The following is a 65,139-nucleotide window of genomic DNA, read 5'->3' as shown; positions in this document are numbered from 1 at the left end:
GTCCGGGGCTCAGGGGGGACAGAGTCGAGGTCCGGGGTCCGAGCGTCCAGAAGTCCGAGCGTCCGGGGCTCAGGGGGGACGGATGGAGTCGAGGTCCGGAGTCCGAACGTCCAGAGGTCCGAGCGTCTGGGGCTCAGGGGGGACGGATGGAGTCCGGGGTCCGAGCGTCCAGAGGTCCGAGCGTCTGGGGCTCAGAGGGGACGGAGTCGAGGTCCGGGGTCCGAGCGTCCAGAGGTCCGAGCGTCTGGGACTCAGGGGGGACGGAGTCGGGGTCCGAGCGTCAGGCTGGAGGTAGCTGCTCCTTAGAGGAAAGTGACGATGTGCACGTTTGCGGGTCTCTGCAGTTTCCCAGCTCTGACAGTGGTCAGGGTCTTGGAGATCGCGCCCACAGCTGACCCTGTGGTTTTCAGAGGCAGAAAACCTGTGCGATCGCAGCGCAGCTTCGTCTGAGGCCAGATCTCACCTGGTGGCCCGCGTGGCCACACCTGGCCTCCGCTCGCTGACCAGGCCCGCGGGAAGCCTGCCAGCATCCACTCTCTCTGCAGCCCTCGGGCGGCCCGGCTGGGGACGTTTGCTGGGGTTTGGGGGTCCACCCGCTGCGCGGGTGCTGGTCTGCTCCCCCATGGGGCGCTGGGGTCCAGGCTCTGGCCCGCTGACCCAGGGTTGGTCCACTCGGGGTGCTGGGTCCACCTGACTCAGGCCCTAGTGTTTGCAACTACTTGCTACGCATCAGCGAGCTGGACAATGACTAGTGGTGCTAGAAGGAGAATTGATGCCTTTGAGCTGTGGTGCTGGAGAAGAGTGTTGACTATGCCATGGACTGCCAGGAGAGCAAACAGGTTCTCCCTAGAGAGGGTTAAGGCAGGCTGCTCCTTGGAAGCAAGGGTTCTGAAACTTTGATATACTTTGGTCATGTTTCAAGGAGGGACAGCACAAAAGAGGAAGACCCTCGATGAGATGGATTGATGCAGTGACTAGGGTAATGGAGGTAGGTGCATCAGACAGGAAGATTGTCTCAGGAAGATTGGCACAGGATAAAGCAGGCTGTTGGACACATGGTCGCTATGAGTCTCCGGTGACTCGATGGCACATAACAACAACTTGTGTATATATGGAGTTTATTTTGTTACTGACAGTATTGTACTTCAGGACAGATCTTGACTTGTTCTTTTTTGACAGTGAATGCAACACCATTCTTCAGTTGTCATTTACAGCATAGTAGTAGACTATTGTTAGGTGCAGTCAAGTTGAGTACAACTAATAGCAACCCAGTTGATTGACACTGAAACATTTCAGAAGTACTGTATGAACAGGAGCCAATGGTAATGAAGGAGGACGTGGAAGCTGCATTGAAGGCATCGGCAAAAAATAAGGCCCCAGTAATCATTGGGATACCAATTGACTGGTTTGTTAACATGCAGCCTTGGATGCACTCACCAGTCTATGCCAGGAATTTTGGAGGACAGGCTGTCTGGCCAATGGATTGGAAGAGGTCCATATTTGTTCTTATTCTCTAGAAGGGTGATCAACACAGAATGTGGAAATTATCAAACAATATCATTAAAAACAGCTGGAAACATACATAGATAGGGAATTGCCGTAATTTCAAGCGGGGCTTTGAATAGCCCATGGCATCAAGGATATAATTGCTGATGTCAGATGGATCCTAGCTGAAAGTAAGGAATACCAGAAAAATATCTATTTGTGCTTTATTGACTTTGCAAAGACATTTGACTGTGTGGATCATGACAAGTTGTAGCTGACATTGAGAAGAATGGGAATCCCAGAGCAGTTGATTGTGCTTATGCAGAACCTATACCTGGATCAGGAGGCTGTTTTGTGAATGGAGCCGGGGAGCACTGCATGATTTGGAATTGGGAACGGAGTGTATCAGGTATGTATTCTCTCTCCATACCTGTTCAGTCTATATGCTGAGCAAATTATCCAAGACGCTGGACTCTGTGAAGAGGAAAGTGGCCTCAGGATTGGATGGAGACTCATCAATAACCAGTGTTATGCAGATGACTCAACCTTACTTGAAGCACTTTTTGCAGAAGATCAGGAAATGCATCCTTTGCATAGTAAAGTGGACTGGGGTGGATGTATAACAATGAAAGAATTTTTTTTTCTTTTCAAAGAGAAAAGCAAAATGGGAGAGGTGGGCAGGGAGGAAAATGTACAACAATGAATGAATGGAAATCCAAGTTCTCTATAAACTTTCATTAAAATCTAAAAAATATGAAAAAATGCAGCCTTTGGTATAGATTGTTTCTCAATATCAAGAAAACAGGTTCTTACCACTGGACCAATAGGCAGTGTCATGATGGATGGAGAGGAGGTTGAGAACTGTAAATAGCTTCATCTTGCTTGGATCCACAATTAACACCCTTGGTACAAGCAGTCAGGAAATAAGGAGACACATTGCTCTGAGAAAATCTGCAGTTAGGGACCTTTCCAAATTATTGAGTAATGATGTTAATTTGAGAATTAAGGTGCATCTGATTCAGGCCATAATCTCCTGCAGTAATCTTTCCGATTACTAGCTGTGCATCTGAGGTCTGGACAATGACTGACAGGAAAAGAATTGATGCCTTTGAGCTGTGGTGTTCAAGAAGAGCGCTGATCACCCCATAAATGGCCAAGAGAAGGAACAGCTATGTCTTGGAAAGAGTGCAGCCAGAGTTCTCTTTGGAGGCAGGACTGATGAGGCTTTACCTCACATGCTTTGAACATGTTACTAGGAAGTGCTATTAACAGCCTTCTTGAAGTCAAGCTTTGAGTTGGTTCCTAAAAACTTGAGTTTTCCTATCTGAGAGGAGCTGATAGTGTAGCATATATGTTGGGCTATAAACATTTAGTTAGTAGTTCAAATCCACCAGCTGCTGTATGGGAGAAAGATGGGCAGTATTGCTGAGGAACCCAATGGAGAATCATCATGAGACATAATTGACTTGATGGAAGTTGGTGGAGACTTTCCTCCCCAAATATCATCTGACATTGTGCTAGACGGTGTACTGCTGCTGTTTATGAAGTTTTTAAAGGATATTGTTTCAGAAGTAGATAGACAGGCTTGCTTCCTAGTCTTAATTTGGAAGCTCCTCTTAACCTGCCTATCAAAATGAAAAGTCGACAGTAACCAAACTTATTAAATATTTCTCTTCCGACTTTGGAGACCATCCCATTAGATTCTGTACACTGAGCATTAATGATGCACTGCTCTAAAAGAAGATCCACTGGACGAGTAACTATTAATTAATTGGTTCCAACGCAGCAACAGTGAGTGAGTTAAGTGAAGGAAGGTCAAAGACTAGAGTCTTCCATAACGATTACATCTTAACATCTGGTGGGCCTAGTGGCAAGAAGCTGCACTGCAATCCCAAAGGTGCGCAGTTTGAATTCACCAGATGCTCTGCTGGAGGAGGAGGGGCAATCTCCTCCTGTGCCAGTCAGATCTGATTCAACAGTACAAGAAAAAGATGGAAAAAAAAACAAAATCCTTACTACTAGACCAACAGGTAAAGGATTTCATCATGCTTAGATCCGTAATCAACCCTCATGGTAGCAGCAGTCTATGTTGCATTGGGGAAATAGCTGTCAGGAGCCTTTCCAGAGTGCCGGAGAGCAAGTATATTAATTTAAAGGCCAAGGTGCACCGGATGCTAGCAGTGCTATATTTTACTACTTCCATGTATCAGACTTGGGGAAAATATTTGGCCGTGACCTATCTGATAGGGGACTCATACTTAAAATTTGTGGAATAATCCAACATGCCAACAAGAAGGAGGTAAACAACTCCAAACACAAAATGGGCATGAGATATGAATAGACAACTTTTCCAAAGAAATTCAGATGGCAGCCACATAAATATTCAAAATCACTGTCAGAGAGATGTGAACCAAAACAACAATGAGGTAATGTTAGCCAAGTTAAGCAGCAGCAAACAGTAAATGCTGGTGAGATTGTGGAGAGATTGGCATTCTTATTCACTGCTAATAGGGATGTAAAATGGTACAACCACTATGGAAGGTAGTCTGGCGCTTTTTCAGAAAGTTTGAAATAGAAATACCATTTGACCCAGCAGGTCTACTGCTGAGCATACACCCTAAAGAAACAAGAGCCACAACTCAAGCAGACATGCACACCTGTGCTTATTTCTGTTGCTGACAGTCTCTAAGAATTGGAAGCAGCTCAAGTGCCCATCAGCAAATGAATAGAAAAACTGTGGTATATTCATGCAATGAAATGTTACACAACATTGAAAAACAACTTGTAAAACATTACACGGCACGGGTGATTCTGGAAGACATGATTGAAAAACAACTTGTAAAACATTACACGGCACGGGTGATTCTGGAAGACATGCTGAGTGAAATATTTCGGTCACAAAAGGACAAATACTGTATAACACCACTGTTCTAAAATAGAACTGACATGGGCATTTGAGGGGAAAATAGGAAGTTGATAGGTAATGAATGCTGCATTGGTGCAGACAAGGGAAGAACTGTCTGAAAGGAATATATGACTAAGCATATGTATGACACGAGTTGGAACAAGAGGTGTGTTGCCAAGTGGTCTGAAGGGAGTAAGAAGGAAAGGGGAGGGAGGAAAATATGCAACAGTGAATGAGTGGAAACTCAACCTTTGTAAACGTTCATGCAAATCACAAGGAAAAAATATTCTTTGGTAATTTGAAAAGACTGTATCTTACCTATTTAAATAATACACTTGTTTAGATGGCTATTAATTTCTGTTTTTTAAAGTCACTTAAATGTTCTGCCACTTTTATTATTGTTGATACAAAGAGTTAAGTGCTTAACTACTAGCTGAAAGGCAGTTTAAACCCCATGGAGCTATTTCACCCTGTGCATGTGAGATCACTGTGAATTGGAATAGACTGAGGAGCTACTCATTGCAACAATCACCGTGCTGATAGTAGTGTTTGTGTCTGTACTTTGCATCTTTGCACAAATTACTCTTACTTTAAGAGAGTTCTTTTCAATATAGTGCTAAATATAGTAGTTAATATTTATATCTTTTCTAGAATATATATATCTTTGAGGATGGAATCCACTGCAGTAGTAGGAGCAGCTTCTGGTAAAAGCTTCTACAGGAATGAAGAAAACTTCCAGCAAGGTGAGTCACAAGGAAAGTTTACTGTATTCTGAACATTGCCACTTCTTGCTATAGTGAAACATTAAATTAACATATGAAGGAAGAAGGGTAGCTGTTAAGAGCACTTAACATTCAGTCTCAGAATTAGAAGAAATTAGTAGGGACTACTTCTGTAAACGTGTGGTAGAGAAAACCACTGACTCAAAAACTTTGGTATAACAAGATATTATAGAAAAGTTAATAGATTAGCAAAGAATTGGAAAAAATTAACTTGCATTGTAAATGCAAAAGGGCTAATACCTAAATTGTATGAAAAATGATTTCTCTAATTGCTTTTAGTTCACAATGTGATAAGATTTTCATCGTAGCTGTTACTGTTCTTAGTTCTCTGTAATATGTTACTGAACATTTTCATCTGGATGGCCCATTTCTAGATTCACACTCTGCATACTTGGAATGAATTCCTGTCCTCCCTTTGCTCTTCCTCTTCATTATCTAGATTAGCTCCTAAAGTGTCTGCCTCTGTAGTTCTGAGTAGTCCCATTCGTTAGTGATATCAAATTATAAACCTCAGCGTTATCTTACTGTTAGGTGCTGTCAAGTCGAGTATAACTTAAAGCGACCCTATAAACAGTCAGTCTGAGCCCTGTCCTGTGCTGTGCTAGCCTCACAGTCTCTGCAGTATCTTGGACCACTGTTTGAAAGTGTGGTCACACAGTGGGCCACGAAATCCTTTTAGTGGATTGTAATCAGCTTTTGTATATGTGGGGTTTGTTGTGTGTGTGTGTGTGTGTGTGCATTTAAGATTACAGTACAGTTTCTTACCATTAGGCTGCCAGATTTCTAATGTGTTTTTAAAGAAAATAGAAAATAATCAGACTACATTAGACTTGGAATAGTTGCTCTTACATGAAAATTTTATTTAACTTAAATATGTAAATATATGTGTGTTCTGGCTCATAATAGAAACATGTTTCTTTTGGTGATCTCAACCAAAACCGTTTGTGCTAGACATTAATCTCACTCTATAGTGAGTCTAGCAGTCTAGTCCGTATGGGCCTTGCTAAACCAACGGTCTTGCCTGTCTGATGGTTCAGATCAGCCAGAGGCTCCTTAGGAAAAAGCTGAGCCACTTCTTCATGTGTGATTTACAGCCTTGGAAACAAGCTGGAGAGTCAGCTAAGACTTCCACCTTCCCGGCAATGAGCAAGAAAGAGAATCTCACTCTGAGAAACCCAGGTTGCAAAGTGCTTAAAGCAGTTGGCAGCTATTCAAAAGATCAGAAGTTTGAATCCACCAGTTACTGCATTAGAGAAAGGGAGTATAGGCATCTTCCATAAAGATTTACAGCCGTGAAAACTGAGGGGAATTGTGCTCACTCATTTAAAGTCACTTGGCAGTAAGTTTGATTTGAAAGGCTTCATTTCACTCTTCCTCATCTACTATTTCTAATGGGCCATCAAGTTCTGTCAGTTATGAAACTTGTCATCAGTCTTTTCCTGTCGACATCTGCATTCTTATATAGTCGCTGCCATCTCCCCTTCCAGGTTTTACTTCTTATTTCTGTCCTAACTCCCTGAAACTCAATCCCAGTCGTCAACTAGCCTTGGGAGAAGTTTGAGTGGCCCCCATTGTTGTAGAATCAGTCAGACTCCTTCCTTAGTGCATCTTAAAAAACCCTGCACGTTTCTTTTGTCATTCCCAGAGAGCCCTTCATTCCAGTTCAGCTGATTTAGTTTCCTAAAAACACCATATTCCCTCTCAAGACTAACTTTGAATATGCTACTTGATTTGTCTCTATTTTGTTATAAAGCACTTTTTCTTCCAGCCATTTATCAACTTGACAGCAGCCAGCACTCTTTAGCCGTATTACATTTGTATGTGCTTACCTGTCACCCGGATCAAAGATATGAGTCGTTGGTAGCATCATTCATGTCATCTTTTCTTTTGTTTCTCTGAACCTAGTCTGGCACTAGGAAGAAAGAAATTTTTTAAGAAATAAATTTCTTAACAGATCTATCTACGAATGCAGGTAGGGTCCCCATAGTCACTTGAGTCGAACCAACTTGACAGCACCTCCCAACTCCCAATGACAGGCGTACACTGTTTGCTGGGAGTCGGAAAGGAGCCTTGGCAGTATTAGAGATATCTTCCTTGGCTGGTGTAAAACATTTCCTTGCCTTTTGAAAGAACTTGGGCTAAATCACGTCTGAAGTCTTCCCTAGTGTTTAGAGTTTATGCCACTGTTATTTACATTTTGTTACTATTTTTCTAAGCAGATGAACCATCTAATCCAAAGAAAGGAAAGCTGCTAATACTTTCGAGTGGTTGTAAGGAGGTCATACTTTCTGTTCCTGATGATGACTGGGATTCCACATCAAAACAAAGAGCTAATGACAAGGAAATCATCGGTATTGATTGGATTGATCTATCAGCACCATGTTCAGCAAATGAAGATACTACCAGAGGGTATACTCACTCACAGTCAAGTGAATTTGAAGACAGTACGGACTATGCTTCCTTGAATGAAACATACTCTATACATTATTCAGATTCAGAAATAAAACATGAAAGACATATTCATTTAAATTCACAATTAAAACCTGAAATGCAGAAACAAGAAGTACTTTTTCATGTCTTGGAGCATCAAGGTAGTAAGACTAGTGACCTAAAAAACTGTGTTTCCAATTACGATTATAAAGAAACTGATGAAGACATGCAGAATCCTGATAGAGATGAAAACTCACACCAGGAATACCACAGCGCACTAGAACAAGAATATATAAGCCATTTATCTTTTGACTCAGCAAAAGCAGTAAGTGTATCTAATCTGGAAGTTACAGGGTTAAGAAATGTAGGGTTTGAAGCTAGTAATACTAGTAACCTAGAAGAGAATCATATTAAATTGGAAAGTAGTTCTATCATTTCTTTAGATTCAGGCGATGTTTATAGACAAGAAGATGTTTCCAGATTTCAGAATTCTCTTACATTAAGAGAAGATCATGAACTGAAGCATGCGCATTGTAAGACACAAGAGACTAGCTTAATGTATCACACGGTATTTGATGGAGTTATTCTAAGCAATAGTTCTCTTGCAAAGCAGGAATATCAATCCAAGAGTGATTTCTTGAACTCTCCAAAAGGACTGGAAACTAAATTTAATACTGACCGAGCTCAAGAAACTGACAATAAAAGTATTTGTGGAAATACTGATAAAAAGAAAGTACAGTATCTTGGCAATCCATCACAGGAGAAAGCTTCAGAGGCATTATTCCGGCCCTGTAAGGATTGTCAAACATCCTGGACCCCTGTTTTTGATGATTCAGTCATTTCTGCCTGTGGATACTCACATTATCAAGTTCTACAAACCACCCCTGACCTAACCTTAGACTTTTCCAAGATTGCCATGAATAATAACAAGGCAATGGAAGAAAGCTCCCAAAAAGTAGCTGTTAGCAGTACTTCAAACAAATCCTGCTCCTGTGGTAGGAAAGGAACATGCAACAAATCCATAATGGATGGTGTGAGTCGTGCCGTTCTTGTCAACCAAACTGTGGATGTCAGCACTGATTTCAGAGCGTGTTTCACAACCAGCAGAGCAACAAGCGCAGGGCCGGCTGTGGTGTCCACCTCAAGCAACACTGAGATCACCATGATGAATAAAAAACGCCCTGGTGAGTGGCCGAGCCAGAAACCGACAAGTGTGGCCTGCAGCACAGATTGGCCAGACAGTCAAGAGTATGTGGATACCCAAGTGAAGAAAGGACCGGGAAGACTCCCTCCCTTTGTCAGTGTAAAGCCCAGTGGACATTTCCTAAACCAGGTAAGGCCAGCAGGGTCTGCTGGATGAGATTTGACCTTTTAAAGAGGTAGTGTATACTAGGTAAACACTTTGGCTTGTTGAATTGTAGCTGGGCTCCCCTAGGGTTTTGTGAGAACGTGGTAGGTGAGGGGAGAGGATGGCTGATTGTTTCTGGCTCTGTCCTCCGTGAGTGTCAGTGCCACACAAACCAGTCAGGAACATAGATTTTACGTTTTGCCAGTTTGGAGTGTCAAATATAAAGTATGTTATTTGTCATAGATTTCTAATTTAAATAATGTTTTCAGGATTCCCTGGAATTAAGAGAGACACTTGATAGTTCCAACTTGAAGAAACATCCTAAGAGGTATGTCAGACGTACACATTTGCAAATATGCCTGGGAAGAATAAAAATAAGTTACTTTTTGTTTCACAAATAGAGTAATAGCTATAAAGGATTTCAAGAGATTGTTTACATCAGCCATTTGCCTTCAAAAGAGAGAGAGAGATTAAAACCATTTAGAATCTTCAATGTCTTCACATGAGAGATTCAGTGTCAGTAATTCCTTCAAACTCTTGTACATTTTATCTTTGTTCAAGCCAAATTCCTAACAATTTAATTTTTTTAGTGAATTGTTTGCTTTGCTTTGCAATGCTTAGAAGATAAGGGATTGTCAGAAGTTGAAGAGGACTCTAAGAAGCCAAAATAGTTTATAGCTGAAGTAATTAAGTTTTTTGATCCCCAAATTTTTCTAGTAAATGTCATCTTCTGTCCCAGTCTGATGTAATTAAAGAGACAGGAATTGATCACAACTGTAGTACTCTGTAACTGGTAGAAAGGGAAGACCTCCAAAAACTTACTAATGCTTGAAACGTGTGCGAACATATCTTTCGTTTTCTTATCACCAAAAACTGGGGTTTTTGTTACAATAGAACAGCATAATATTACTTCTTAGGATGACTCAAGTAGTAAAAAAACCCAACAAGTTACAAAGGGTTCTCTGGTGACATAGTGGCAAGAAACTGTTGCAGTCCTGAAGGTGCATGGTTCAAATCCACCAGGTACTCCCTTGGAGAAGAGGGGGGTAACCCATCTCCTGTGCTTGACGTGCACAACAAGGGGAAAAAAGTAAATTATGTTTATCTCTGTTTAAAAGATAATGCATTTAAGATTAATGATCATTCGGGATGCTCACACCTTTTTTAAAGCTTGGCCAAAGCTTCATTTAAGTAGAAAATCCATACGTTCTGGATAAGTTAAGTCATTATATTTTATTCTAGTCTAGTCTAGTATATTTTAAAAGAAAGCCAAGGATTTAAAGAAAGTAGGAATTTGAGAATTATTTGCATCTAGGAAGAATATCCTTAGCTTTGACTCTTCCCCCACCTTGCCTAGCACAAAGTAAACTGATTTTATTTACATAGGCATTTTACAAGCAATTGATTTGCACTAAAAAATGGTACAGTAAACATTGGCCATTTTAATTGTTCATTTTGTATGTAATTTATATTTAAATTATACGTGCTAGAGTGGTCTCAATAATGACACTGGATTTTGGTGGATTAATGTAGAAATACTGTCAGTTTCCCAATTTACAGCAACATATTTTCTTTCAAAGTCATCACATCTTTTAAAATGCATTACAGAATTCAGATGAAGGATGTAAAGAAATTAAGCAGAGATCCGTTAATTCAAATGTATATATTCAGAAACTATGAGGTTGAAATATGTGACTTACAAGTCAATAGCGTGGCTTTTTGTTCCCAGTCGCTGTAGTGTGGCGGCTCTGGAGCTTTGGGTCCACCCTTTTCTTTGGTAACAGGATTAACACAATCTGGAAATTTTCCAACTGGTTCTTTCTCTAAATAGGAACCTTCTGGGGCATCAAGACGAACTTCTGGTAACTCTGGCTGCTTATGAGATTGTTTTCTGGGTTCAGATTTTCCTCTTTGAGCACTATTTCTTTTCCTCAAAGAATGACACAACAAGGGTGATTTTGCAGCTCTCCACATGGTGACCCAAGGGCTGCCAAGCTGCCATGCTAAGCCCCAATGTCATGACACTGACCCTGAAGAGCCATGGCCCACTCTACCTCAGGAAGGTTAGCTTTGACTTTTGACATCTTTTTCTGCCTCTTGTGTTACCTGTACTGTTAAATGCTTTCAAGTTGGCTCCAACGGATTGTGACCCCACGTACAACAGATCAAGACCCTCATGAAATCCATGATGCTCAAGCCCTTTGTTGCAGACACTCTGTCAGTTCATCTCACTGAGTCTTCCTCTCTGTCACTGATCCTCTGCTTTCAGCAGCATGTTGTCTTTTTCCAAGGACTGGCACCTTCGACAACATGCCCAAAGTGTGTGAGGTAAATGTTTATCATCCTTCTATCAAGACCTAGTTCTTTGTTCCTTAGCAGTCCATGGTATTTTTAAAACTCTTTACCATCACCACAATTCCAAGACTTCAGTTCTTTTTCAATCGTCTTTATTCAGTGATCAGCTTTAACATCACTTGAAACAACTGAAAATACCATGGGTCAGGTGTGCCCTACCCTCTGACGAGACCCCACCAGCATTTTAGTCCAGGGCATTGCATCTTTGGATTTCTTTTTTTTTTTCCCTATAATTATATTTTATTAATTTTCATAAACATTTACAGAGATTTTGGGTTTCCATTCATTCATTGTTGCACCATTCTCTCTGCCCTCCTCCCAGTTTGTTCTTGTCCAAATGCCACAGTGCTTGTCAAAGCCAGTTCTGATTAATCTTCTTTGTCAGTGTGTCCTTTGCCATTCCCTATCACTCCTCCCTGAGAGAGACTTCACCCTGAGTCATAAGGAAAAGGGGATGACGTATTCTCTTAGCTACTTCCTGCTGAAAAGGGATGCTGTGGGTTTCAGGGTGAAGATCTTCTCTCACTACTCTAAAGGGCCCCTTTGGCAGTAGGAAACACATAGACTATTATGGAGATTGATTTTGGAATTTAGATGCACTCTTATTGATTGTGCTTGGCCATACATGTTCATATCCTTGAAGATGTATCATGGGGGTGTTGCAACCTAGAAGACACAAATTTGACTAACAAGTTATAAGTACATGAGTCAAAAATTATGGAAAAGTAAAAGATTCTTTCATTGTTTTACAAACCCTCCCCCAGGTCCCCTCCACCATGTAGCCCTCGCTCTAGACTCCTGTGATGACAGAAATACCTAGTCACATATCTCTTTTAAACAGTTTTCTCCCTCCTCTGTTTCAGTGCAGTATACATTATTGAACCCATCTTACTCAGTCTCTCCCCAACCCCAAGGACAGTCCCATTCTACAACAGTGGCATCATGTAATATTTGTCCTTTTGCGACTGAGATATTTCACTCAGCATAATGTCCTCGAGGCTCACCCATTTTGAATAATATTGCATGAGTTCCTTGTTTTTTAATGCAGCATAGTATTCCATTGTGCGAATATACCACAGCTTCTCTAGCCATTCGTTTGTTGATGGGCACTTAGGTTGTTTCCAACTCCTTGCTATTGTGAACAAAGCTGCAATAAACATGGGTGTGCAGCATCTTTGGATTTCTTGTCTGCTACTTCCAGAGCTGTTGATTGTGGACCCAAATAAAGGAAAATTTTTACAACTTCAGTATTTCTCCATCTATCATGATGTTGCCTATTAATCTAATTGTGAGGATTTCTAAAAATTTTTGTTTTCTTGATATTGAGTTGTAATCCATATTAAAGGCTGTAGTCTTTGGTATTTTTCCATGAGTGCTTCAGGTTGTCTTCACTTTGAGCAAGCAAGGTTGTGTCATCTGCATATTACAGGTTGTTGGTGAGTCAACCTCCAGTACTGGTGCCCATTCTTTATAGAGTCCAGTTTCTTGAATTATTTGCTCAGATTGACTAGATAAGGAGAAAGGATGCACCTCTGATGATACCTTTCATTATCCTAAACCTTTTTCTATTTGAAGGACTGCTTCTTGGTCCATGTACAAGTTCCATATGAGCACAGTTAAGTGTTTTGGAATTCCCATTCTTCTCAGTGACATCCATAATTTGTGATAATCTATGCAGCTGGATCTCTGCATGGTAAATAAAACACAATACTTTCTGAAATTCTTTGCCTTCAGTCAGGATCCTTCTGACATCAGCAGTGCTATCCTCCTTTCCATGACCTCTTCTGAATCCAACTTGAATTTCTAGTAATTTCCTGACATTACACTGTTGTAGCCATTTCAAAATCATCAGCAAGATTTTACTTCGGTGTGATAATGATAATTATATTTGATAATTTCTGTACCTTTTGGGTCCCATTTTTTTTGGGGGGGGGTGGCAACAAACATGGATCTCTCCCAGTCAGCTGACTTCAGGTTTCTTGTCATAGTGACGATGTCATAGGTGAGCATGGCGATGGCCACATCTCTGCTGAAACATCTCAAATTGGTATTCCATCAGTTCTTGGAACCTTACATTTTTCCAATGCCTTCAGTCCTGCTTGTACTACTTCCTTAAGCACAAAACGGATTAATTTTTTTTCTTTTATCTTACACTACTACTTACTGAAATGGTTCCACATCAGCTGATTCCTTTTGGTACCCTGACTGACAACTCTGGGTATTCTTTCCATCTTTTGATGCTTCCTGCATCCTTCAATATTTTGCCTGTAGATTTTATAACTTGAGGCTTGAATTTCTTCAATTCTTGCAGTTTGAAAAATGCTGAATATGCTCTTACCTTTTAGTTTTCCAATTCCAAGTCTTTGCACATTTTGTTATATGTTCATGAGCTGCTGTTTAAACAGCTTCTGTTTAAATGAGCTTCTGTTCAACTTTCTTAGTTCAATATTTTGCCTTTAGTAGAACTTTATTTAAACCTCACAGGGAAGTATAAGAAATTGCAAAACTTTTTGGTAGCATGTCACCAAACTGGAAAATATTTGGAATCTTACCTAATGCCATCTTCATTTTAAAGGGAATTTCAGCTTTCTAAAGAAAGGGAGAAGAATCCCCCATCCCAGTGCTGTCAGCTAATAATGCAGAGAGCCCTGAACGTTGAGCTGCACCTTCTAACCCTTCACTATCAGATATGCCGCCGCCACTGTTACGACCTTTATAAACTTGTGATGGAAGACAAAGAAGGAGAAAACAGGTGCTTATTCATTTCAAATCTATAGGAAGTTAGTGTTAAAATTACTTTAATATTCTGTTTTGAAGATGAGGGGAGTAGAATGGAACTGGGTTTTTTAGCTGGTCTGTGGATAATGGACTTTAAAAACCAGTACTTGGGAATGTCATGAAGGGAAAAGTGCGTGTCTGTGAAGAAGAATGTGGTAAAAAAGTAGTCTTGATGTTTCTTTAAAACGGAAATAATTTTATGAATTTCTAAATAGGAACTTATCAAACAATTCTTCTAAGAAGGAATTAGGCTTGGAACTTTTGTCTGTCTTGGAAGACTTAAAAACTAGGTATATGAGTTTGAAAGAAAAAATAAACAAAGGCATACCACTGGAGGAGTTGCCCCCACTGGCAGTTGAATCAAAATTATTGTCTGCTTTTTCCACTTTTGCTTCCAGGGTATGTATTAATATTTTAGGAATAAAAAATTTTACTTTATTTAGACAGAAAGCATTTTAAATGAAGATTTTTCTCCCCTTCTTTCTTTCTAGGTAATGAAAGAAGAAACGCATACGTAAGTTGTGGTTTAATTCCATTTAGAATGCATTAGATGTTGAAAATGGCTTGTTTTCACTTACATTACATCTTCTGTTTGGGACCTTGTTGACATGGTTAAGTTCTTTACATTTTTATCTGTTTAGTTTTTCAGGAGTCAGTTCAGAAATGGGTAAACCAAGGGTGGATGATGATGGTGATGATTCTTCAAGCCTAAAGAAGACGCCCGCTCAAGTAAGATCACTTAAAAACTTCTTCACATGATTTATAATCTTTATTTTATGACTCAAAGTAAACCACAGTTTTCAGAAGCTTTCACATCCTTCTTTTCAGCTGACTGGCTTTCTTTGGCTATGAGCACTATAACTCACTGAAGAGAACATAATGATGTCTTTAGTTTCAGTCATTTGTCAAACTGTATCATTTATCATTAATAGAGACTTTATGGTAAAAGGGAGTAATGGCTTTTACTTTGTCTTTGGAAATTGATAAACCCTGGTGTGTGGCTGCTGTTGTGCCAGTGTAGTTGAAACGAGTGTTTTTAACCTTTACTTCATGGGGACAGGTAAAATAACTATCCATTCACATCAGAAAGAAGAATTCTTAAGCACTTTCTTTAAATACTGAAAATGGTATTATTTTTTCAGATTTTTTTCTTTCCTCAAAGAAATTTTTGTTTTAAATTTCTTGTTCCCTAAGAAAATTTTTAGGTGAAATAATCTGTGTAAAGCACCTTGCAGGTTGTAAAGCAATCTAGAAATGTCTGTCCCATTGCCAGTCAGGACAGTGCTGTAAGAGAGTTACCGTGCGCTTCTACTTCTGACTTTAGTCGAAACCAGAGGGTTTGTGAGCAAACTGAGTATAGTCTTCAGCAGGCTCCGTTCCTGAGCCAAAGCATGGACCTGACGAGAGCGGATCATCCGCTGCTTCCCTTGCAATCAGTCCTCCTCAGTTATCTGCAGAAAAATGACCAGCCAGAGCTAAAACTGACTTTCCTCAAATGTCATACATAGTTTGTTTTCAAAGCTTATTGATTTAATGATATGTTCTGAAGGGTAGTTTTTTGGTTGCACTTTGCTTGTGTTTTCCTCCCACCATTTTAATGGTAGCTGTAGAAGAACCTTCAGCTTTTTAGGGAGAACATGAAATTATTTTCAAATGTACAAAATGCAGATACAACATGCTTTTTAAAAATCTTTGTTTTTAATATAAAGGAGTGTTTTTAAATTGAGATTACATTTAAAACCTGTCTCATTAAATTATTTTAACTGGTTCTTTCTGAAAACCAGTATATTGTAGTGTGGTGCTTCTAAATTTTAGCTACTTAAATATAATCTCATTTTGCAATAGCTGTGTATTAACTGTAATACTGTGTTTTTCTTTAAATTATCATTTTTGGTAAATAGATACAGGTAAGTATAAGGCGTAACTCTTGACACACAGAAAAGAGGTGCAAGAAAACCTTGAAAGCTGTGATTTAGAAAGACTTCTGGTTTTTCCTGTACTTTGGTGGCTTCCCCACCTTTGATGGGATGTAATATCAAACTTTTTTTGGTTTCTATGAATGGGGAATACAGAATTTTCCTTCTCTGGCAGATTCCTACCTTAAACCACTTAGTTTTCAGATTTTACTTTTTTCTTTCCTATAAATAAAGGTATACATAAACACATGTTAAATTGAACTTAGAAGTGTTGTATGTATGCTAATACACACCTAAAAACATTTACATCCATGGCTTTAGAAACCTTGGATATAGAAGCCACATTTTGCCAAATGTGCTAGTGTTAGCACATGGCCACTGCAAGAGGATTTCCTGGAGCAGCTCCTCAGCCACACAGTATGAAATAGCAGTTACTCCCTGATGACACCTTTTCTCACTAGCACTCCTTGCTGAGAGCTAAATAATGCCAGTGAGGTATACCTGTCCCAGAGAGGACAAAGGACCAACCTATTTGTCTTTATCTATTGCCATTTTGTTCTTTTTTCAATTTCCAGGTGTCTTTATTGTCTGACAGTTGTCACCCTAAACAAAATGTATCACCTAAGAATAATAATAGTTCAAATAACAGTGACACAAATGAAGATGTAAGTCAACTGAAAAGTGATGATAAAGGTCAGTGTAAAACAATTGACAGCAGCAAATAATGTGATTAAAAATATCCCTGGTGCCCATTAATTAAGTAAAAATAAATAATATAGTTAATTGAATGCATCTCTATGATTGTGAAAGTTAAGTATATTTGCATAGCTTCTACTGGACAACTTTAAAGTTACTTTATTGATCTGATAATGGCTATAAATCACATAGATGCTTTTGTTCTTCCAGTTCATGGTTTCCAAACAGAATTTTGGGTTTGGGGGTTTTTTGTGTGTTTCTCCTTTGTATCTCTGTATCATTTATGTTTTGACTCTTCTTTGAAAAAATTGGCAATCATTCCAAAAAAAGATTTTTATATTTCAACTTTTAGTGAAAATAAAAACCTGTTGCGGGCTTTCAAGCCAACCATGGCTTAACAGCAACCCTCGAACAGTGGCTCTGAACCTGGCCTGAGTCAAACCTCATTGTCTCGGACTTGGTACTGCCTGATCACTTTCAGGATTCTTTTGCTGCTATTTTATATAAAGATATATCTCATCTTCCAAAAGTATGACTTAGATATCAGAACATGTATGCTTGTGCTAACTCAGAATCTGTGTTAACTAAAAGAGGTTGGAGACTGGTTATTCAATTTTAAAAGTTCTTTTTATCCAAGGGATGCTGGAAATCATCCCCTGGGAAATTTCAGGCTTGGTTCTCATACTTTGCTTATCCTTCTGTTTTTAGGTTTATACATAAAAGTAATAGTTGTTTATACTTATCCATATCTTTTTTATAAGTCATATAGTTAAAGAGACAAGATTCATAACTATTTTCAACCTATCAGACTACAGAAATTATCAAGACATAAGTGAAGACTGGTTTGATGCTAAAGAGAACCTTACAGGAGTTGATGTCTGTGGAGTACAAGAGAATCAGTTAAAAGAAGATGAATGGACTCCAGAGTTGACACCAGGTGGCTTCTTAGGAAATTACTGAGAAATGCTAATTCAGTTCATTTACCAACGTTGCCTTTCTTTGTTAATTTGGGGCTGATGACTTATACTTGCTAATAAATTAATAGCAAACTTATTAAAATTTGTGGTCATTAAAAACGCAAGCTATTTAACAAAGTTTACATTTAAGCTTAAAAACAGCACTATATAGTTTCTTCATCTTCTGTTGTGTACCATGTTCCCTATCAGCAGAGACGAAGAGTGCTGAACCTTTACCCAAAGATAAAGGATATCTGATCCACGTTGGTGGTCTCAGCCCCTCAGTGTCTGAGGTATGCCAGGATATTCTGTTGGAGTTTTATTTTCAGAATCTGTTCTATTTTTTGCCTTTTTTACCTTTAACAAACTCCTTTATTTTTCTTTCAGGCTGATTTAAGGTCTTTTTTCCAGAAGTATGAAGTTTCTGACATCTCAATTTGTGATTCCTCCACTCATTCCAGGTATGTTCCCTGTGTTCAAGAAATGGGCTTTTACTGGGTGTCTGCCGTGTGCCTGAGACTGTACAATGATGAGCAGAAGTAGAAGGCTGGGGTCTCCCCACAGGGAGGTCCAGATGGCTGCAGCCATTCACAGACACACTCAGGGTGCCAAATTCAGCTCTTTACGTGTTGTACCTTAGTACTGATGCCATACAGGAGTGCTTGCTTATTGATCGATCTATTTTCTTATTTCATAACATTTTTAAATAGAGTATATTAGCTAATAGAAAAGGAATTCGCTAAATAAATGGACAATTACACTTAACCTTATGTATCTTGACCTTGCATTCTTCATGTGGGATATCCTTGATGTCATCCCACAGCTCCTCTGGTCTTCAGGTCCTAACTGTCCACTGTGTAAAATACATTTCTGAGATTATATTTCAATTCATATAGGATAAAGGTAAAGATCATATTTTGCCTCTTAGACTTGTTTTAATTTTCTTGAGTTTCAACTTGTACATGAGTAATTAATTGGTGGTCTATTCCTCATTAACCCCCAGCCTCCGATCTTTAACTCTTCTTCCAGCTCTTTCCACAGGTGTACTTAGTTTGATTCCTGTGTATTTTATCAGGGGAGGTCTATGTGCATAGTCAGTATTTATGTTTTTAAAGAATGTACTTGCAGTGAATAAATCTTTTATTGTGCAAAATACTGTCATGAGATTTCCAGCCCCATTTCTTTCATCAAAGCGATTCTTTTTTTTTTTTTAAACTGTCAGCAGTGCTTTATTGGAAGAAGCAAACCAACCTATAGGCTCAAGAGGAGGACTGAAGGGTGCCTGTATACTGGGCCAGTGTGGTCTTGCAGTTGCTGGGTTACAGCTGAAAAGTAGAAGAAAATGGATGCAAACCACCATCTGATTCTTCTTCTGGGTCCAGGGCCTCATTGCTTGGTTCACAAGTCCTTGCACCTGGAATAGGTTCATAACCCAACCCTAAGCAGCTCCCAAGATAGGTGGGTCTACTGTTGCTAGGGACTCAAGCTGTTATTACTAGTCAAAGAGCTTGACTCTGTCACCAGCAAAAGTATCAACAGGATATAGTTCTTCAAGGGGGAGAAGGTAGTTGTGTGATTGATCCCAAACTCTCGTCTCTAGGGCTAGGAGGCTTGGGATGGACTCCTGCAAAGACTTCATCTCTTGCCAGGCTGACAGGTTCAACTTGGGGCTGCAATTCACAAAGCTCCTGGGATAGATGTTGGCTCGAAAGATGTGCCTTGAAACAGTGGTAATGCCAGTATTGTCACAAATAATCTGAGGCAAGGAGAGTCATCTCAGGGCTCTGTGCTATCTCTTAGTAAGAACACCTCATTTCTGCACCAGATCTGTCTCCGTTTCAGGCTCTTCTAAACTGATTCTCAAAAAGACAGTCCAGAAGAGGCCCAGCTCGAGCCCCTGGCAGTAGAGGTTCTGCAGTGGCCCCGACCTAAATGTAAATGTTTTCAGGTGTCCCATTTCAGGAACTTCTTTGCCAAATTCTGGTTCTTTAGTCCTGGCTAGGTTCTAAATTCTGAGGCTGGGCGGACCCACAGAAGCGCCAGCAAGCATGATACCTTGGGAGGCCATGGTCGTGGCTCTGCTGCATGTTGAGAGCTACCACATCCAGCCCAATCGTTCTTACCTGCCAAGACAGTTTGTCCCAGGGTTCATCCACCCTCATGAATCTTGTCTGTTCAGCCTGGCAGGGGTAGCTGTGAGGCCTTGGAAGAGGGTCTACGAGTCCTTTTTGTTTCCAGCTTTTGCACTCCAGTTATTCACTGATTATTATTATTATTATGAATGCATCTTTAACCTTTAATGGACGTTCAGTCAGTTTGGACTACAGAAATTAGTGGCAGTCATCCATCACTTTCTCCATCTTTGGCTGTAGAGGTTGTAATGTATGCTTGATTAATAGTTGAATCGGTGGGCTTCCCTGCACAGAGGTGGGTGGTTTTCTGCTCTTGACAGCTTTGTATTTCAGAATAGATCTGGAAATGCTCTTTTTGATAATAAATATCATATCATTCCTGGCACAGTAGATCACACAGTAGTTCTGCATGTCCATCTTGGCTCCATAGTGACTAGGACATTGATCTTCATGCATTCTATTTTATTTTACCAACTGCTAATTTTTCCTAGATTCATACTAAGTGCATACACATTCCATTTATTAATGGATATTTGCAGCTATTTCTTTTTATGTTGAGTTTTGCCACATCATTGAATTTAGATAACAGCCATCTGGCCAGTTGACTGGAAGAGATTCCTATTTGTTTCCATTCCCAACAAAGGTGATCCAACAGACTGGGAATATTATCAAACAATATCATTAGTGCCTCGAAGGTGGGCAATCAGGGTTGTATCCTTTCTCCAGTCCTGTTCAGTCTGTGTGCTGAAGAAATCATTTGAGAAGCTGGACTCTTATGAAGAAGAATGTGCATAGGAGGAAGGTTCATCAACAACCTATATTGTGCAGATGACACAACCCTGCTTGCTGATAGTGAGAAGAACTTAAAATACTTGCTGCAGAAGATCAGAAACTACAGCCTTCAATATGGAATGCATCACAACATCAAGAAAACAAAAATCCTCACCACTGGGCCAGTAAAGCAACGTGATGACAGATGGAGAAAAGATTGACATTGTCAATGATTTCATCTCACCTGAATCCACAGTCAACACCTTTGGTCCCACAGTTAGGGTACCTATTACATTGAGAAAGTCCACTGTCCTCTCCAAATGACTGAGGAGCAGTGATGTAAGTTTGAAGACTAATGTGTGCCTAATTCAGATCATGATCTTTTCAGTCATGTGTTGTTTTTCTGAGAGCTAGACAGTGACTAAGGATGACAGAAGAATTGATGCCTTTGAGTTGTGGTCTTGCACAAGAGCACTAGATGAAGATGGCACAGGATAGAACAGAGTTCAGATCTGTTGTTACAGGATTACTGAGTCATGCTTGATTCACCAGTACCTAACAATAATGTCGTTAATATCATGTGCAAGTAAACCCTTGCTGAAGATCATTAAAAATGCTAAAAGCAATATATTATAGGGTATTATGATTATCATAAGAGTCCGGAATGAAGGTTGCAGAGTGGAGTATACTCGGGGTAGGGGGTGGGGACTGTGGGGGGACTGTATACCAATGAAGGAATTTTTTCTTTTACTTTTCAAAGAGAAGAGCAAACTGGGGTTGGGGGTGGGTGGGGAGAAAAGTGCAAGAATGAATGAATGGAAATATAAAATCTCTGTAAATGTTCATTGAAATGAATAAAAAATATATAAAATATTTTTTTAAATGCTGAAACAGTAACAGCAAGAGAAAACTGCCAGAAATTTAAACTAGATTTAGAAGAGGCCATAACTTACGTCAAATGGATCCTGGATGAAAGCAGAGAAGGGTGTCTGTGTTTTATTGACTACACAGACATTTGACTGTGTATCTTAACAAATTATAGCTGATATTGAGAAGAATGGGAATCTCAGAACACTTAATTATGCTCATGTGAAATACTTAGACCAATAAACTTTGATCAGAACAGAGACAGGGAACTCTGCATATTTTAAAATCACAAAAGATATATGACAGTACTTGTATCCTTTCCCCTACCTAATCAGTCTGTGTGTTAAGCAAATCATCCATATGTCATCACTATTGGACAGTGAGTCTACACCTGCCTGACTTGTGCAGAAGCACAACCTTGCTTACCAGGAAGGAAGAGGACTAAAATATTTGCTATAGAAAATCAAAGCCTTCAATATGGATTGTATCTTACCAGCAAGAATACAAAAATCTTCAGCATTGGACCTATAGGCGGCATCCTGTTAGATGGAGCAAAGATTGAAGTTGTAAGCCCTTCCTCTTGCTTGGATCTGCCGTCAGCACTCTCGGCACCAGCAGTCAAGAAATCATAAGACGTGTTGCATTGGATAAATCTTCTATCCAGGTCTCTAAAGTGGTAAGAAACAGTGATGTCAGTTAGAGGCTAAAGGTGCATCTGATTCCAGCCATGGTGTTTTCGTTTACTTGCTGTGCATCTCAAAGTTGGATAACGAATAAGGATAACAGAAAATCAGTGCCTTTGAGTTGCAGAATTGACTATTCCATGGACTGCCGAAAGAACAAACCATTGTCTTGGAGAGAGTTCAGCCAAGGTGCTCCTGGAGAGGGTCAAACTGAGTTGCTCTTTGGAGGCAAGGATTTTGATGCTCTGTCTCGCACATACTTTGGGCATGTTGTCAAAAGAGACAAATCTTGGAGAAGGACATAATGCTTGGAAGGGTGGAGGCAAAGTATAAGAGAGGAAGACCCTGGATGAAGAGAATTGACATAGTAACAGGTGTAATGGGGTAGGTGTGTTGGAAACAGTGAGATTGGCTTAAGATAGGGCAGGATTCAAAGCTATTGTATATAGGGTGGCTGACCTGACAGCACACAATAACAAATCTTAAACTGAGTAAGGACAGTTCTTGTGGAAAAATATCTTTTAGCCACTAGTTACAAACACGTTACAGTAGGATGAACAATACTGTCCAAAATGTGTATAGTCCTCAGACCAGCCTACCATTTGAAATCAAAAGAGCAGCATTTGCCCAGGGATCAAGATCAGAAGGTGAAATAACAGACCAGGGGAAACAGGAAACATGGACAAAGTGGGGAAAGTGTCATATTTTGGGGATTGAAATCAGTGTCACTAAATAAGATATGTATGATTTGTTCAGTGGAAAACCAGTTCTGTGACCTTTCACCCATACCACAATTAAAAGGTTTTTTAAAAAATACTAAAGTTTGGGGGAGCTCTGGTGGCCTAGTGGCAAGAAGCTGCACTGCAATCCCAGAGGCGCACGGTTCGAATCCACCAGACGCTCTGCCAAGGAAGGAGGGGCAATTTCCTCCTGTACCAGTCAGATCTGATTTGACGGTACACACACACACACACAAATAATAAAATAAAAATTTAAAAAAATACTAAGGTTTGAGGCAATTTAAAATCATTAACAAAGAACACACACACACACACACAAATAATAAAATAAAAATTTAAAAAAATACTAAGGTTTGAGGCAATTTAAAATCATTAACAAAGAGCCTTTTGTTTTCTATTTCTGTATTATAGATATGCATCTCTTACTCTTAAAAAATATACTGATGCAAAAATGGCTGTGAAAGAGATGAACAGGATGGAAATCAATGGACAGTTAGTGGATGTGCGGCTTGTTAGTATGCCTGGAGAGCGTACATCCCCACCTTCCTCCAAGAATGGAAACAGACTGACTTTGAATCACATGGAAGACACCAGTAGAGATGTCATCTCTGCCTCTCGCATCTCCAGATTCTCCCAAACAAGGCCGAGGCAGCTGGGCTCTGAGCCAGACAGGGAGCCCTTCCCTTTGTATCAGAAGGTTTGTTTTCTTGATTGTGCTTTTTGGTGGCTTTTAAGCATCTTGTATTACTGTAAGTAACTGTAGGAAGTATAACTCCACCGTGGGCAGTCTTGAAGTGGCAGTTAGAGCATTGGTTCTAATAGTTCTCGCCCTTGAATAAGGCCATGACTGCCTTTGTGCAAGTGCCAGCTGTTCAGGGCAAGGATAGGGAAGATGATCCCTGAGGTCAGCACTACATACTCATTTACATTAACAAGGCTCTTTGCCAGAACCTTACAGGCTTCTTATTGGCCTTGTTTTTTGGACAGCACTTCTAGCGTCATTCCTTTTCTCTTCATTTTTTTGTTGTTGTTTTTGATTGCGTTGATTCAAGCACAGCTCACAGCAACCCTATGAACAAAAGGCCTGAAGCCTTTCTGTAACTATCGTCATTTATCAAAGTTCATAGTTTCCAGAAGCATGTAGTTTAGGAAGTGGATGCCACTCCTGCTTCCAATCCTCATTATTTTAAAACCATGAAATGCAGTCCTTTTATTTTTCAGTGCCCTCATTTTTTCTTCATTGGGATTTATAACCATAAGAAGTAATGAAGTTTGCCTTGTTCATAGTTGTATCTCTAGAATACTTGGCACAAAGTCGGCTTTCAACAGTGTATTATTTAACTTAAATACAGAAATATTCACCCTTCATTTATAACTGTGAGTTAAGTATATAAGCATATAACCACTGCATCATTTCAATAAGCTTCTCTCATGCTATTTATTGTGCTTACATTTGCTCCTTTATAGAATGTCATTAGATTGATACTGTGTAACATTATAGGTATGATTTCTTTGACTTAAGATAATGCATTAAAACTCCATATATTGATGCATATATCAGTAGTTCAATATATTTTAATTCCTATTTTAGTTTATACTTTAATGTATGGCTTTAATACTAAAATATTTTGCTCATCTTTACCAAGTTGCTTATTTTCTTATTCTTGAATGTTGAGAGCTGTTTCTATTCTGGCTCTGTGTTTCTGTCAGATAGATGTGGAATTTAGAAATCTCTCCTACCCTGAGCCTTGTCTTTCCTTTCTTTCAAAATGGTTTTTCTCAGAGCAGAAGTTTTAAATTTGGTTGAAATACAGTTTGTCACTTCTTTATTTCATAGATTGTGTTTTTGGTGTTACAGCTGAGAAATCATATGTAACCCAAGGTCACATAGATTTTTTTTTAATTAGTTTTTATATTATATCATGGATAGCTCAGTGTCGAGGTATGTTTTGATTGCTTTTGTTTTGCATAGGAAATTGTTTCATTGTCGTTTGTCTAGAGACTGTCTCATCTCCATTGAATTGCTCTTGCATTTTTGTTAAAAATCGATTCACCTTATTTGTCTGGGTCTATTTCAGACTTTCTGTCTATTCCATTGATCTGTTTGTCTACCTTTCTACCAGTACTAGTCCATTTTTATAACCATAGCATTATACTCGTCTTAAAATAAGGTGAAAATTAGTCTCCTTTTGCATGTTCTCTTTGACGTCTTTTCATATATAAATTGTATAATTTAGCTTGTCTCAGTAGGTACAAAAAAATTCTTCTGCAATTTTTACTGGAAGTATGCCAATCCACACATAAAAACAAATGTCTTAAGAAGTTAAATAAAGAGTAAATATTTTTTACACTTAATTTTTTTCTACAATTATTTTTTAAATTTTCTACTACCTTATTTACAAAATTCAAATACACTGTTTTTAAGAACAAATTCTTTCCATTTCCCTCACCCCACTCTCATCAAATTGTACAACCCCATGAATAATCCCCCCTCTCCCTGCACATCCTCATCCCTCTGCTTCCACCCTCTCCCACCGCTCCTGGATCCTTAAACTCATTGTACAGTAATGGTTTATACAGTATTTGTCCTTGTGGGACTGAGTTAGTTCACTCAGCATAATGCTCTCCAGTCCCTCCCAAGTTAGGTAGTAATTTACAAAGTCATTGCTCCTGTGTGCTGCATAGTATTCCATTGTGTGAATGTACCATAATTTCTCAATCTGTTCATTTGTGGTTAAGAGTAAATATTTTTTAATAAGTGAATCTAGATTTCTTTTTTCCCTTAATAACAAGATAAAAGACTCTCTGACAACTATGTCCCTTATCCTCTCCCCACCCCCTCTTTCGTGACTTGAGTGAAAGTTTACAGAGCTTACTGGTTTTTCATTCAGCCATTCCTGCACGTTTTCTAACATTCACCCCATATTGTATATTACCTTTCCCTTTACCCACCTTAATAAATGTTTATGGTCTGTTAATTTTTACCTCCCTCTCCTTCCTTTCCTGTCCCTAGTACAAGATGATATTACCTGTATACAAATCTTTCTTTAGCTTTTTATAATGTTCTTAATGCAGTATTTGCCCTCTTGTGACTGACTTATTTCATTAGCATAGTGTCTCCTTTAGGTCTGTCTGTCCTGTCAGTTTGCTGTAATGTGGTGGCCTGCATGTTGCTATGATGCTGGATGCTATGCTACCAGTATTTCAGATATATCTGGGTCCCCTTGGTAAACAGATTGAAACTAGATTGACAGGCTACAAAGCTAGACTGGAAATCCATTTCTGAAATAACAGATTATTAAAACTCCATGGATATTGTCAATCCTTGTTGGATGTAATATCAGAACATGAGATCCATAGGTTGGGAAACATTGAAAATGCAGTGAGCCTCCTCAAAGTAGGGCCTACCTTTCTGACTTGATGGAGAATAGCTTTCATCCAGTGAAGGACTCTTCTTTTGCTGATATAGCAAGAATCAAAATGAAGAGAAAAAGCTGGAAATACCCATTAAAAACCAAAACCTGAGGGGAGCTCTGGTGGCCTAGTGGCAAGGAGCTGCAACTACAATCCCAGAGGCGCACGGTTCGAATCCACCAGATGCTCTGCCGGGGAAGGAGGAGCAATCTCCTCCTGTACCAGTCAGATCTGATTTGACGGTACACACACACAATAATAAAATTTAAAAAAATTAAAAAAACCTAAAAGCTGAAATACAGGAAGTAGGAAGCATTTAAAAATGAAATGGGAACACGTCATGTCCTGCGCATTGTGTGGGCTGAGATGGACTGATAGTGGCCAGTTTTGATCAGGCAATTCTATGATATACTAGACTAAGAGTGACAAATTCAAGAATAATGGTATCACATTCATCATCAAAGAGAACCTTCAAGATTTATCCTGAAGCGCAGTGCTCTCTCTGCGGGATAATATCCATATCCATACATGAAAGACCTGCCAAAAGGACTCGCCAGCCACTAAAGCCAAAAATGAAGAAGTTGAAGATGTCTGCCAACTTTTGCAGTCTGAAATTGACCAAACCTACAAGCAAAATGCATCCATAATAGTAAGTGACTGGAATGCAAACACTGGAAAGAAAAGACTGGTATTTGAAAAATCAGACAGTTGGACAGTGACTAGGGATGATAGAAAAAGACTTGATGCCTTTGAGCTGTGGTGCTGGAGAAGAGTGTTGAATATACCATGGGCTGCTAGGGGAACAAACAGGTTCATCCTGGAGAGGGTGAAGCCGGACTGCTCCTTGTAGTCAAGGATTCTGAAGCTCCGTCTGACATACTCTGGACATGTTTCAAGGCGGAACCAGTCCTTGGAGAGGGACAGTGGTGCTTGGGAGGGTGGAGGTACAGAGCAGGAGAGGAAGACCCTCAATGAGATGGACAGGTGTGTCAGAGACAATAAGGTTGGCAAGAGAAAGAGCAAGGTTTAGGGCCATTGTACATAGAGTCACTATGAGTTGCAAGTGACTTGATGGCACATAACAACAACATGTCAATAGATTTGAAACATTAGACACTAATGAACAACATAATGCATGAAGAAAGCAGAATGTCCTAACAAAGACAAGGGAGAAAGAAAAGGCCAAAATGGATGTCAAGAGGGACCCTGAAACTTGCTATTGAATGGACTGAAGGGTTCTATGGGGAAAATATTGAATGACACACGAAATAAAAGAAGACTGAAGGAACACACAGAGTACAACACACCCTGTACCAAAAGGAGTTGATCACCATGGAACTGTTTCCAAAAGTAGCATATGATGAAAGCAATAGTGATGAAAGAAGAGAAATCAAACAGGATGGAAAACATTGGAAAATTATAAGGCCTCAGAAATTGATGGATTACTGACTGTGATGTTTCAGCAAACAGATGCAGCACTTTCTATCCGTTGTCTCCATTCCTTTGATGAGTTCTATCCTTTATCCTAATAATCTGGCATATCGCTAATATTTTCCTTTATCTTCTGTGGTCTCCCTGTCGCATTGACTTGATTACAGATAAAATCCACCTTATACAACAGAGCAAACCTGACCGTACGACATCTGGAGTCAGCTTTGTGAAAGCAGATCTCGTCTTTTCCCCAGTACAGCAGTTAGGATCATGCCACAGACCTTCCCATGGACTTTCTGGTCAGTGCTTAACCATGGAGCCACCATTGCTCTTTCCAATAAAAATGATCACAAATGATAATTTTATTGGAAAATTTCCTTTAACTACTTTTTTCTTTCCTGAAGATAATTTTTTAAAATTATTTTAATAAACATTTACAGAGATTTTGGATTTCCATTCATTCATTGCTGCACTTCTCTCCGTGCTCAGCCCGCCCCCCCCAGTTTGTTCCTCTCTTTGAAAAATGAAAGAAAACTCCCTCTGTGGTACGCAATCCCCCCGCACACCTCCCACAGCCCCAAGTACATTCCACTATGCAACCTTAATTGTGGACTCTTGTGATAACCATAATAGCCTATCATACATTGCTTTTAAATTATTCTCTCCCTCATCTGTTTCAGTGCAGTATACACAGTTTTTCCAATTTTTCTCAGTCTTATCCCAACCCTGATATTAGTCCCATTTTACAGCAGTGGCACCATGCAGTATTTGTCCTTTTGCGACTGAGATAGTTCACTCAGCATAATGTCCTCCAGGGTCACCCATTTTGAATAATATTGCATGAGTTCCTTGTTTTTAAATGCAGCATAGTATTCCATTGTGTGAATATACCACAGCTTCTCTGTCCATTCGTTTGTTGATGGGCACCTGGGTTGTTTTCAACTACTTGCTATTGTGAACAAAGCTGCAATAAACATGGTTGTGCATATATCTGCCTGGATGTCAGTTATGGTCTCTTTGGGATATATTCCCAGTAGTGGAATTGCTGGGTCAAATGGTATTTCTATTTGCAACTTTTTGAGAAAGTGCCATACCGCCTTCCACAGTGGTTGTACCATTTTACACTCCCACCAATAGTGAATAAGGGTTCCAGTGTCTCCACAACCTCGCCAGCATTTGCTGCTTGCTGATATGTTAAATTTTGCTATTCTGACTGGGGTGAGATGATATCTCATAGTTGTTTTGGTTTGCATCTCTCTTAGAGCTAAGGATTTTGAACATTTCTTCATGTGCTTGTTGGACATCTGAGTGTCTTCTTTGGTGAAGTGTCTGTTCATATCCTGTGCCCATTTTTCAATTGGACTATTTACCTTAATTTGTTGTGGTGCTCAAGTATTTTATAAATTCTAGATATAAGTCACTTATCTGACATGTCATTCCCAAATACTTTTTCCCAGTCTGTGGCTTCCCTTTTTACCCGTTGGAGAAGTTTTTGGATGTGCATAGGGATTTGATTCTTAGAAGGTCCCATTCATCTATTTTATCTTCTCCTGGTTGTAGATTTTTTAGGATGCTTGGAAGACTATTTATGTTGTGAATTAGAACTACTAGGGTTCTTCCAAGCTTTTCTTTAATGAAGTTTATAATCCTTGGTTTTAGTCCTAGATCCATGATCCACCTTGAGTTGGTTTTTTTTGTATATGGAGTGAGGTGTGGATCTTGCTTGAGTCTTCTGTAAATATTTTTCCTATTTTGCCAACACCATTTGTTAAAAAGACTGTAATTTCCCCACTTAACTGATTTCATGTCCTTGTCAAAAATCAGTTGACCATAGGTAGATGGGCTGATTTCTGGGTTCTCAATTCTATTCCACTGATCTACATGTCTGTCATTGTACCAGTACCATGCTGTCTTAACCACCACAGCAGTGTAGTAGGATTTGAAATCAGGGAATGAGATGCCTCCTACCTTTTTTCTATTGTTAAGGAGTGCTTTGCTTATTCGGGGCTTCTTTCCATTCCAAATGAAACTGGAGATTACCTTTTCCATCTCCTTGAAGAATGGGATTGGTATTTTTATTGGGATTGCATTGAACGTATAAATTGCCTTTGGTAGTATTGCCATTTTCATAATATTGAGTCTTCCTATCCATGAGCATGGGATATTCTTCTATCCTGAAGATAATTTTAAAATGTTGTGGCAATATATCAACAAGTAACTGCCGTAAATTCAAGCCAGAAGAGGAAGGAGAATGAGATACAGCACTGGGGTTTGTTTTGTTTTGTTTTGTTTTGTTTTGTTTTGGAGATTTTTAAATTTTGTACAATTATTTATTCAAAGCAAACACATTTTTATATATTTAAAGTATACTTTTTTGTTGTGAGAAATAATGTAATCTAGGAAATCAGGTAGTTTGTGGTGTTGAGTACCATTGAGTCAGAACCAACTCGTTTTCAGAAGCAGTTTAATTGTATGCGAGGAGATTACCCATATTTCTCCCATAGAGCAGCTGGTGGCTTTGACCCAGGTGCTTTTGGGATGGTAGCACAGCTGCTTATTACCACGCCACCAGAGCTCCCTGTGAAATCAGGTGCAATGCACAAAACAGATGATTGTTAAGACTGACATATTCTTTAAAAAAAAAAGACATCTTCCAAGAATACCCACTCAGTCATGCATAATCCTCTTCCTGTGGCTTGCTTCTAGCCAGTAAATTATGGCATGAGTTACTTCTGTTTTGATTATTGTATTTTAATATGATGTTAGTGAAAGCTTACAAAGAAGCTGGTTTGTCATTCATTCATGAATTCATACACATTTTCCTCCCTGCTCCCCAGTTCACTTTGTAATGCATGTCTGTTCCAGATTGTTAATGGTCATAGGTTTAATCTTCCATTTCTCTCAGGCTGTCCTTCCCTTCACCTATTCCAGTGTAATGTTCATCATCTGTCCATTCGTTTCTTGCTCCCCAACCTTATGTATCCATCCTTTTTTTATAAGAGCAGTCTTGTCATGACAGGAGTCCAGAATGAAGGCAGCATAGTGGGGTGGACTTGGGGGAAAGGATTACATAGCAATGAAAGAATTTTTCTTTTACTTTTCAAAGAGAAGAGCTAATTGGGGGAGAGGGCTGGGCAGGGAGAAAAGTGCAACAATGAATGAATGGAAACCTAAGTCTCTGTAAACTTTCATTAAAATTAATTAAAAAAATAAAGGGTGAGTTCTGAAAACAACCAAAAAAAGAATGGTCATAAGTATTTCACTCGCCATTACGTCTTCCGTTTTTAAAGGAACATTAAAAAACAGTACAGTACATGCACAAAAAAACTGACAGAAATTCAAGCTAGATTTAGATGAGGCCATGGCACCAGAGATATTATTGCTGATGTCACATGGATCCTGGCCAAAAGCAAAGAATACCAGACGAATGTCTGTCTGTGATTTATTGACTGTGCAAAGGCATTTGACTGTTTAGATCATATCAAAATGAGGCTAACATTGAGAAGAATGGGAATCTCAGGACACTTAATTGTGCTCGTGCAAAACCTATAACTAGACCAAGAGGCTATTGTGTGGACAGATACAGGGAACACTAAATTGATTTTAAATGAAGAAGGGTGTTTGTCAAAGTTTTCTCCATACCGATTCAGTAAAAATGAGTGAGCATGGATCTGTTTGTCTCACAGCTCTGATTTCTTAAGGGTATATTTCCAGTGGTAGGATAGCTGGATTAAATGGTTCTTACTATATTTAAGTTTATGAGGAAGTGTCAGACTGCTTTCTAGTGGTTGTAATATTTTACATTCACACCAGCATTGCATGAGGGTTCTAATCTCTCCACATCCTCACTGACATTTGTTGTTTGCTATTATGTTGAGCTTTGCTATTGTTGCTAGAGTGATATGATATGTCATTGTTGGTTTGGGGTTTTTTTTTCATAGATATTTTAATGAAAGTTTACGGAAAACTTGGATTTCCATTCATTCAGTGTTGCACGTTTTCCTCCATAACCCCCTAGTTCGCTTTTCTCTTTAAAAAGATGCTTTCATTGTTGCACAGATTTCTCCTTCTTTCCCCCCATTGTTGTCTTAATTTGCATCTAATAACTAGAGATTTTGAGTATTATGTATTTCCTGACCACCTTAATATATTCTGTGGTGTCTACTCTTTACAATACTTGTGCCCATTTTGTGTTTGGATCATTTGTCTTTATCTTTACCCTATGATTTTGTGTCCATTGAATCAGTTGATAATACTCTTGAACCATTCAGCTGTGGCAGTGGGCCATTGAGTTGGCAGAGAAGAGTTTATATGGCATTCTGTAAGGCACCTTGGCTTATGGGTAAAAGTGTGAAGGTAACAATTACTACCTCCCAATTGAGCTCATTATTCTAGACGTAGAAGGCAACAGTACATGAGACAAAACCTGGGTGTGCCCGCTGGAGCCTGTTCTAGTGCAGAAGACAAAGCCGTCAGGAATTCAGTAAAATGGACAGTATTCTGATGAGACCAATCTCCTCATCCATGCTTTCAAGTCTGATTTCTCCACTCATTAAGCATCTATGGGATGCACAGTTTCATACAAGTTAAAGTTTACTTGTTAGGCTAATAGTAATTAATTGTATAATTTTTAGTTTCTCTCTTCACTTGGATTATATGATCCAAAAATGAAGGAGGTAATATTTTATATGACTGTAATTGTTATGTCCATTGAATCAGAACCAACTTAGAGCTGATTCTCGAGTAGGTTTTCAGAGGCCAGAAATCTCGCAGGAGATAGTGTGTCGTCTTGCTCTTGCAGAGCAGCTTGTGGATTTAGACCCTTTGGTTTTGTGTTGCATCACAAGTCCTTACAAGACTACTAGAGCTCCCTTTTATATGACGAGGGGTTTTTCTAATCAGGAAAGATGTGTATCAGGGTTGTATCCTTTCTCCATTCCTGTTCGATCTGCGTCCTCAGCAGATGATTGTAGAAGAAGAATGTGGCATCAAGATGGGAGGAAGATTCATCAACAACCCGCATTGTGCAGTGACACCACCTTGGATGCCTACACCATTCAATACCCATCTCCCATTGACCAGCCCCTGATGTCATGGCCTAAGTCTCAAGCCATCAGGATTTCTGTGATTCTGAACATATCATGCTGCCGTGAATCTCTTATGATGCAGCCAATATGACTTCAATTTAAAGTTCTTAACCGTAACACTAAATGGACTGCTAAGAGAAGAAACAGATCTGTCCTGGGGTTAAACCAGGCTAAATTAAATTTAAGACATCTACTGTATGGTGGATTCCTATTCTTCTCAGAGCCAGCCACAGTTTGTTGTGATCCACACAGTCAAATGCCTTTGCATAGTCAATAAAGCACACACATTCAGTTAACTAAATCCAAATGGCAAATTCGCTTACACGTGGCTGCTAATGAAATAAAAAAATTAATAATCAGTTTATACCCGATAAAAAAACAAAAACAAAAACCAGACATTCCTCTGGTACCCTCTGTTTTCAGCCAATACCATTTAACATCAGCTATAATATCCTTAGTTACCATGGCTGCTGCTTCTTTTTCTTTCTTTCTTTTTTTTTAATGGCCTCTTCTAAACCCAACCTGGACATCTGGCAGTTCTCAGTTGATGTGCTGTTAAAATAATTTCTGGATAATTTTTAAAAGAATGTTGCTTGCTTGTGATAATAATGATACTGTTGGATAATTTCCACACAGTCATGTCACCTTTCTTTAGAATGGGAACAAATCGAGATCTTATATATATGAGATATCTATAGTTACATAGATGCAGGAGTGGCATCCACTTCCACAATAGCTTGCCTTGGGAAACCCTATGAAGCTGGAGAAAGGAAGAAAGTTATACAGGAGGTGTCCAGGACTTCGTTCATAGGGTTGCTCTGAGTTACCTGTGACTCAGCAACAACATAGATAGATATAAATGTTGCAGTTACATGCTGTCCATCAGAAAGCTGGATAATAGAAGGAGAATTGATGCCTTTGGACTGTGGTGCTGGAGAAAAATATTGAATAGACCATGGACTGCTAAGAGAACAGTTTCATCCTGAAGAGGGTGAAGCCAGGCTACTCTTGGAGGCAAGGATTCTGAAACTCTTTCTGACATACTTTGGGCATGTTGCAAGGAGAGACCAATCCTTGGAGAGGGACATTATACCTGGGACGGTGGAGGGACAGCACAAGAAGGGACACCTGAACGAGGTGGATTGGCTAAGTCAGTGACTAGGGCAATGCGGGTAGGTGTGTAAGAGATACATAAGGTTGGATCAGGATAGAGCAGGGTTTAGAGCTATTGTACATAGGGTCGCTATGAACCTCAGGTGACTCGATGGCACATAACAACAACAACAATAATTGTATGATTGAAGGAGTATACAGAGTCATTGTACCAAAAAGAAGTGGCTGGCAGGGGGGATAGGTGGTGGGCAGGGAGAAAAGTGCAACAATGAATGAATGGAAATCCAAAGTCTGTAAATTTTCACTGGCATTAATAATAATTTTTAAAAAATCCCATCCATGATGTAAAAAAAAAAAGAAGTGGCTGGCAGGAGAATTTCCGGGAACAACATGATCAAGAGGCAATGATGATGAAGGAGCAAGGTCAGGCTGCTCTGACAGACTTGGCAAAAAAATAAAGCCCCAGGAATTGATGGAATACAATTGACAGTTTTCAACAGATACTTCCCAGGATTTGCTCACCGAGTTGTACCAAGAAATCTGGAGGACAATTACTGGGCCAACTGACTGGAAGAGTCCATATTTATTCCCATTCAAAAAAAAAGATGACCCTACAGAGTGTGGAAATTATTGAAACAGTATCACTAATATCACACATTAGCAAAATCCTGCTGGAGATAATCCAGAAACAACTTGAACAACAGTACATTGACAGAACTACGAGAAATACAAGCTGGGTTTAGAAGAAGTCATGGCACTAGAGAGATTATTGACGATGTCAGATGGATCTTGGCAGAAAGCAAAGAGTACCAGAAGAATGTCTGTCTGTGTTTTTTTGACTATGCAAAGGTATTTGACTGTGTGGATCACAACAAGTTGTGGCTAACCTTGAGGAAAATGAGAATCCCAGAACACTTGATTGTGCTCATGTGAAACCTATACTTGGACCAGGAAGCAGTCCTCAGAACAGATTAGGGAAAAGTTATGTGATTCAAAATCAGGAAAGGAGTGCATCAGGGATGCATCCTATCTACATACCTTTTCAGTCTATATGCAGAAGAGATTATTCAGGTGTTGTTGTTGTTGTTATGTGCCATCGAGTCGTTTCCGACTCTGATTATTCAGGTAGCAGGGCTTTATGAGGAGGAATGTGACATCAAGATTGGAGGAAGAATCATCAACAAACCTATGTTATGCAGACAAAAAAGCCTTGCTTGCTAAAACTGAAGACCTGAAGCTCTTGCTGCAGAAGGTCAAAGACTAGTCTTCAATATGGATTGAAGCTTAACATCAAGACGACAGAGATTCTCACCACTGGTTCAGTTAGCAGAACCATGATCGATGGAGAAGAGATTGAGGTTGTTAACAATTACAGCTCGGTTCCACAGTCAACACTTAACACCAGCAGTCAGGAAATCAAAAGATGAATTACATTAGGAAAATCTACTCTTAGGGACCCCTCCAGAGTGCTGAAAAGCAACAGTGTCAGTCTAGAGACTAAGGTGCATCTAATCCAGGCCATGGTCTTTGCAATTACTTGTTATGCTTTGGAGAGGTAGAAAATGACTAAGGATGATAGAAGAAGAATCGATGCCTTAAAGGTGTGGTGCTTGAGAAGAGTCTAGAACATATCATGGACCACCAAGAATATAAATAGATGTGTCTTAGAGAGGGTGAAACCAAGTTTCCCCTTGGAGGCTAGAATTTTAAAGCTCTATCTCACATACTTTGGGCACATGGCCAAGAGAGACCAGTCCTTAGAGAAGGACATCATGTTCTGATGGACAGAGGGACAGTGCAGGAGAGGAAGACTGTGGATGAGATGGATTGATGCAATAACTGGGGCATTTGGGGTTGGTGTGTCAGAATTCGTGAGACAAGCTCAGGGCAGGGTTCAGAGCTATTGTACGTAAGGTCACTAGATGGTACATTACAACAACTATGTAATGAATTCACTTTCTCTGCGTCTATGCTGAAACTAGTTATAGGCTATGTTTTGAGAGAGTTAGGGAGAATTAATGAAATCCTTGTGTCATTTAGGTATAGCTTCGTATACTTGATCATCATTCCTGTGAGAAAGCACGTGTGGCGTATTTCTTGGCACATGGCCTTCTCTGGTGCTGGTGTAAATCTACTTGGTATCCATAGTTCCAAATGAAAATAAGTTTCCCAGAGGTTTTTCTTCTGCACTTTATATAAATTTAGGATTTCTTTAAATAAGCTGTATTGTCTCTATGAAATTATTCTTTCTTACTGATTTTGAGGAAACCTTAAAATTTTTTATTTAGGGTGTCAAGAATTGTGCAGAGATTGAGTCTACTAAGTTATTATCTGATGTACCTAGTCAGTTCATACCTCCAAATACTTTGAACCTGCGTAGCTTTGCCAAGATCATGAAGAGACTGGCCGAGCTACACCCTGAAGTCAGCAGGTAATGCCTAAAATTATTTTTAAGTTATTTTCCATTTTCTTCATAAAAGTATAATTTAAGTTGGTAGCCAAGCTGTTCTGAATGTGTTATTTGAGGCGGGTAAATGCACCTGTGTGTTTTCCTTGTAAGGAGCCCTGGTGGCATGGTGCCTGACATACAGGACTCCTGGCTACCAAGTCAGCAGTTCCGATCTACTGGCTGTGAAGGAGAGAAAGATGAGCAGTGTCTTCCCCTAGAAATCCAGAGTCTTGGAAACTCGATGGAGGGTCGCTCTGAGATGGTACTGACAACATCAGTGGTCTTACCTTCCCTTCACAGAGACCACATCGTGGAGGCCCTTCAAGAGGTTAGGCTCAGGCGCCAGGGTTTCCTGAATGGCCTGTCCATCAACACGATTGTGAAGATGACATCATCTGTTCTGAGAGACTCTGCTTCTGTTTAGGAATAAAAGAAGCAACACAGCGGTAAGCTGGTGCTACTCCGTATCATTAAATATTCCGGAAAATTGTAAAGCTGTTGCTTTTATGGCCACATAAAGATCTTTTTCAAATTTACTCTATTAATTAATGGTTAATACAAAAGCACTTGTCCCCAAAGTCTAAGTAATGGCTTAAATAACAAATATGTACTACTTGACAGTTTGGGAGAATCAGGACTGAGCACCTGAGCTGATGGATGTGGCTGGGGGCCTCTCATTGCTGTTGACCTGGGCAATGGTTGTGTGAACGTCTGCTTCTGAGCCCTTGACTCCAGGTCTGTAGACAGGACTCCTCTGATGCCAGCCTTTTCACAGCACTGCTTGAGTGTATTTGCCTTTGGAGCTGTCTTCCCCTAGGGCAGGTGCCACCATTCCAGAGCACAGGGTGGAGGGCTGTGCTCCACCGTGACTGCTTCGTTTGCCCCATGCTGTTGCTTAGTTGTGATTCACTCTGCAGCCCATGCTTATGGAAGGCACTAAGCCCTGCCTCTTAGAGAGGGAAATAGGAAAGAATTTGTGTGTAGATCTTAAAATGATGATGTACAAACAGGAGAGCCTTTCTTTACAGAATGGTGGGTGCGCCTTCTGTTTCCAGTTCTGTTTAGGTGATTCAAGCCAACTTTCCTTGGAGGACAACTAGAAACGCTAAAGAAAATACAAAGAACATGTAGAGCTAACAAGCTAAATGAGTGACTAGACCAAGTACACAGAAGAAAATGAACCTTAGGGAATTACGCCCCATTAGGGCACTTTTCCCTAGTGTTATTTGTAGGCATTAGGGAGGAGTTTGTGGGACATTTGTGATAGCTTTCCAGCAAGGGAAATGAAAATAGAAAGCCCTGGCTTCTCAGGGGGGAGCATAGGGCCTTGGTGGACTCTCCGCATTAGAGTTGAGCATATTGATTGTGGAGCCAAGCAAGCTGCAACTGTTAACAATCTCTGCTCCATCTATCATGATGCTGCCAATTGGCCCAGTGGTGAGAATCTTTGTTTTCTTGATCTTGAGCTTCAATCCATATTTAAGGCTGCAGTCCTTGACGTTCTGCAGCAAGCAAGGTTGTGTGATCTGCGTAACTCAGGTTGTTGATGTCGTCCTCCAGTCCTGATGCCACATTCCTTCTCATAGAGCCCAGCCTCATAGATGATCTGCTCTGCATATTGATTGAAAAGATATTGAGGAAGGACGCATCCCTGACGCACTCCTTTCCTGATTTTGAGCCATGCAGTGTTTCCTTGCTCTCTTCTGAGGACTGCTTCCTGGTCCAAGTACAGATTTTGCAAAAGCACAATCCAAGTGTCCTGCGATTTCCATTCTTCTCAGGGTTAGCCACCATTTGTTGTGATCCACTCAGTCAAATCCCTTTGCATAGTCAGATGAAACACAAATAGACATTCCTCTGCTTTCAGCCAAGATAACATCTAACATTGGCTATAATATCTCTAGTGCCACGGCCTCTTCTAAACTCAGCCTGCATATCTGGAAGTTCTATGTTGATGTGATGTTCCAGTCGATTTTTTATAGTTTTCAGCAGAATCTTAATTGCATATTATATTAATGATATTGTTTGATAATTTCCTAGACAGTGTAACAATCTGTGGTATAATTAGACTATCAAATATACCTGGAAATGTACATTCAGCAGAGAATAAATTAGATGATTTGAACTTCCCCTATATTGAATCCTTATGTGCATCAGAGACTTCTCAAAAAAAGTACAAAGAGAACCACGAAAAGACACTTCACCGAAGAAGATGGCTCATAAACACGTGAAGAGGTGCTGATGATCGCTAGCTGCTGTGGTTGCCATGTAGTATCAGGCTGACTCGTCGAGACCTGTGAACAACGAATCTCAGTCTTGCCCTAGTCTGTACCATCCTCATCATCTCTAGTATACTTGGGCCCACTGTGATAGTCACTGTGCCGGTCCACTTCATTGAGAGGCCTTTATTTCACTGAGCTCCCACCTTCCTAAGCATGGTGTCCTTTTCCAAGGACCAGCACTTCTACCAACATACCCGCAATATGTGACATGAAGCCTCACTGTTCTTGCCTTCAAGGCGTGCTCCGGTTGCACATGCTCCTAGACATACTTGTTTTGTTCTTTGGAAGTCTGTGGGATGGTCAGTACTCTTCTCCAACACTACAACTCAGAGGCATAAATTCTCTGTCATCCTTATTAATTGTCCATCTCTCAGATGCATAGCAAGTGATTAAAGGAACCTGAATCAGGAATGTTTCAGTCTTCAAACTGACATCATTGCTATTTTAATATTTTTGAGATATCTTGGTTGCAAACTTTCCCAATGCAACATGGCTTTTGATTTTTATGTTTGTTACTTCTAAGACCAAGGATGTTGATTGTGGATCCAGTTAAGATGTATTTGTTGACAATTTCAATCTATTCTCCATATATCATGATGTTGCCTATTGCCCCGGTGATGAGGATTTTTGTCTTCTTGATGTTGAGATTTAATCCATGTATAAGGCTATAGTCTTTGATCTTTTGTAGCAAAAATTTCGAGTCTTTTTTGCTTGTGCCCAGCGATGTCCAGTCATCCACATAATGCAGGCTGGTGATGAGTCTTCCCCTAGTCCTAACGCTGTGTTTCTCACCGAGTTCAGCCTCTCATAATATTTGCTTGGCATACACGGAGAAAAGATACAGCACTATCACAAAACTTTCATTCTTGTAAATCATGTGATATTCCCTTCCTCGATTCTAGTAACAGCCTTTTGGTCTAAGTATGCATCTTCTTGTTGTTATATACTCTTGAATTGCAACCAACCCGTAATTAACCCTCCAGTGGGTTTTCAGAGGCAATAAGTCACATGGGAGGATATTGCCCATCCTTCTCCAGCAGAGCACCTGGTGGATTTGAACCACATACATTCAGGGTGGCAGCACAGCTCCTTGTCACTAGACCACCAAAGCTCTCTGAGTATACTTAACATTGAAGTAACCATGAGCACAGTTAAATGTTCTGGGATTCTCAGTGTTAGTCAGATTGTTCTGATCCCCACCCATTTTTATTACAGCATTATTCATAATCATGAAGAGTTGGAAACAACTCAGGTGTGCATCAGTGGATGAACAGCTAGAGTAACCGGCACAGTCAAGCAGTGGATTGTTAGACATCACTAAAACACTTACAGCAAGTTTGTGAAATTCTGCACAGCATGGCTGAATCTAGAGAAATTATGCTTAGGGACCTAAGTCATTCAAAAAAGGTCAAGTATTGTAAAAGACCGAAGCAAAAGTTTATAAAAACCCAAGAAAAAGTTTGTACACAGAATCATTCTTGGATGAGTAATACATGAAAAGGGAGGAAGAGAAGAGTAAAAATATGAAAACTGGGTGAAGAAAATGGCAATATACAATAAGAACTTGACCAGAGAGTAACAAAATCATTACATTAACCAATTAGAATTAATTTTATAAAACATGATAGTTGTTGTTACTGATTGCCTTTGATTCAAGCATGACTCATAGCGACCCTATGAACAAAAAAAGTCTGAAGCCCCTCTACAAATACTGACATTTATCAAAGTTCATAGAGTTTCTGGAGGCATGTTATATAGGAAGTGGATGCCACTCCTACATGATAGAAGTTAATAAAAGTAATTCCATGATTGTCCATATGAATGGACAATATGATTTATAAGCTTTTACTCAAATGTAAAGTAAGTTTCCCAGTAAAAGAATTTGACACAACCCTGCTTGCTGAAACTGAGGAAGACCTGAAGTGCTTGGTGCAGAAGGTCAAGGACTACAGCCTTCAATACGGATTGAGGCTCAACATCAAGAAAACAAAGATTCTCACCGCTGGGCCAATTGGCAGCATCAGTATGAATGGTGAAGAGATTGAGATAGTTAACAGTTTTAGTTTGCTTGGCTCCACAGTCAACACTCTTGGCATCAGCAGGAAATCAAGAGATGAATTACATTGGGAAAGTTAGCTGTCAGAGACCTCTCCAGGGTACTAACGATGTCTGGCTGGAGACTAAGGTGCGACTGATCCAGGCTATAGTCTTCACAGTTGTGTACTATGCACTGGAGAGCTGAACAGTGAATAGGGATGATAGAGAATTGATGCCTTTGAGCTGTGGTGCTGGAGAAGAGTGTTGAATATACCATGGACAGCTAGGAGAACAAACAGGTTTGTCCTGGTGAGGGTGAAGCCAGACTACTCCTTGGAGTCAAGGATTTTGAAGCTTCGTCTGACATATTTGGGGCATGTTGCAAGGAGGGACTGGTCCTTGGAGAGGGACGTCATGTTTGGGAGAGTGGAGGGATGGCACAGGAGAGGAGGACCCTCAATAATGTGGATTAATTCTGTGATTGGGGTGGTGGGAGTAAGTGTGTTGGAGATGGTGAGGTTGGCACAGGATAGAGCAGCGTTTAGGGCTCTTGTATGTAGGGTCGCTATGAGTTGCATGTGACTCGATGGCACATAACATAACCAACAACAACAGAAATAAATGTTGCCACATTCACATGCATCTAATTACATTCTTTAAGAATATACATGACAAGTATTTCCCAAACTAATTGGAGCATTGCACAAATATCTACAACTACAGTGAAAGATGTTAGCATATCTCTCTCACTGATAAACAGAACAGATGCGGAAAGTAGTAGAAATCTGAGCAGCCCAAATGATTAGCTTACCTTACTGAACAGAAAACAGAAGTCTCTGCAACACATGAAATAGTCACAAAGTTTTACCCTGTACTAGATTGTGAAGCAAGTCTTACATACTATTGGTGCACAAAGTCAAGGATTGCAGCCTTCAATATGGATTGAAGCTCGACATCAAGAAAGTAGAGATTCTCACCACTGGGCCAATTGGCAGCATCATGCTAGATGAAGAGATTGTTAACAGTTCAGCTTGCTTGGCTCCACAATCAATATGCTCAACCCTAATGCGGAGAGTCCACCAAGACTCTGTGTTCCCCTGAGAAACCAGGGCTTTCTACTTTCTTTACCTTTGCTGGGAAGCTATCAGAAATGTCCCACATACTCCTCCCTAATGCCTACAAATAATGCTAGGAGAAAAATGCCTTAGTGGGGCGTAATTCCCTAAGGTTCAAGAAGAACCTGGTGAAGAGATTCAGATTGTTGACAGCTTCAATTTGCTTGGCTCCGGTCCACAATTGACACTCTTGGCAGCAGCAGCCAGGAAATGAAAAGATTGATTGCATTGAGAAAGTTTGATATCAGAGACCCCTCCAAAGTGCTGAAGAGCAGGGATGCCAGTCTGGAGATGAAGGTGCGCCTGATATAGGCCATGGTCTTTGCAGTTGCTTGCTATGCATCAGAGAGCTGCACAGTGACTAGGGAGGAAAGAGGGAGAGTTGATGCCTTTGAGCTGTGGTGCTGGAGAAGAGTGTTGACTATAGGAGAACAAACAAGTTCATCCTGGAGAAGGATGAAGCCAGGCTGCTCCTTGGAGACAAGGATTCTGAAGCTCCGTCTGACAGACTTTGGACATGTTGCAAGGAGGGATCTGCCCTTGGAGAGGCACATCATGCTTGGGAGGGTGGAGGGACAGTGAAAGGAAGACCCTCGAGATGGATTGATTTCATCACTGGGGTAATGGGGATAGGTGTGTCAGAGACTATAAGATTGGCAAGGAATTGAGTAGGGTTTAGGGCTGTTGCACATAGGGTCACTAGGAGTCACAGGCAATTTCATGGCACATAACAACAACAAAGATACCACTGGGTTGAAAAGTGGATTTTGATGTAATATTGTAAAGATAAATAGGAATTCTTCCCATATGAAAATAGGTATGTGAGTAACCAATGAACCAAGGAAGCTAATACCAGATCCACCGTGATAATGAATATTCTTCACATTCAAATGTATGTGGTGTAATTCCCTGCCTTCCCTGGTGAGGGCAGTGGAGTTCTTTCCATGCATGTACCATCATGCCCATCAACATGAAAGACCTCTATCAAGACACTGATATATTACCACCAACAATCAAGGTTTCTCTTGTAAAATGGTGTCAGCAGTTCTTACTGCTTATGATGCCTGATGGTGTGGTTCTATTATTGTTGTAGTGATAGCATTTAATGAAAAACTGATGAGATAATTCAAAGAAGTGGGCAGGGATATGAATGGAAACAAAGCTCTTCGGGACGTGACTTAGTTTTGACTTTGAAAGGATATATTCTATACATATGCAAATATAAAAGTAAAGAGAAAAGTTAGTCCCAGTAAAATGAAACAAATTGGCCTTTCCTCTGCTGACCCCTTAGATCTGACCGGAGGAATCTGGTTGAGTGAGGACGATAGTATAAGAGTAGACAGAGCACAGATCTGTGATAAGTGCACTGATGGTAGAGTGTTGGGGTATCTTCAACCTCATCTCAGTGTTGATTTCTCTTCTCCTTTGTTGATCTTGTAGACTGTCCTTGGGAAGCATGAGTCCGTCTTCCAGAGACTGCCCTACAGAAAATGTGAAAATAGCAAGAAAATGTCATTTGGAGATTTTTTAAAGGGTTTCATTGTTTGGAATGGTCTCCTTTCTGATGTAATTCATGGGTTCTTTGAGGATTTAGGTGTTTGTTATAGTCTCCTTTCTCGATTATAGCAAATGTTCCTACAACATAAACAAATGCTTTTATATAAAATTAAAACATAAGTTTATAAATGTTATATTTCAAGATTGTTTGTTAAAGGTACAATAGTTTACTGTATAGTTTGGATGAGAAAAGAATGGTCTCTGTTTTTTGTTTAATCATTTATTAAAATAACTGCCTACCAGAAAATTGTTACTGTTTCAGCATTTATTTGCTCAGTAATTTTCATAGGTAAAAAATAAAGTATGCTTAAATTTTGTGCCTAATTTTCGTTTTGACTTTGTCTAAGATGTGCAACCCTAGAAAGAAAGATAAATCCACTGAAGCTGTAGGTAGGAGACAATTTAGCATTTGAGTGTATTTAAGTTCAAGGAAGAGTAAATTCCAACTGTGATACATTTAATGTATTCTCATTCTGTGACCTCCACGAAACATCGAGATTCACAGGAAGAATAAACCCAGCAAGAATTGGTAGAACATAAAATTTGTAATAGGTTAGGGTAGAAATTCGAACAGTTTTAGGGAGCTCTGGTGGCCTAGTGGCAAGAAGCTGCACTGCAATCCCAGAGGAACATGGTTCAAATCCACCAGACGCTCTGCCAGAGAAGGAGGCGCAATATCCTCCTGTACCAGTCAGATCTAATTTGACGGTACACGCACACAAAGTAATAAAAAATTTAAAAAAAATTAAAAAAAAAAGAAATTAGAACAGTTTTAAAAGTCACGTTATGCCTTACCTGAGAGCACTATGGAATATAAACTTAACTGCTTACTGTAATACTACTCCCAGTTATGCTTATTAATAGGAAGATTAATCTATGTTCATTTTTTTCAAATACTTAAATTGTTAAGAGCATGCCATTTTGAGCTGGTGTCACTTAATTGAAAATTACCTATTTAACATTATATGTGATGATGTTGCATATAATAAGGGCAGCTGTTCTGTGGTACCAAGGCATATACCATGCTGGATGGCAGCATCTTTTTTTTCCAAGTATAAATGAAAAGCTAACCAATGTAATGGCAGGGACAGCCTGAGAGCCAACTACTGGTCTTCCAGATTTTTCTCTAAAGAGATTCTTGAGAATAAAATTGTATGTCATATATTAATTTGTCTCAATTATTACTGGGTCCACCCTGAATATCTGCAAGAAATTGGGTTCCAGATCATAAATTACAATTTAAATTGTGTTCCAGATCATAAAATACAATTTATTTTATCTCTAAAATAAAGCATAGTGGTAAGGAGTTGCACTGCCAGCCCAAAAGCATGCTATTCTCAGAGTCTGGCTTTGGACCACACATTAAATTAGTAGGATCCCAATGTTAAAGATTTTATATATATAAAATCCTTTGGGGATTTTTAATTTTTTATTTTTTTTTTAGCCAGAACATGACAAGGTTTTCTTTAATGGTATTTTTGCCTGATCCTATTGAGTTGTTGTTGTTTTTCTGTCCCATTGAGTTGCCTATGACTCATAGCGAGCCTATGTACAATAGCACTGAAGCCTCCCTATTCTGAGCCTGTCTCACTGACTGACACACCTACCTGCATTACCCCAGTTACTGTATCAGCCATCTCGTCCAGGATCTTCCTCTCCTGCACTGTCTGTCCCTCCATCCTTCGTAGCTTTATGTCCTTCTCCAAGAACCAGTCCCTCCTGTCCACATGCCAAAAGTATGTGAGACGGAGCTTCAAAATCCTAGCCTCCAAGGAGAAACTTGGTTTCACCCTATTCAAGACAGACCTATTTGTTTTCTTGGTGGTCCAAGGTATGTTGAAGACTCTTCTCCAGCATCACAACTTGAAGGCATTGCTGCTTCTTCTGTCATCCTTAGTCATTGTCCAGCTCTCTGAAACATAACAAGTAATTGTGAAGACCATGGCCTGAAACAAGCATACCTTAGTTTCTAGCCTGACATTGTTGCTTCTCAGTACTCTGGAGAGGCCTCTGACAGCAGATTTTCCCAGTGCAATTAGTCTTTTGATTTCCTGACTATTGGTGCCAAGAGACGTAAAATTAATTTCCAACTTCCAATTCCCATACCTACTAATGAGAACCCATTACCAGTGGATTGGAATAGGTATGATTGAATTTAGATGGTTATATTTTCAAAGGCTTTGTTGTAGGTCTGCAGACTAGAGTTGCTACATGAAATTATTATTATTGTGAACATACTAGCAGCCTGTAGAAAGCCCCATCCACATACTTGTTTCTGAGAGGATTGAATTGGAATTAGCTTTTAGGAAACATTGGGACCAAATTGCTACATTTGATAACAGAAATTGTATTTGAAATTGTAACATTCAGGTCTGGAAATAGAAGTTCTTGTTCCCAACAACTGAAGGTGAGAGCCTGGTACCTGTACAACTCAAAAGAAGTGTTTACACTCGACCACTAAACTGTTAGCTGTTCCTTGGCTTTCCAACTTGGACTCAGGAGTCTTCCAGACCTCGATTGAAAATCTCTAACTTGATGTTAATTATGTGAAATGTGTGTAGTGTTTTAAGAGTGCGATCGGATTATCTCCAGTTTCCAGCTCTTCTCATTGGCAGATGTTGAAATGATGATGTGCTTACGTCCCCAAAACAAGCTTTCCTCCCCACATGAGCCTGACCGCGTCAGCTCCACTGTGTGGATAATTGTGTTCGGAGACAGCAAAGAGCGAGAACAGGGGGCCTCATAAAACTGTCACAAACATGCATCTGCACAATCCTGGTGATTGATTGCTGCTGAGCCTCTGTTCCTGTGACCAAAGGAAGTGATGAGAAGACCAGAGTGACAGGATAGTGACTGTGCTCAGGTCCTGGCAGGTGTGGACATGACACCTGGTGGACATGACGCAGTGGGAGGTTCTCGTAGTTCAGTGGTCAGCCAGACAGGTCCTCCAGATTATCCATGTTCTTGTCCCAGAAGCTGCACTGGTGCCTGACCTGCAGGCCATGCTGTCTGGTGAGCAGGGTGGATACTCGCTGACATGCTCACACACCATGAAGCAGACAGGTGCACACGTGTGGGTGTTACCACATCTTCCTCAAGCTCATTGCCACTGAGGTGGGGCCCACTCAGCTCACCCGCCAGCAGGTTTCTAAGGTTGGAAATCATACCAGAGGACAGTGTTCATCCTTCTCCCACAGAGCTGGTGGATTTGAACTTCCAAAGAAGAGGATTGAACAGCATTGCTCACTGTGGGCAGTGCCACCAGGGCTCCCCACCATCCCTGGGAGGCACTCTGAGCATCCAAAGAGGTTTTGAGGAAGGTGGTTGGAAGGAAGATGGCTGCCTGCAGATAGTCTTGGAGGAATAAACACAAAAGGGAACCTGCTCTCTAGAAACCAGCAGGTGAGCACATCCGTCCCTGCCCGCCTCGCTTACAGGGGATCAGCACGCGCAGGTGATGGGTCTCAGGGTGCTGGTGCGCTCCTGGCTGCCTGGAGACGGGAAGATGAGCGTGGGCTGCCCAGGTGGGCCTGATCTAAGCACCTGAGTCCTTCACAGCAGAAGAGGAGGAGGAAGAGGCCAGCAGGGAGACGGCACCGTGAGGAGCAGCAGCCCCGGTGTCGCTGGATGGAAGAACGGAACAGGAGGGGGATGGACAAGGACCACAGGCACCTGTGGACGCTGGGAAAGGCCGAGAAAGATGGTCCACAGACCTGCAGGAGACAGGCCAGCGCGGCTGCCACCTCCCCAAGTGTGAGTACGTGTGTGAGTGGGGCCGGGGGCTGTTAGTGCAGCTGTTTCCTGTAGACAGAGATTCAGATGAACTGAGGGGGGTCACAGAGTGGGTCTCCCCTGAGTGTGGACCCTGAGGGGACAGTGACGTCTGTGCAATGAGCGTCCATAAGCCCTGTCATGGTGGATACTGGGTGTCATGGCGTCTGGGAGCCCCAGGCCAGGGTAACTTCTGCGTGCTGTCAGTGGGAACCCCTACCATGTTAGTAAGGGAGCTCTGTGGCCAAGTGGCAAGGAATTGCAATGTCAACACAAAGCTGTGAAGTTCAAATTCACCAGCTGCTCTGTGGAAGAAAGTTGGGCAATCTTGTCACGTGATTTACACACTTAACCACGGGAAGGTCAGCTAGGAGTCATAGTTCCCACAAGATGAGAATGAATGAGATACACAGACACACATTTCATTGATTTTGCGTCTTTAAAGAACCCAGACTAAGCGGAGACAAGCCCCCAGTCAGTAACACAAAGAACTCGGTGTATCTGAACCACAGGGTCCTTACTGTCCACAGCGGTTACCTGACACATCAGAGAATGTGGGAGACTCAGAACTGGGCGTCCGGCCTGGTTTTCCAGGTCTCGAGAGTTTTCCACATTTGTCAGGGTGCTGTCTTACCAGCTTCCCGTCCGGGTGTGCTGGCAGTCCTTGTGTATCTGCCTTACACAGGTTCCGGCTCTCGCAGGTCTCACTGCCCGCTGGGCACTGACAGGCCTGGACGTTTTGGCTGCAGGTATCAGAGCTCACTCAAGGCCTCTCTAGTGGAATGATCCAGAACGCAGGCTGGATTCAGACCTGCCTGTCCTCGTGTCCGCAGCTGGTGCCTTGCTGGGCTTCTGGGTTTCCCTGGGCCTCGCTGCCTGGTGTGGAGTGAAGGGACAGCCCTCATGGGGAGCCGGGAGGGTCACGCCCTGAGTGCAGGAGCTGGACAGGGGGAGGGCTCCCCACAGACGCCCAGCTAACAGTGTGCTGTTAAGCCTCGGTGCGTGTCTGCACCTCAACTCTGTGGGTTGCACCGACTTCACCTGGTTTTCTAGCTGCTGTGCTTGCTGCCCCCTCCTTAATCTCTGCTCTGGTACAGCCATGGCTCAGCCCATCTCCGAAGCATCTTCCTGTCAGTCTGACCCCATTTTCCAAGCACGCCGTCCTCCCCCAGGAATTAACCCCCCACAGCGTGCCCGTGGTGTGTGAGAGGACGTCTCCCCATCCTAGCTTCTGAGGGGCTCCCCGGCTGTTCATCCAGGACAGTCCACTGCACACTGCATGCTCTTCCCCAGCACAGTGGTCATCTGGGTGTTGGGCGCTGGCCTGGTCCTGACCTCTCGAGATGGTGTCCTGATGTCACACATGAGCAGTAAAGTGGCCCCTTGCTTCCATCATTTAACCTATTGGCCATCAGGTTCAGACATGGGGGTCATCAGGAGAAAGCAGGGGGTCCCACATGAGCATTCTTCCCTAGGATCTGCTGGGCCTTTCCCAGCCAGCAGGGCCTCCTGGAGCCACTGGACTGTGTCCAGAAAGGTCCACAGTTGGTCGTGGAGACGAGCTGTGGGCCCCTGTCCTAGGAGGGGTGCTCCTACTTAGGAGAAGAGAAAACCAGCATCCAGCAGAGCCGGTGTCCTGACCCCCAGCACCCTGCCCTACAAGTGGGGTGACGCCTGACGCAGGGCCATGTCCCGCTGGTCTTCCTCGGCACTGACTGGCCTCCCAGCCCACGGTGGGTGCTGGCCGGGGTGCTCCCAGCCAGTGGCAGGAGGCAGCAGATCCCAGGGCTCGGCCACGGCGTGGCCACTGCGGGAGGACATGCGGGTTGAGCCCGCACTGCCAGTGCCCTGGGCACTGTGTGGGGGCGAGAGCTGCAGCTGCCCAGGGGACCACCACGCTCTGGGTCCACCAAGGGTTCACCCCTGAGGTGCCCTGCCTTCCCCAGTTCATGTTCCCACGTCAGACCTGCGAACTCGGTGCCAACAGGTCACCCCAAGTCCCTTCTCTCCAGGTGAAATGTGGGTACCCAGCTGGTGGTTTATCCACAGAACTTGCTCCCTGACAAGACTGCCCCTGTCCTCACCCTGCTTGGGGCGCCATGCGCCCATGTTTAGGGCAGGGTCCTGGGCAGACTGGGGCGCTGTGCCTGTGGATGGCGACATTCGGTCCAGCGTGTCCTTGCATGGCATCCTCACTCGGTCATTGCGCGCACCCCAGGTGTTGGGCCAGTGGACCAGGGTCCCCAGTGTGGGTCTCTGGGAATATGGTCGTAGGAGGGTGGGCTTAGCCTTTTCCAAAACCCACTGGGTACTAGGTGTGGCCAGGCAAGGGGAGGAGTTTCTGGCTGAGCAGGGTGCTCCCCCCTCGGCGCTGGCTAGAGACCCTCGTAGGAGCGGGTCCGCCCTGACCGTCTGTATCCGCGTGATGGTGCAGGCATGCTTGTCGCGGCCACGGCGCCCCCAGGTGTTCCTATGGAGCCGAGGTGCACCAAGCGCCTCCCACTCCCTCCCGGAGCGCGCCTGGCGCCGCCCCTGCCGTCCTTGCCGCACTGCGCAGCCCGCCCCTCTGGATCTGGTGCGCCATCCTCCCGGGCTGCTGCTCCTGCTGGTCGTCCCTCCGCTGCTCAATCCTCCCGGGCGCGGTGACAGACGCTCGGCGGTGCGCCATGGCCCGGGGTCTCCTGCGGTCCAGTCTTTGGCTGCTCCTGGGTGAGTACGGATGCTGGGACTCGAGCGAGGAGAAGCGTCCAGCTTCTGGCACATCCCGGGTACTTGGATACACCAGGGTAGTGGGGGCGTGGGAGTCTTGGCCCATCGTGTGGTCACCAGATGGGAGCCAGCACCTGGCAGCCTAGCTGCTCAGCGACCAGAATCACCGCCACGCACAGAAATGTGGTAAACCCCAAGCCGGACCTGTATCTGTGGTGGTGACAGTGCGGTACTGCTAACAAGTCACCACGTCCCGGGTCTGCTCAGTACGAGAACACCCCTCCCTCTCCTGGGACAGGCCACATTCATCATTTCTTTCTAGCGTGGCCAGTTGGGTGACAGCAATTTTCAAAGGGTATCTCTTGTTAGAATGTGGTATGCTGTGTGCATGGACAGAGATGACAATTGGAAGCCAGTGGTGGTGGAGAACGAGCCAGACAGACAACAGGACATTGCCCTCCTGTTTCCACACATGTCCTCACAGCGTGTGGTCCCCGGGCTGCCCTGATCCTGGCCAACGGAGTCATGTCACTCACTCAGCCATCTTATTGCAGATGCAAGTTTACATGCAAATGAATTCCCAGTTAAAGTTTTTTACAACTTGATCTATGATATGCAGCCCTGGTGTCACAGGGGTTTAAGTGGTGGCTGTTAACTTAAGGCCAGTAGTTTGAATTCACCCTGTTGTTCATCATGAGGCCGTGTTTTCCCAGAAACATTTACAGCCTTGAGACAGGAGAGAGGGACATCCACAGTGAAGACAAGGGCTCCACAAGCTTACAGACCGCAGAGACCACTGGAGGACACAGAGTGGGAATGGATGGGGGCAGTGGGTGGTGGCTGGGCACTCACACTGTTGGCCTCCTCATTCCCATAGTGCACCTGCTTGTGGGGACCACTGCCGTGCCAGCCCCCAAGCAAAGCACCACCAAGACACAGCCATGCTTCAAGCTGGAGATCATGGATACGGCGAAGAACCCCATGTATGACTGGCCCAGGATCATCAGGTGAGGCCTCTGCCCTAGAGCAGATGTGGGGAGCAGAGGGCAGTGTCCCCCTCCCCATGTATGCATCCTTCTGGGGCACAGCTCAGCCCCTGCTGGTCCTGGGTTGGTGGGAGGGCAGTGCACCCACAAAGGTGAGTGTGGAGCCTGTACAGAGGCAGCTGTGAGACCTCAGGTTGTCAGGTAATGGGATCACCTAGTGTTGGGGACCTCGAGGGGCTGTGGTGGAACCTGAACATTTCTGCTGGTCCCCTCTCAGCCCATTACTGACGACCCCAGACCCAGGAATGATGGGGACAGTGATGAGTGGGAAGGGCCGAGGCTGCACTCAGAGCATGCCCAGACTCGTCCCTGTGCCCCCTCATCCTCCAAGACCCTGACTCCCATCTGTGGGCTGACTCAAGAGTCTAGAGCACACTCCTACTAAATGAACCTGTCAGACATTGGGAGTGAAACTGGCCCAGCTAGCAGGAGTGTAGACATGGTGTCGCCACAATCCGCATTTCTCATCACAAGTCTCATCTTGTATCTGCTTCATGCGGGGCTAGGGATCTCCTGGGGTCAGAGGGTAAGGGGCGGGGACTCTCAGAGGACATCATCCTGGGACCACCACGTGGGACCCCAGAGGCAAAGGCTGGGGGTCCAGGGCCCTGAGCAGACTCACCCTAGCATCTGAGCGAGGATGTCCACCCCCCACTGCAAACACACCCTGGTGAGTTAGCCAAGGATGTTTCCATGGGCGGGGGGCAGGTGGGGGCAGGGGCAGGCATCCTGACCAGCTGGTTCAGATGAGGTGGGGAGGCCTGCCTGCCAAAGGAAGTGTCTCCAGGGTCATGGTCAGAGGCCCCCAGGACTTCCAGGACAGACCCAGGCTCCTGAAGATTCACGTCTAGATGTGCATGCGTGGCACAGAGCAGTGTGCCTGCCCAACTGTCTGGCACTGTCCCCACCAGCAAGGCAGGGCCTCCCTATCAGAGCCCCTCACAGACTTCTCACTGCCCAGCTCCGTCCATTCTGGCCAGCGCAGATTCCTCAAGAGGCCACCACACTGTAGTGGTCCCTGGCCTCTGACTGAGCCTTGTCCTCCCACCTGACCACATGCTTCCTGATGGTTGCCTTGCACTCATCAAGGGGAGCTAAGCAGAGGGCACTGGTGCTCCAGAAACCACTGCTGACACCTGAAATACCGGCATGAAATGCAGACAGGTGTATAACCAGGCGATAAAATCCCAGGAGCACCTCCAGGCTGTGTGCACGTTCAGAGGTGAAGAGTGAAGCATCCAGAGTGAGATGACCTGAGCGGAGAAACCCCACCAAGGTGCGGTGCCAGGAGGCTAGAGGCTGGGCTTTGGCTTCCTGCCTTGTGGTGAATGCTCTGGGGCTATGGGTTTGAAGGGATGGTTCTGGCCCCTTGCTGAGGGTCCTTTCAAAGCACTGCTCCCTCACATACCCACACTGTGAAAGGTCAGCCCCATGCTGGGCATCAGGGCCCCCTATACCCAGCAGGATGCAGCATGCAGTGGGCCTCCTTGTGACCCTTCCAAGACTTTGAGCTCTCATTTCCTCAGCAGAGAAAGAAATCATTCAAGTCAGATATGGAGAGGGTCAGGATGGAACCAGACAGACTGTTCTCTGAGCTCACTGGCGGAGAAATTTGTATTTAAATGAAAAATCACATCCGATGGGATCCAAGGCAGACACTGGAGATGTCCCCCAGAGAAGCAGCATCCCAGCCCCATCTCCGAGGTCCCTGCTTTGTCCAGTTCCCTCCACCAGGCAGGCAGCTCTGGGGACTCTGGCACCGTAGCCGTGGTCACCCCCATGGACTGCCCAGCCATGGTCAAGGCAAAAACGGGAGTTTAAGGTCTGCCAGTTCTTGAGTATGTGGGAGAGCGGCAAAGATGAGCAAAAGTGGGGCTGCTAGGAGTCTCACTGGAAAAGAGAATCCAAAACATTTAATGAACAAGCAGCAGAACATTAAGCCGCACTGGGCCGTCGACTCGGGCCTCCCCTGCCCCCAGATCCCGGGAACAAGTGAATGCATCAGGTTACCTGCAGAGGGGCCTGGAGGTGACTGACCCTGGAGACCAAGTAGAGCTGCCCCAGGGGGTCTCCCAGGCTGTGGTCGGAACAGGAGCAGACTGCCAGGTCTTTCTGCTGAGGACCTGGGGTGGCTCAGAACTGCCGACCTTGTGGTTACTTGTTGCACAGCCAGAGCTGCCTCAGACAGAACTGAGAGTGAGGACCTCTGCCCTTAGGGGTTGGGGTGAGTCGGGTGTGCTCTGTGGGCCTGATGTGGTCCCCGCTTCTTGAGAGGAGGGAAAGGAGGGGGGAGGAGGTCAAAGAAGCCTGGTACAGATCGTCATTGACAGAGTAGAATGCTCAAGACAGACGTCTATTCCGTCTATTCTACCAGCTAAAATGGACAATTAGCATATTCTGGGATTCACACTTCCATCAATGTTATCCATAATTGGCGATGATCCACACAGTCAAATGCCTTTACATAGTAAAACATCTCTCTGGTATTCTCTGCTTTCAGCCAAGATCTGTCTTACTTATATCTGCAGTGGCATCCCTGCTTCCACAGCCTCTTGTGAATTGGCTTTAATTTCTGGCAGGTTCCTGATTATGTAGTTCTCCATTTTTTTTTTTTAAATCTTGAATGAGATTTTACTTGGTTGCGATATTAATGATATTGTCAATAATTTCTACATTCCATTGGATCACCTTTTTTATTTTTTTTATTTTAGTGGGAACAAATATTTTTTTGAAGGATATCTCTTCCAATTGGTTGACCAGGTTGCTGGCATCCAAACTTCTTGGTATGACTGAGCATGTCCAGGGCTACATCCATTTGCGGAAAAACTTCAATTAGTATTCCATCAATCCTATGACCTTATCTTTTGCCAATGAGTTTAATGCGGTTTGGACTTATTTCAGTACTGTTGCTTCTTGACCATATGCTATTTCCTCAAATGGTTCCATGTCGACCAATGTCTATATGTATTCCTCCCCTATTCTTTTAATTCTTCAGAGCTTGAATTTTTTTCTTCAATTCTTTCCACTTTAGAAATGCTGATTGTATTTTTAAATTTTCTAATTTCATGTCTTTGCATATTTCATTATACTTTGTTGTCTCTAGCTGCCCTCTGAAATCTGTTCAGCTCTTACTTGATCATTTATGCTTTTCTGTGTTACTATTGGGTGCCCGCGGGTTGACTGCATTCCACAGCGACCGTATGAACAGATCTGTGCCGTCCTCATCATCTCTGACATACCTGAACCCACTGTCCATCCACCTCCAGGATCTTCCTCTCTTTCACTGATTCTGCTTTTCCAAGCATGATGTCTTTTACCAAGGACTGGCTCCTTCTAGCAGCATACCCAAAGTATGTGAGAGGAAGTTCACCATCCTTTCCTCTAAGGAAGACGCAGACTGCACTTCCTCCTCACGGTCCACGGGCTCTTTAGTACTCTCCAACAGCACAGCTCAGAAGCACCAGTTCTGTCATCTTAGCTCCTCTGAAGAACAAGTTTCCGCTTCTCTTCCAACATCCATTTCCTTTTCTTTCTTTTCAATGGCCTCTTGCATTCTCTATGGACAAGGTCTTGGCTTTCTTCCTACAGATTCATCTAGTCTTCAATTACAATCTACTCAGTTTCTGACAGACTCTAGGTGATCGTCTTGCACGCCCTCAGAGGCTGTGAGCGGCAAGGGAGGACAATGACCACCTTTCTCCTGAGGACTTACTTGCCTTTTGGGTGGCAGTCTAACTCCTTACCCCAGGCCACCATCACGCCTTCTGCCTGAACAAGTCAGTTGTTGCTGTTGTTAGGTGTCATCAAGCCGACCATGATTGAACCTATGAACAGTTGGTCTGAACCCTGCCCTATGTTGTGCCATCCTCACCGTCTCCAACATGCGGGCAGAAGCCAGTAGATATTCTCACTTTCCTTGTTTTTGGCTTTATTTGTTGGTGTGTTTGAGCACTAGTTGTGTGAACAAGCCTTCTCCGAGTGCACAGGGACATGACGGCCACGCTGCACTTGGGATCACTCCTGAAATGTTTGCTCTGGAGATGAGAATGTGTCACCGCTCTTCAGTCTGTCACTCACTCTCGGCACAGCAGTGAGATGGGCATCTGGTGGAGATGACCGCTGTGAGGCCATCCCACCTCATCTCCCTCTATTCCATCTCCTTTTCCTATAGCTTTGTTTTCTCCTGGGTGCCCATGCCTGTACATCCCAGGTCCCAACTTGTAGGGAACTTCTGCAGCTGTTTCTCTTCTCGTCCCTCCACGTCCTGTGGTAGCCTTCACTCTGGGGAGGTGGTTCTTCCCTGGACACATTCTGTCTTCCGACTTGAGGGCACACCTTCCGACTCTATACCAATGACGTCCCAGTGTTCACCACAGGGTTTCAAGGGCCTCGTATTTCAGAAGTGGTTGACCAGTTCTGCTTCTCAAAGCAGTCCTGCTCCAGAAGTCCTGCACTGTCCATCACGGGTGCACTGGAAATGCTACTGGTAAAGCCTCCAGCATCACAGCAACTCACCAGCCACCACAGAATGACACATGGACAGATGAATGGTCAAGAGGGTTTGACTTGCCCGCTTAACAGACCTACCAGTTTCCTGCTCCAGAGACCAGGTTTCAGCCATCAAAGTGGGGGCAGGGAGTTCACAGTATGGGGAGCAGAGCATGAGTGAGGTCACCTGAGAGATGTCATGTGACATCTACCCAAGACTGAATGTGGCCATCGTGACGGCTGTGAGCTGAACAGCCAGGACCCCCCGAGAAACAGCCCAGCTTCTGCCAGCCCTGCACGGCCTGCCCCGGAGGACATCAGGCACCAGGGTCAACAGCAAGGAGAGACAGAAGGCCCACATGTGACCACTGGGGCAGCTCAGGCAGGCTAGGACCTCCACCCCTGTACCTGAGAGAGGCTGGGACTCTGCACACCACCGGATCCCTGTACACTCCACACAACACACCACCTGAGAGGTCACCTGGAAGCACAGGAGGGAACAGGGACAGGGCCTGAGCACTGGCGGTGTCCTGACGCCTGGTGCTCCTGGGGTAGCTGTGAGGGGCTGCCTGTGGGGCCCCAGTGATCAGCTCTCAGAAGGCCCCCTCAGGCCCCGTGACGGTGGCCCTGAGCCCATGTGGCAGGTTAGGAAGGTGCTTAAAGCTTGTACACAGGCTGGAGGGGAGATAAAAACTGAGACACTGATATGCTCCTGAGTTGCTCAGGTTAAAGAGATAAAAAACAGCTTTCCAGTCGATTCTGCATTGAATCATGCTGCCTGTGGGTCAGAACTGTGCCCCTCAGCCTGAGGGATGGAGACTTTGAAGGGAAACCCCTCCCTGGAGCGAGGTGGTTCTCTGATGGAGAAAGCAGAGGCCGCACTGCTATGGAAGTGAAAGCTGCCGGCGGGCAGGTGTTTCCCACGGGGTTGCCCTGAGCCAGAACCCCTCGGCAGCAGTGGGTCTGGACCTTCCTGAAATAGATCCCCAGGACTTGCTTCTGCGGGGTACTGGGTGCGCTGCATTAGGGCTCAAATGCTTAAACTCTATACTATACTACCAGGAAACCCAAAACCAGGACGCCTGCACTCACCTAGGACTGTGCTGATGGGTACCATGTCTCACTCACTTCTCGGTGGGTCCTGGGGGTGGGGTATGGGACCCCCATGCTTCACCTCCCTCAGAAGAAGGGGGTTCTCAGGGTACTGGTAGGGGGTTTGCACCTCTATTTCTCAGAGCCTTTGTCATCGACAGTGACCACCTTGGGAGTCAGGTTGGTTCTGAATTTCAGAGGAGCCTGGCTTTTTATTGCTGGGTCAGCAGTGGTCTCCCCTCCCCATGGGCATGGGACACTTGTGTCAACAGGAGGCCAGTGACAAGCCAGGAGTGGGGGCAGGTCCAGCCTCTGTTCCACCTTTCCCCACTGGGTTGTGGGGTTTTCTTTAAAAGTTGTAAAGCAGCACCTTGCCCCATGGACTGAGCACCGAGTGGACACCTAGGAGCCTGGGTGGTGCCCTGCGTGAAGCACTCGGCCGTAAGTCAGCAGTTCCAACACATCAGGTGCTGGGTGTGCAGAAGATGAGATGCTCTGCTTCCATGGAGTCAGAACTGACTCACAGCTGACCCTCCAGTCAGTTTTCAGAAGCAGTAAATCCCATGGGAGGATATTGTCAAATTTCTCCCATAGAGCAACTGGTGGATTTGAACCACATGCCTTTGGGTTGGCAGTGCAGCTCGTTACCAAAATCTTACTGTCTAGAAACCCATGGGGCTGTTCCATCGTGTCTCCGAGCTGCCTCGGTGGTAGTGGCTGTACCAGTGCTGATAACAAAATCCGCCATTTGAATCTGCCAACTGCTGTGGGGAAGAAGCAAAGCGACGGGCTGACTGCAGGAGCTTCCACTCTGGAAACCTCAGAGGTGGGGCTGTCTGACTCAGAGTGGGACCGGCCTCCTTGGCAGTGTGGGGTGTGGGAGGAGATCCAGCGCCTTGAGTCCATTCTGCCTGAGCGTGCCTGGGAAGACAGGGCGGAACTGCCCACAGGACTTCAGAGCCTGGCACTGTCAAGGAAGCACACTGGCCCACCTCTGAGGGCCGGTGAGTCTGAACTGCTGGTATTTCAATTACCATTAGTAAAATATCAAGTGTATCAGCCATAGTGTCAGCAGGGCTCCTTGGATCAAAAACCAACTAAACCCAAGTACATCAAGCGGATTCCAAATCTGACCAACCTTCTCGATGATTCGGGAGCCTATAAACCTACCAGGAAGGGCCGACAGTCTTTCAAGCATAGAGTGGCTGGTGGATTCCAACAGCTAACCCTCAGGTTAGCAGGTGAGCACTTAACCAGGCACCAGCAAGGCTGTGCGCGTGTGGACAAGAACTAGATGAGAATTCTGGGATGAGGGCGACAGAGGAGAGGTGGGGGGATGAGGCTGTGGAGGGCGGTCCCCTGGAGAACTGACTTGGGAAGGTGCCTCCAGGCCACTCCCCACCGTGCACTGTATGTGGTGTCCCAGCTCCTGGCCCCAGGGTGCCAGGAATGCCCTCAGACCCAGCCCTCCTCCCAGGGTCTGGGCACAGGCAGGTCCCTGGAGAGCTCCCCAGGGGCCTCTAGCACCCTGACCTCCAGACAGGCCTACATCCAGACCGGGATCTCAGAGTTCCAGGTGTGGAGGCCCTCACGGGAGCTGCTTCTAAAAGGTACGTTCCAGTCCCTCTGCCTCCTGGGCTGACGCCTTCTTTCCGTGGCAGGACCTTTGGAGAGATCACAGAGTGCACACGACAGGAGAGCGACAGGCGGAAGTGCTACTGCCCCAAGCAGGAGGAGCGCACACACGTGGCCGTGCACAAGCCCTTCAAAGAATGCTTCTTTGAGTACCCGCACCCCATGATCTTGTGCCCCTTCTTCGTAGTGCCCTTCCTGGTCACCATGGGTTTGGTTACACTTATGGTCTGGGCCACTGAGCCTAAGTTCAAAAAAGAGACCCAGACTCCCGTGTCTGCAGATCCGGAGAGTTGCGGCATCTTGGGCCCCTAGTTTACGCACTGACCTTGAGACCCTAAGCTGGGAGGTGGCGGGACACCTCTGCTGGGTTAGGTGGGCCCCTCGCTCTGCTTCTCCCGTCATGGAGCCCCGCTCCCCGCTGCTCTGACGGCTCCACCGCTTCCGCTGAGATGCTCGTGGTGACACTTTGTGATTAAACAATAAGCCTCCACGTGCCGAGCGTCCTCCTTTCCACGTCTTCACCTCCCCTGCGGGCAGTGGTTCCCCGGCGGACACCCGGGTTCGAGTCCCGGCCAGGCGCCCGCATGCACAGTGCCCACCCGCTCGATGAAACCTGTGAGCGGCTCTGATGCGGAGCTGCTTTGAGCAGAGCTTCCTGATGGAGACAGAGGAGGAAGAAAGGCCTGGCGGTCTCCCCGCGGGCAGCTCCCGGGGTCCCGGGTCCCCAGGACGGCGCGGAAGCTGGCAGGGTCGTGTGGGGTCCTACCTGGGGTCCCTGCGGGGACTCAGCCCTGGGGAGCAGGAGGCTGGGGGACCCGGTGGGAGACGCGGGCTGGGCCCCACGGGGTGACGTGCGGGGTCCCGGGGGTTCTGATGGCGCCGCCCCCGCACAGAGAGGACCCCCGCGCAGGGGTGCGCTCGCGCATGCGCACAGCTGTGGTCAGGCCGGGACCCCTCCCCAAGGAGGCCCCGCCCCGGACGCGCGGACTCTGCACGCGGTTCCCCGGCTGCTCCGTGCTCCCCGCAGACCCCCACTCACGCCCGGCTTCCAGAGGTCGGCACCCAGGGGGGACCCCAGAACCCCTCCAGTGTGCTCCGAGTTACCCTGGTCGCAGGTCCCTGCAGCCCCCGCCCCCACCATGCTCCCTCTCTGCCCCCAGCCCTTCTAGGTGGCTGATGGGGGTCCGCCCCCAGCACCCCGACGCTGTGTTCTCCCTCCCCCAGCATGGCCTGGTCAGGACTGGGGTGCAAGGCCAGCCCTTCTGGACTGTCGGCCTCGGACCACGGCCTCGGACCAGCACCGTGTGCGGCCAGGCTCTGAGTTAGCCCCCTCCCTCCTGGGCCGTCTCCACCCCTCGTGTCCCCACACTGTCCCGGGATCGCACACCGCGGCAGGACAAGGGGACCTGGGCCTTTAGGGGGGCGTGGCCGGCGGGGTCTGGGGGCCCTGAGCTTCCTAGAGGGACTTGGGCTCAGAGGACCTGTAGCGTCTGCTGAGAAGCGGGGTGGCCCTGCGGGAGGGCGGGTCGCCCCGGGTGCGCCCTGTCCGAGCAGATGACCATCTTGACCACCTGCGTTCCCGGGTGCACACGGGTGAGAGGCGGGGGTGACCCTGCCACGTGGGCTTGTCGGCGGACAGCTCAGAGCAGGGGACGGAGAAGAGGCCGGGCCGCGCGTGGGCGCAGAGCGTGGTCCACACCCAGCTCCTGCTGCTCTAAGGTTTATGACTAGTAGTAGGACTACTGGGTCAAATAATATACCTGTTTTGTATTTTAAGAAAGAATCAGACTGCTTTCCACAGTGGTTGCCACATGTTACACCCTCAGCAGTGAGTGGGAGTCCCCGCTGCTTTCCACAGCCTTCCCACCTGCTTTCCCCTGTTGGTGGAGTGGAGTCATTGTTTTGACCGGCTCATCGCTCTGAAGTCTCCTCTGCAGGGCGCTGGGAGCCGGACCAGGGCCCCGCCTCTCTGGCCATCAAAACCCCAAGAAAGAAGACGCCTTCATCCTGATTCCCACTATGCAGTACCGACTTTTTACCTGTTACAGCTCGTCATCTTGACCTGTCTTCATGTGTCTACATCTGAATGGCTTTGCTGAGATGCCTTTTCTAGTCCTCTGCCCATTTTGCAGATTATGTATCTTTTTCTTGTTGAGATCATAGAGGTTTTTTTTATACATTCTAGAGATGAGTGCATTGTCAGATGTTATTTCCAAGTATTGCCCACCAGTCTTTAAGTTCTTTTTTTACTCTTCTTTGGAGAAATCTTTTGCTTTCTTAAGGTCTCAGTGCTCCGGTTTATCCTTTGATCACTATGTCTTTGGGTTTATGTTTGATAATCTGTGTCATGCATTAGGGTTCACAAGTGTGACCCTGGTTTTCCTTTGGCGATCTTGATCATTTTAGGATTGATGCCTAAGTTGTTCACTATCTTGAGTTAGTTTTTTTATGTAGTGTGAGTTATGAATTGTGTTTCAACTGTCTGCAAATAGGTAACAGTGCTGTCAGCAGTGTCTTAAAGACGATGTCTTCTCCGTCAGTTCATCTGATTTGTCCCTGGGTGGGTACGGTCTGCAATGCCTTCCACTGGCACCGCACCAGCACCAAGCAGCTTTGGGTACCATGCTGTGCACTGGTCCTCTGCGTTTCTGGATATTTTTCCTTGTCAGATTTGGTGATTTCTTTCTCCGTCTCTTTGACAGATGACACTGGGATTGTGTTGATTATCTAGTGTTGACATTTTTACATTAAGTCTTCCAATCCATGCATCTGGTCTAGGCTTCTCTTTATGTTGGCTTTTTTTTTTTTATTTCTCGAGGTAATGTTTTATAGTTTTCTTTGTATAGACTTTTGTGTCTCTAGTTAGGTCAATTCCTAAATTTTCATTTTTCAGTGGCTATTCTAGGTGCTATTTTGTGTGCTGTGAAATTGGAAGTGACTCATAGCTGACCTCTGGTGGATTTTGAGGGGCAGTTAACAACATGAGAGGAGTTTGTCCATCCTTCTCCAGTGGGTTAGAACCGCAGCCTTTGGAATTGCAGCACATCTTCTTATGACTAGTCCATCACTTCTCTCATCTTCTGTTCAGAGTGCTCTTTGTTACTGTGGAGAAATCTGGCTGAAATTTTTATCTTATTTATTTATTTAAGTTGTTGTTATGTGCCATCAAGTCGCTTGCGACACATAGCGACCCTGTGTACAACAGCTCTGAACCCTGCTCTATCTTGTGCTAACTTTATCATCCCTGACACTCCTACCCCATTACCCCAGTGACTGAATCAATCCATCTCATTGAGGGTCTTCCTCTACTGCGCTGTCCCTCCATGCTGCCAAGCATGACATCCCTCTTCAAGGACTGGACCTGCCTTGCAACATGTCCAAAGTATGTCAGACAAAGCTTCAGAATTCTTGTCTACAAGAAGCAGCCTGGTTTCACCCTCTGCAGGTTGAACCTGTTCTTCTAGCAGTCCATGGTATATTCAACACTCTTCTCTAGCACCACAGCTCAAAGGTCTTTGGTTTTCAATACAGTTATTCACAGATATTTTAAAATAATGATTTCCATGAAAGGTGGAGAACCAATGAAAACCAGGAACCCATCAGCCAGATGGCTTGAGCTGGTGACTGTGTGTCAGAGATGAAGTAGATGACACAGCGTCAACTGAGCTTCACAAACCAGTGCCACCTACCAACATGACAGCAACGTAACAAAGTCGTTGCAGCGTCTACTCCGCCTCTCACTGCGTAGTCTGTCTCCTTGCCTGTCTCCTTGCCTGGTTGATCTTATGAACTCTACCCCTTCCCGCTTTCTCCCACCCTGGACAACCTCTTTTATCCCTGCATAAAGCTTTCTTCTTTGCTGTTGTTGTTTCCTGTCAAGTCAACTGCAGTCCACGGTGACCCTGTCCTGTACCAGCTGCGCCATCTCCACCATTGATCTCAAGCCTACGGTGCTGTTACTGTGTCAGTCCGTCTTGTTCGGAGTTGTCCTTTCTTTCACTGACCCTTCACCTTTCCCAGTATGCTGTCTTTTTCCAAGAAATGTCTTCACCTATTTCCAAAATATGTGAGACAAAACTTCACCATCCTCGGATCTGTGAATGCCTTGGCAGCGTATGTAACAGCAATAACTGTAGACAGTGATGCTGGGGAAACGGACAGTGAGCTCCTGGGCTACACCCGCTCATTAAAGAAGCCGCGCACTCCCATCCAGTTTGACCTGACTTGTAGCTGACTCTCCAGCCGGTCTTCAGAGGATAGAATTCACGTGGGAGGACATTGCCCATCTCTCTTCCTCGGAACTGCTAGTGGATTCGAACTAGCTGCCTTCAGGTTAGAAGCACAACTTTTTACAGACTACTCTATCAGAACTTCTAACACCAATTGTTTTTTCCCTAGCAGTCCATGGTATTCTCAATACTCTTCTCCAGCACCACAGCTCAAAGGCATCAGTTCTCCTGACACCAATTAGTGCTAGATATTTACACAAAGTTTCTATGCAGTTGTTAATATATTCATGTTAAAAACAAAAGCACCACAACAAGATAAAGGTAAATAATCCAATAGAGAAAAGGGCACAGGATATGAACAAGCACTTCAGCGAAGACGACATTCAGATGGCTAACAAGCACATGAAGAAATGTTCAAAATCCCTAGCTCTAAGAGAGATGCAAATTAAAACACCTGTGAGATATCATCTCACCCCAGTCAAAATAGCAACATTTAACAGAATAGCAAGCAACAAATGCTGGCAGGTTGTGGAGAAACTGGAATCCTTATTCACTGTTGGTGGGAGTGTAAAATGGTGCAACCACTGTGGAAGGCAGTATGGCACTTTCTCAAAAAGTTGCAAATAGAGATACCATTTGACCCAGCAATTCTACTACTGGGAATATACCCCAAAGAGACCATAAATGACATCCAAGCAGATATATGCACACCCATGTTTATTGCAGCTTTGTTCACAATAGCAAGGAGCTGGAAACAACCTAAGTGCCCATCAACAAATGAATGGCTAGAGAAGCTGTGATATATTCACACAATGGAATATACTATGCTTTATTGAAAAACAAGGAAATCATGCAATATTATTCAAAATGGTTGACTCTAGAGAACATTATGCTGAGTGAAATATCCCAGTCACAAAAGGACAAATATTGCATGGTGCCACTGTTGTAAAAGAGGACTGACCTTGGGGTTGGGGAGAGACTGAGAAAGATGGGTTCAATAATGTATACTGCACTGAAACAGATGAGGGAGAAAACTGTTTAAAACAGATATGTGATTAGGTATTTCTGTCATGACAGGAGTCTAGAGCGATGGCTACATGGTGGAGTGGACCTGGGGGAGGGTTTGTAAAACAATGAAAGAATTTTTCTTTTACTTTTCCAAGAGGGTAGTGTTCTGGGGGGTGGGAAGCTTGGAAGGGGAGAAATGTGCAACAATGAATGAATGGAAATCCAAAGCCTCTGTAAATTTTTACTGAAATTAATAATAAATTTAAATTTTAAAAAAGATATATGGATATATATACTCCCACATATTTCACATATAATTAGAAATTAATGTTCTGAAATTAGTTTTATGAAATCTGTTAAATTAATAAAAATCTCAGAGTATTTTTGAAAGAAAACAAACAAAAGTTGAATAGACAGAGTCACTGTACCCAAAAGGAGAGTTTACATGCAATCATTTCAAGAAGAATATTTGAACAAGAACCCAGAGTATGGAAAGAAGGAGTCCCAGCTGCAGTGAAGGCATTACCAAAAAACAAAGGCCCAGAAGTTGATGAAATGAATGGAGGTGTTACAGACACAGCCTGCACATGCGCACAAGTTTATGCCAAGACATTTGGAAGACTGCCACCTGGCCAACTCACTGGAAAAGATCCCTATTTTATTCATTTCAGAAAAAGGAGATCAAACAGAATGTGGAGATTATAACACAGTATCAGTCATTTCCAGTGCAAGTAAGATCTTGCTGAAGATTTTTTTTATGGCTAGAATCTTGCATTGATAGATAACTAATAGAAATTCAAGCTGATTCAGTAAATTTAATGGCACAAAAGATATCATTGCTGATGTTAAATGGATTTTGGCTGACAAGCAGAGAGTACCAAAAAGATGATTCCTTGTGTTTTGTTGACTGTGCACAAGCATTTGACTGTGTGGATTATACATTACGGCTAACACTGGGAAGAATGGGGATGAACAAGGAAACACTGCAGGGTTTGTTGTTGTTGTTGTTGTTGTTGTTGTTGTTGTTGTTGTTGTTGTTGTTTTGTGCCGTCGAGTTGTTTGCGACTCATAGCGACCCTATGTACAACAGCCCTAAACCCTGCTCTATCCTGTGCCAATCTCACTGCCTCCAACACACCCATCCCGATTATCCCACTGAATCAATCCACCTCATAGAGGGTCTTCCCCTCCTGCTCCATCCCTCCACCCTCCCAAGCATGATGTTCCTCTCCAAGGACCTGTCCCTCCTTACAACATGTCCAAAGTGTGTCAGATGAAGCCCCAGAATCCTTGCCTGCAAGGAATAGTCTGGTTTTACCCTCTCCAGGATGAATCTGTTTGTCTTCCTAGCAGTCCATGGTATTCTCAATACTCTTCTCCAGCACCACAGCTCAAATGCATCAACTCTCCTTCTATCCTCCCTAGTCATTGTCCAACTCTCTGATGCATAACAAGTGATTGCGAAGACCATCGCTTTGCAGGGTTTAGTGTGAGGAAAAAGTTCTTCAGGATGATCTCCTTTCTGCGTTCCTAGTCAATCTGTATGCTGCATAAATAATTAAAGAAGCTGGGTTCTGTGACGAAGAGTATGGCATCAGGATTGGAGGAAGACTCATCAGCAACCTGCATTAGGAAGATCACATGGCTTTACTTGCAGAAAGTGAATATTTTGAAGCACTTACTGCTGAAGATAAAGATACTGTGGAAGAGAAAAGAATACAGCCTCAGCTGTGGGTAACACTTCAACATCAGAAAAGTCTTCACCGCAGACCCAGGAGGCAGCAGCGTGACAAGTGGAGAGAAGAATGAAATGGTGAAGATATCATTTTTCT

General features: G+C 43.6%; 1 protein-coding gene across 1 annotated transcript; it reads left to right on the top strand.

The window, feature by feature from the left end:
* Window positions 1–5,060: 5,060 nt before the first annotated feature.
* RBM44 (RNA binding motif protein 44) lies at window positions 5,061–36,762 on the top strand. Its single transcript, XM_006893514.1, has 14 exons — window positions 5,061–5,133; window positions 7,392–8,935; window positions 9,220–9,282; window positions 13,891–14,057; window positions 14,299–14,482; window positions 14,575–14,597; window positions 14,725–14,812; window positions 16,575–16,692; window positions 17,504–17,632; window positions 17,862–17,944; window positions 18,039–18,112; window positions 23,256–23,541; window positions 36,178–36,321; window positions 36,634–36,762. The coding sequence occupies exons 1-14, from the start codon at window positions 5,061–5,063 to the stop codon at window positions 36,760–36,762; spliced, it is 3,105 nt and encodes a 1,034-aa protein (XP_006893576.1).
* The last annotated feature ends 28,377 nt before the right edge of the window (window positions 36,763–65,139 follow it).

This window comes from Elephantulus edwardii, unplaced genomic scaffold (assembly GCF_000299155.1).
Source record: "Elephantulus edwardii isolate Elephantulus edwardi_28Jun2011 unplaced genomic scaffold, EleEdw1.0 scaffold00127, whole genome shotgun sequence".
Taxonomy (NCBI): domain Eukaryota; kingdom Metazoa; phylum Chordata; class Mammalia; order Macroscelidea; family Macroscelididae; genus Elephantulus; species Elephantulus edwardii.
Note: the sequence above shows the minus strand (reverse complement) of the source record. Positions and strands in the feature narration are given on the sequence as shown.

Coding starts and splice junctions, on each gene's coding strand:
- RBM44 (XM_006893514.1), top strand. CDS start 5,061: ATGGAATCCACTGCAGTAGTAGGAGCAGCTTCTGGTAAAAGCTTCTAC. Junction 9,283..13,890: donor AGAAACATCCTAAGAGGTAT/GTCAGACGTACA, acceptor AGGGAATTTCAG/CTTTCTAAAGAAAGGGAGAA. Junction 14,813..16,574: donor TAAAGAAGACGCCCGCTCAA/GTAAGATCACTT, acceptor TTCAATTTCCAG/GTGTCTTTATTGTCTGACAG.